This window comes from Camellia sinensis, chromosome 1 (genome assembly GCF_055761805.1).
Source record: "Camellia sinensis isolate YWXY chromosome 1, ASM5576180v1, whole genome shotgun sequence".
NCBI lineage: Eukaryota > Viridiplantae > Streptophyta > Magnoliopsida > Ericales > Theaceae > Camellia > Camellia sinensis.
The window spans coordinates 27,493,561-27,565,649 of record NC_138961.1 but is presented as its reverse complement, the minus strand read 5'-3'; the positions used below and the strand labels follow the sequence as shown (position 1 = coordinate 27,565,649).

The window sequence follows — 72,089 nt, the reverse complement described above, 5'->3', positions numbered from 1 at the left end:
AAGGCAAAAGGCCACGTGGGGATCGAGGCTGCCACAAGTACGGAAATGGAGAATGCTGCGAGCATAGGGATAAAAAGCATTGCAAGTATCGGGACAGTTGTGACAGAACCAGACAGATGCCTATCGGCTGCAGATGGTATGTGGTGGGAAGACGACGATCTATGTCTTGCCCACACAGACGAAGATTGGGAAGATAACCAACCAGATGATACCTGGTATATCGGCGAGGTCGATCACATGACCAGGAGTGGACGGTACTTCAAGCCTCCACACCTAGATCAACCGGAAGCGTCGGGGAAAGATAAGGAAGCAGAGAAGCAAAAGGAGAAGTAACTCGAAGACGAGGCCGTATTGAGACAATTGAAAAAGATACAAGCAGACATCTCCATCTGGGGACTGCTTATGGCTTCTCGAGTACATAGGCAGGCTGTCCTTTCAGCCATGGACAAGGCCAAGCTTTCCATAGATACCACGCCCGAACAGCTGGTGGGCTTAGTCTTTTCGGGAGGAAGTTCCCCAGCATTGAGTTTTTCTGACAAAGAACTGCCACCCGAGGGTGTGAACCATAACAAGCCGCTCTACATCTCCGTGGAATGCAGGGATAAATGGATACCTGTGGTGCTTGTCGACACGGGGTCCGCCATCAACGTCTGCCCGGCAAGGACAGCTTATGCGATTGGTTTGAAAGTCGCGGATTTTGTGCCAACGGCCCAAGTGATTCGGGCGTATGACAACACAAGCCGGGAAGTGATGGGGACAGTTAAGATTCAAACGAAGGTTAGGCCGGGACAGCACGAGATAGATTTCCACGTCTTGGAGGTTCCTGCAACGTTCAACCTGCTTTTGGGGCGGCCGTGGCTGCATCAGGTAAAGGCGGTCTCCTCTACCCTACATCAAGTGGTGAAATACCCCTATGGGAAGGGAGTAGCCATTGTCTTCGGGAATTCATCAATTCATCCGCCACCAGAAGTATCCACGCCTGTCCTAGAAATTGAACACGGTATGGAAGATGTGTTCATATCAGGCTTTACCTTGGCTGAGGCTCGGGTTGTACAGGACATCATGGCAGCTAATGAAGGGGTGTATGTCAGTGCCCAAGCAGTCTATCTCATGAACAAACTCCAGCACATCCCCGGGATGGGATTGGGCAAGAGCGGCAGGAAAGGTGCCGCAGCATCGGCCGAAGTGCCACATAACCCCCATACCTTTGGTTTGGGCTACCTACCCACCAAAGAGGATTGGATAAGGAAAGGAAAGGAAATGGCCGGAAGGGCCAGGGCGAAACAGATGGGGAAGCCCTTTGACTTAATGCACCAGCCCATTCGGGGGACCCTAAACGGACGCTTCGTCCGGGAGGGGGAGGACTTTCCGTTCTGTGGCTTCCCAGAGCCGTGGCTCAACGCGGAGAAGAAGCGCGTGCCGGGATTTGAGATCTTCTTTGATTTACAGTTACCTGAGGATGATATCGCCGAAGGGTAGGCAGATCTATCGGCTGAGGCTGGGCAAAGTAAGGAAGTGCAGTCTGAGGACGATGAAAACGAAATGGGGGCAGCGCTGGCATGTCTGCTTTCAGATCCTCCGATCGAACAGAAGTGCTTAGGGGATAGCTCCTCGGTATGTGTGATCGGGAATGAAGCGGCTGCGGGCCTACCATCAGCTATTTTGGATGCGTCCATCGCACCTTCTCTCATCTGGCAATATGAAGAAGGCTTTTTATCTAGCAGCACCGGGTCAGGTAGTGAGCCGGAATCTAATTCCACTGAATCTTGTGCGTCGGAATCAGGTTCCAGCTCAACTGAGTCTGAGTCCGGTATTCCCGGGGGTGATAACCCGGATGCCACGGTCCTGTCTAGGTCGTCATTTTTATTTTCTTTTGAGTCTGTTGTAACAGAGGAATCCGACAGCTCGGAAGTATTTAATGAGAACGGCGTGGATGTGGTTTCGGAGTATTTTTCTGTGCCCTGGATTTATTGCTTAAATCAGGATTTTCAAAATTTTGATGAAAACGACGAGGAAGAAATTCCTCCAGTTTTGCAACGGTTAATTGATCAAGAGCAGGAAAGATTTGTTAAACCTTTAATGGATGAAATCACTACTGTGAATGTTGGTACTGAGAAGGACCCACGGCTGGTCCAAATCGGGTCCACGTTGTCTTCTGAGGAACGCGAGCGCTTAGTCGCTTTGTTAAAAGATTTCAAAGACGTTTTCGCGTGGTCCTACGAAGACATGCCTGGAATCGATCCTGAGATTGTACAGCACCGGATCCCTCTTGATCCCGAGGCCCGACCTGTCAAACAGAAGCTCAGAAGGATCCGCCCTGATTGGGCCCTTAAGATCAAGGAAGAGGTCACCAAGCAAATTGATGCAGGCTTCCTGCTGGTGTCTGAATACCCGACTTGGTTGGCCAACATTGTTCCGGTGCCGAAGAAGGACGGCAGAATTCGGGTCTGTGTAGACTTCAGAGATTTGAACAGGGCCAGTCCGAAGGACGACTTTCCCATGCCGCACATTGATGAATTGGTAGATTTCACGGCAGGACACGCCTTGCTTTCGTTTATGGATGGCTTCTCAGGCTATAATCAGATAGTAATGGCACCCGAAGACCGAGAGAAGACTGCATTCACTACCCCGTGGGGTACATATTGTTATAGAGTAATGCCATTTGGGCTGAAAAACGCTGGAGCTACCTATCAACGGGCAGCAACTACAATATTACATGATATGATCCATAAAGAGGTCGAGGTGTATGTGGACGACATGATTGTCAAGTCCAAAGAAAGAGAAGGCCACTACACCGCCTTACAAAAATTCTTCCAAAGGATCAGAGAGTTTCGGCTGCGGTTGAATCCCCAGAAGTGTACTTTTGGTGTTACAGCAGGGAAGATGCTAGGGTTTCTGATTACACAAAGGGGCATCGAGGTCGACCCTTCCAAAATCAAGGCCATCTTAGAAATGCCACCGCCAAGGACTGAAAAGGAGGTGCGAGGCTTTCTAGGTAAAGTGCAATTCATAAGACGGTTTATCTCTAAATTAACCTTGACTTGTGAACCACTTTTTGGTCTCCTGAAGAAAGGAAAGAAGTTCCAATGGGACGGCCGATGTCAGGCAGCTTTTGAACAGATCAAAGAGTATCTACAGAACCCGCCCATGTTGTCACTGCCAGAGCCGGGGAGACCGTTGATATTGTATCTTTCGGTAACTGAGACCACCATGGGCTGTATGCTCGCGCAAGAGTCAGGGGACAGAGTGGAAAGGGCTATCTACTATCTGAGCAAGAAGATGCTGGATTACGAGACCCGCTATACACCACTGGAGAAGGCTTGTTTGGCCTTGGTATGGGCTACCAGGAAGCTGCGGCACTACCTGTTAGCTCACTCTGTAATGTTGGTTTCACGTTTGGATCCCATCAAATATCTTTTCGAGAAACCAGCACTTACGGGTAGGCTAGCCCGTTGGCTGCTATTGCTTTCTGAATTCGACTTGAAGTATATAACACGCAAGTCAGTGAAAGGAAGAGAGGTAGCGGAGTTCCTTGCCGACCACCCGGTTGAGGGGGATGAAGCGGTTGAGTACCTATTCCCAGATGAAGCCATTCTGCACATTGAGGATGAAACTTGGACGATGTACTTTGACGGAGCGTCAAACCAGTATGGGTATGGGATAGGGGTGTTGCTGATAGCGCCTGACGATTCCCGTATCCCTTTAGCATTCAAGCTCCAGTTCAAAGTCTCGAACAATGAGGCAGAGTATGAGGCATGTATTGCTGGTCTGGAAGCAACCCTAGAACTAGGGGCAAGACGGTTGGACGTCATTGGGGACTCGAACCTTGTTGTGTCTCAAGCAAAAGGAGACTAGAAAGTCAAAGAGGAAAGGATGATAATTTACCACCAAACCTTGGATTTGTTAATTCCTCGGTTTGAGAAGCTTAATTTCACCCACCTAGTAAGAGAGAACAACAGGTTCGCCGATTCATTAGCAACTCTATCTTCCATGATAGACATCCCGTCCGGAGTCCGGATGCGTCCAGTCATCATTGATCAGAAGTTTGCACCGGCATACGAGTCGATTTCCGCCATAGATGAGGCTCAAGACGACAACCCCTGGTATTACGACATTTGGAACTTCTTAGAAAAGGAGACGTATCCACCAGGGGCAAGCGCCAAGGATAAGAGGGCCATTAGAAGAATGGCTGTTCAGTTCATCATCTGCGGGGGTAAGCTGTACAAAAGGGGTCATCTGGGAATGCATAAGCTCTGTGTAGAAGCTGAAGAGTCGAAGCGCCTAATGGAGGCCATCCATGGAGGGGAGTGTGGTGCGCACATGAATGGAGTAATGCTGGCCATAAAGATCCTCAGACAGGGCTACTACTGGTCAACCATGGAGGAAGATTGTATCGTCTTTGTTCGGCGATGCCACAAATGCCAGATCCATGCAAACCGTATGAACATCCCACCGTCCAAGCTATACAACATGACGTCCCCGTGGCCATTTTCCGTTTGAGGAATTGATGTGATCGGAGCTGTTACCCCAAAGGGGTCGAACGGACATGAGTATATCCTGGTAGCGATAGATTATTTCACAAAGTGGGTCGAGGCCTAATCATACGCGGTGTTGAAGGCGTCGCACGTCGCCAAGTTCATCAGAAACAACATCATTTGTCGCTACGGTGTGCCAAACGAGATCATTTCGGATAACGGATCCCACTTTAAGAAAGAAGTGGTCGACTTGTTGGAAAAGTATAACGTGGCTTTTCATAAGTCATCTGCGTACCGGCCGCAAACCAATGGAGCAGTTGAGGCCGCCAACAAGAACATCAAGCACATACTGCGGAAAATGGTGGAGACCTATCGAGATTGGCCAGATAAGTTGCCGTTTGCTCTGTGGGGCTACAAGACTTCAATTAGAACTTCTACCGGAGCAACTCCGTATTCGTTAGTTTATGGAATGGAGGCTGTTCTACCTATTGAAATTGAAGTTCCGTCTTTACGGGTATTGGCTGAGTGTCAGATAGCTGAGGCAGATTGGCAGCAGAGCAGGTTTGAAGAACTCATGCTCTTTGACGAGAGAAGGCTGAAAGCACTGTACCACGTCCAGAGTTATCAACGCAGAATTGCGCGGGCTTTTAACAAGAAGGTTAAGTCCAGAAATCTAAAGGAAGGGGATTTGGTGCTCAAGGACAACCGAGCTCCCATCCACGACCCGAGGGGCAAGTTCAGACCCAATTGGACTGGTCCCTACATCATCAAAGCTATCTGGTCAGGTGGAGCTGTGGTTCTGATGGACTTAGATGGCTTGGAATTCTCCCAACCGATCAACATGGACAAGTTGAAGAAATACTACCCTTGAGAGGCTCGCTAGGCTGAAAACCCGAAAGGGCGACCTAGGCAAAAGTCAGAGCACAAAAAATTAAAAAATATAAAAACTGAGCTCGCAAGGCTGAAAACCCGCAAAGGGCGGCCTTGGCAAAAGTTAGAGTGCAAAAGGAGAGTGAAAATACTCGAGCGAACCTAAGCCGGAACTACGTAAGGCTTGATTCCCATCCTTGGGATACGTAGGCAGCTTCATCCTGAAGTTCAGCCATAACACTTCCCCGATCAACTTTGTCCATTTGATCATCTCAGTCATCTCTGTCTATCAGCATTCGTTGGAATCCCCAATACAGTGCTACTCAGACTAGGGGCAACTTTCTGTTGCTGTGCAGTGCTGCGACGCTCTTCAGACTAGGGGCAACTTTCCAGTTGCGGGGATCTGGGGTTGTGTGTCTCAATGACAAATCTCAGGCGTGTCCAGTTCTGATCCACATCAAAAATGGTTTTAAGAAGTTTTAATAAAAGCTGACTTTGTTCAAATAATCTTTTTACAACTTCGACCATCTTTGGACCAAACGGAAAATTTTCAGTACCACAACTTTCAATTTCATTGATTTCAAAACAGAGTTCTCCTACTCTTGCATACAATTGAAGTTGCTTTTTTATTACATTCATAAAGAAAACTTGAAAGTACTAATAAAGCAATAAATCTGGGGCATAGTCAAGTCAGGTGTTCCTGCGCCCCCTCCCAGAGTTGGTCGAAGCCTCTGATGCCAAGCTGGGCCCAATCTGTGCTTCTTCGTTAAGCCAATCCACGCACTCGTCAGACAAAGTGCAACTGAAAGTAAGAGCGGGGGCCAGGAGTTCTCTCATCCTCCACGCGGTGGCCTGCCAAGCAAGCTGTGCGCCTCGGGCTGGGAATGCAGCAGGATACTCTATCCCCTCTGGCGGACACGTCTGATCATGGCCAAATTGGCGTCGAATCCGAAATGGGAAATAGAATACACAGTGAGTGAGACCAACCAATTGAATCCCAGTCTGCCGGGGCATGTTGTAACTCATTGCCGGGAGGTTCAGCCAAGGGCACCGCCATGCGATACGGTCTGCGGACAAGTGGCACATCCAAGCGAACCACCATCCCTCATCCAAGGCATTGACTAGACGATGCCGAAAGAAGTAGCCACGAGCTGAATATGCTGGGCAAGAGTCCACAACCTGTAGCTTGTCCATCAACCATACCTGGGTAGGGATTGAAAAATGAGAGAGTAAAGAATAGAGAGATGTACGACGAGAGAAGAGTGAGAATGGGGTTTTTGTGAGAAAAGACCGAGCTTGAGGGCCGAGTGATGTGAGCAATACATGAATGCAAGATTGGGTGGGAAACATTACCTGTAGTAGTAGTGGACTTCCTGCTAATCTGGTCATCTCATGGCGATAAAAGGCGTCTAAGCCCATTAACGTCTCGGCCAGAGCCATGGCAATACAGCTCTTGCCCTCTCTCAAGCCTTGGGCAACCTCAATCAGCCGGACACTAGCCCCTCCAGAGCCTGAGACAAATAGAAAATGGGATAGCATGCACAAACAGAGGGCGTGCCGCCGGAAGCCTTGCCAGTGATGGTTGCTGCGATCACCAGCATCAGAAAATCGATTGGCCAAACTCGGAATGTCCAGCATCCCGTCACAAATCAGGGACCGAGCGTCACGCATGCTGAATCCACACATGCCCCCTAAGGATTGGACATGACCAAAATTAAGTTGGGACAGGAGCTCCTCGTCGCGCTCGGACTCCATTAAGGCTCAGAAGTCTTCAAAGGTAGGACACATCTCTTGCCCGGCGAAGCTAAAGACATGTGTCACCAGATTCCAAAACCTTGCCGCGGCATGAAGAAACGGGATGTGCAAGGGGGTGCGACCCAGAGTGAATAGTGCATTTATGCCAAAACCCCGGAAATTCACTTTTTCCGAGCCATCCAAGCTAGCAATCCAAGCTGTGAGGTTTTGAGCAAGAAACTCTTCCATTGGAGCAAATCAGTGTGAAAATGAGAAAAACTACGAAGTTGGGATCTTTTGTAAGAGATAAGGTTGAGTGGGGGACAGGTGTCAACATTCTGCTGATCCCCTCATTTAGTGCCGGCCGGCCAAACTGTTTGCCGACCGGCTATAATAGTTTGCCGACAAGGAAATTTTATGGCCGGTAGCCATTCTTTGTAGCCGATGGCCTCTCCCCCAAGCCGATGGAACTTCCTTCTGGTTTCCTAAGCTGTTTATACTAGGCATCGGGGAATTTCACCACCTCCAACCCCCCCCGGTGATCGATTCTCGCAGGGGCACGCCTGTCCGATTGTCAACTTGTTGTGCATTTGCTTATCGAGTTGTATTTCACCCTCTTTGAGTTTTTGATTTGTTTATCGAGTTGTACTCACGCTTGTTTGGTTATATTATGTCTTTGTTTTGCTTATCGAGTTGTAAGTCGGTTCACTACCTGATTATTACGATGCAAATTTCCAAAATGAGTTCAATTTCGTTCACATTGTGGTGTGATACCTTGCGATGCGATGCATAAGAAGTTTACAAATGCAATATCTTTTGAACAAACTGAATTGTTTCATTCCCATCACGTGTTTTGCAAAAAGTGTAACTTTGAAAAAGAATAAAACCTGCCCGAAGCAGTGCAATGTGCTTAAATTACTAGTAAAAAGGAAAGTAAAGCATAGAGTGACAAGGAAACAAAGTATCAGAATTGATGCCAGTAAAACTCCCCTTTGCGGTCAACGCACCCTCCGTACCTCTGTTCGGGTCAACGACGCGTTTGCGCACCTTCGTTACTTTAAACCATATGAGGACGTGCACTTTTGAAATGTGAACCTTCGAGTTGACCTCAGGCCACAACTTCTGCGAACAATGCTCGATGCGCGCGAGGAATGTCCCACCCTGTATCCTTTTCATACCTTGTGAATTCCTCAAATTGTTTCAATCATATTGTGTAACAATACATCTCATTACTTGCGTAGACCGCATGCTTTGATTGCGTAGACCGCATCTTAATTCCATCACTTGCGTAGACCGCATGCTTTGATTGCGTAGACCGCATCTTAATTTCATTACTTGCGTAGACCGCATGTTTTTGATTGCGTAGACCGCATCTTAATTTCATTACTTGCGTAGACCGCATGCTTTGATTGCGTAGACCGCATCTTAATTTCATTACTTGCGTAGACCGCATGTTTTTGATTGCGTAGACCGCATCTTAATTTCATTACTTGCGTAGACCGCATGCTTTGATTGCGTAGACCGCATCTTAATTTCATTACTTGCGTAGACCGCATGTTTTTTATTGCGTAGACCGCATCTTAATTTCATTACTCGCGTAGACCGCATGCTTTGATTGCGTAGACCGCATGTTTTTGATTGCGTAGACCGCATCTTAATTTCATTACTTGCGTAGACCGCATGTTTTTGATTGCGTAGACCGCATCTTAATTTCATTACTTGCGTAGACCGCATGCTTTGATTGCGTAGACCGCATCTTAATTTCATTACTTGCGTAGACCGCATGTTTTTGATTGCGTAGACCGCATCTTAATTTCATTATTTGCGTAGACCGCAAGCTTTGATTGCGTAGACCGCATCTTAATTTCATTACTCGCGTAGACCGCATGTTTTTGATTGCGTAGACCGCATCTTAATTTCATTACTCGCGTAGACCGCATGCTTTGATTGCGTAGACCGCATCTTAATTTCATTACTTGCGTAGACCGCATGTTTTTGATTGCGTAGGCCGCATGTTTTTGATTGCGTAGACCGCATCTTAATTTCATTACTTGCGTAGACCGCATGTTTTTGATTGCGTAGACCGCATCTTAATTTCATTACTTGCGTAGACCGCATGCTTTGATTGCGTAGACCGCATCTTAATTTCATTACTTGCGTAGACTGCATGTTTTTTATTGCGTAGACCGCATCTTAATTTCATTACTTGCGTAGACCGCATGTTTTTGATTGCGTAGACCGCATCTTAATTTCATTACTTGCGTAGACCGCATGCTTTGATTGTGTAGACCGCATCTTAATTCCATTACCTGCGTAGACCGCATGCTTTGATTGCGTAGACCGCATCTTAATTTCATTACCTGCGCTGACCGCATGTTTTGATTGTGTAGACCGCATGATTATTTTAGTTTCATCACTTGCGTAGACCGCATGTGTCGACTGCGTAGATCGCATTCTCGTTAATCTCATTACTTGCGTAGACCGCATGCTTATGGTCAATTCGTTGCCTACGTAGACCGCATGCTCCACCTGCATGTTTGTATTTCCACAGCATTGTTATGCTCCCCACTTGCTTTGCGCTGTCACGCATTTCAAGTACGCTATCCATGCATGCTGTTAACAATATTGCACCTGTTAAGTTTGTTTTCTTTGCAGGCACGATATTGTATGTACAGTTCATTTGAGGCTGGTGCAACCAGACGAACCGCACAGGTATTGTATCCTCCGAGCGAGAAGTATTGAGAATTACATAATTCTCTTGCATCCTTTCTGCATTGTAAGTGTAGTTTGGTGTATGCTAGCTTAAAATTGTCGCATGTATGCTTCGTTACAGCTTTCTTTGCATGATCATAAGTTATGTCCGGCTCTTTGCATTGTCTTGTATTTTGCCCCTGCCTTCGGGTGCATATCTTGTTTGTCTTGCATGTTTGTCTAAGTCTTCGGCCTTGTCAAAAATGGGTCGTCTTTGGGCTTTGACATTCACTCCCGTCATTGTTATGACTTTCGAGTTCTGTCAAAGAGGGGCAACTGTAGACACCCCATTTTTTACCGTACTTGAGACTTGGACGTCACCGCTTGAAACACTCGGTGATTATTCATGTATGTGTTCGTTTAGAGTTCCCAGAGGTTTTGGCTCGCGCGCCCTGCCTCAAGATCTCCGAACTTGACCGTTTAGTGTCTGGTTTTACACCGAACACTTGTGTTTTGCCTTGGAAGGACAAGGAATGCCTTGTGAGGCATCCCCACACACCACCGGCAGTGGCTAGAGGCCACCGGCCGGTCTTTTGCTTCCATCGGCACATTTTGTTGCCGGTCGGCACATTTTATTGCCGGTCGGCATAGTTTGTTGCCGGTTGGCACTTTTTTTTGTCGAAACAACTTTTTTGGGCAGCCGACCACTGTTCATCCACTTTATGGAGATATTTTGTACCAGCTGTGATAGCTGGCACCAACTCTGCCTCCCTCCATACACGTGTATAGAGGGATCTCCTTCTAAGCAAGCTTGTTGTATAAGCTTTGCAAGAGGGAGTCTTATAAGAGGAAGGGCCTTCCTCTTTGATCTAGGTTAGAAAGTTGGAACCAAAAACCAGAGCTTAGAGATATAGATACACATTATCTCTATATCTCCCTCTCTCTCCTCCTTTGTGTGTGTTTCTTAGCTCAAAAGTGTGTTTTTACCTTACTTTTGCACCATTACACACACTATTACACCTTGCTCCGAGATTTAGGGACTTGGGGGGTTGTTTCTTGAGTTTTTGGACTGATTTTGATCAAAAGAAGAGGGCTAGACCATTTGTTCTTCAAAGGTTCTTCAAGGGTGAGCATCTTGCTTTATATTCCCCAAACTTGCAATCATTTTTTACCTATTTTTCTTTTTGATTTAGCTTTTGTGTATAACATGAATAAGGCTTATATTTTCATGCTTTAGAACTTTCATTAAGGTGGTTTGGTGTTTTGAGTGCAAACTCACTCTATTAGGCCTTGTTTGGCCACTTTTGTTGCCTCTTTGGTTAAGCTTTGGTCATCTTTGTATCTTGATCTCTTCACCACTGAAAATCAGTGTATTTTTAGTGTTAAAAAAGTAGGTTTGAAGTCTTGCATAGGGGAGGGACACCCCTCTCCCTTTACGGTCTTGTTTCCTTGAGTTGTGGCCCAAAAGGGTGACATGCATGCTTGCTTGGTTTTTGCTTCATTTCAGAACTTTTTGGGTGTTTTTAGGTCATGTGGGATCTCTGTTTTTGGCCGGATTTGTGCCTCTTTGTATGCTTGTAGTACTTGCTTTGTATTGCTCCATTTGGCCTAGAAATGTCCCTTGTGTTTAGACCATGATTGTTGCATGTGTTGGTTTGATTCCATGAAGATGTTAGCACTATTTTTTCATGCTTAAAATCTGTTGGTTATCCATTTGGTCATGTTTGACATGTTTGATATGGTTGCTATGCATTTTGGCTTGTGAGCCCTCAAGTATATGAGTCACTAGCATGCCTTAGTTGATCCACTTTAATGAGTTGAAGTTGTTTGCCATGCTATTTTAGTCCAAGAATCATGTTTGTATGTGTGCATGCTTGACCTCTTTTATGCCTTGAGGGTGTACTCTCTTATGCCTAGGAATGAGTCTTGGTGGTAGCGTTTCATGAGAGGTATTGTAGCTGCCATACTAGGAGGGTTTTGGAGTCCCATTTTGCATGAAAAAACTCTGTTCTTACTTGTCTAAATCATGCCATGATTTCGTCTTGTTCTTGGAAGTGAAGTGGCCCTTTTGGTGCCTTAGCCTTGGGTCTATTGGCTTGCATGTTGACATGAGAGTTTGTTCACCATTTTGAGCACTTTTGGTGTTGTTTTGAGGTGAGTCAAGGCCTGCACCTTTGTCACTTTAAGGCCCTTTTGCATGCTTGTCCCTTGTTTGCTACATAATTGTCTCATAAACGTGTAGTCCCATGCTAACTTCATGGTAAATTGGTCCATGTTTGCATCACACTTGCATCTTGCATGCTAGCATTGCATACTTGTCATATTCGTTGCATAACATTTGGCATGTCTTGCATATTAGCATCATGCTGCATCTTGAGTCTTGTGAGCATAACATGCATTGCATCATTTGGCTTGGGGTGTCAAGCCAAATATGAGGGTCAAGGGACATTCATACTTCGAGTGATGTAATGTACCTTGATTCTCGGTCACCGGGGCCTTTGACTCCAACTTGATAAGGCTTCGGTTCTCATTTTGTTTGTTGCATGCATCTTTATATCAAATGGCAAATTTGATTCTTTGAGCCACCATGCACCATTGATGGTTCGAGGATCGAAGGACATGCCTCCTTGAGTCCAAAACATGATAGGAAGTATGACCATGCTCACATATGCCTGAAAACCCCATGCCATGCACTTTTTGTTCTCTGTTTGCTGTCAAACTGTCTTCTGCAGGAAGTTTCTGCCGACCGGCAGAATTTGGTGCCGACCGGCAAACATTGAAGTGCCGATGAATCCAAGAACAGCCGGTGGAAATTGTAGAGTGCCGGTGGGAATTCTGTCCGGCCGGTGGTGCTCTGCAGAGTGTAAGGAACCTGCTCCTGGACTTGGGCAATTTTCAGAGAGACAAGGCAGTACAAACAAAGGCGGCAGGGCTACGGTATGGGTTTTTCGGGCGAGCCAAGTTCCGAGCATGCATCATCTGCGCACCCCGAGGCAGAGGCTGTGGCCACCCTCCCCTTTTTTTTTTTCGCATCCTTTCTTTTAATTAATTAGAAAATTCTATAATAATTTTATTTGTTTATTATTTGGGACTGTAATATTTATTTGAGCCCTCCGAGTGAGGGCAAATCTGTAATAAATGTGTGTGGGTGGTGTGTATGTCTTCCAACCCCACTTCTTTCTTCCCTTTTATTTACCTGCTTACGACGGTAGATTAGGGCATGTTTAAATTCAGCATACCTTATTCTATGCATGCGTGCATTCATGCATTTGTACTACATATATTGGGCTCGGTACATCACGCTAACTGCATTGGTATTTCAATTTACAAATCGAATATGTGATAATTGATCGCATTACATATGCCATGCTTAGGTTAACCGAGCCTATCTAAATTGCATCTTGTATGTGTTGCATTAGGCAATTTAGCATGAACTAGGACACGCATATTTTGCTAACTAGTTTACTGTTTTGGCACGGAGTACTAGGTAAGCTTTTATGCTTTAGCATATCGCATGCGTGTGAATGTTGCCATGATAGCATGATTACCATGAGGCTAGTTGCTTATGTGATATAACTGCTTGAATGCCTGTGGATGGAGGTTGAATTACCTAAATTGGAATAATGCATTAAAACTGTGAGTTTTAAGCCCACTAGATAGTGGCAAAATCATCCTTTCTAAAAGCCCACTTGAGGGTGGCAAAATCCGCATTTTAGCCTACTTGCGAGTAGCAAACCATTTTTCAAAACAAACATGAAATGTTTTGTTCCAATTTGGGCGATTTGGTCTATACTTGTTTGCTGCACGCACAACAATAGTAATTCTAGGCTAATAACCGGTTTAAGAACACATAAACGTTTTCAAAATTGGATATCACGGTTAGTAGAGGCCGGTCTTCAGATCGGGCGAGAGGGGGTGCTCATAGCTGACCTTCCCCGATCGTACCCAAGTTCCCGAGCCGAGGCAACTTTGGTGATGACGGACACGTGGCCTTCGGCACCGAGTCAGGGTTTCCTAAATTTCCCCATTTTAAATATTTAGGTGGCTACTCTGTATCTGGCAAAGCAATCCATGTTTGGCACTTCTTTTTAAAAAAAATCCGTTTCTCAAAACGATTTGCCAGATTTGGACTCTTTGGTTCAGATTAAGAACCGCGACAACAAAAAAATCGAGTCCGAACTGTAGTAGCGAGGTCCCCCCTTCGCGGGCGCGTCTACAAGTGACTTTTGTACTCTATCTGGGATATGATCAGGTTGAGTTATTGAGCTGGGTTAGGCTTGTAAGCTTTGAATTAGACTGCTCAGCTTAGTATTGTTTGATTTGATTTGTATGTTCAAAATCCGAGAACATATGTTTAGCATGTGTAATGAAATAGACTTGTTTCCAATTTTGATGTTGCTAGTCAAACATGCTAGATATCTTTCAATTTCACTTTTAGTCTGCTGGAATTGAATATTTTTTTTAAAAAGTTTTTCTTTGTTGTTACTTCATGCTACATTATGAAAGCCCTCATTTATGTATTGTGATGTTTTGTTTTGGAAAGATGTTTTGCAATGATGTTATGTTTCGCATTGGTGATGATTTGCCTAAATGTTTTGCCTTAGGAAAGTCAGTACATCAAGATGAACTTTTCATTATAAAAAGCTACTATGTTTTTTTTATAATTGGTATTTTCTTGACTTTATGGCTGGCTAAAAAAAAAAACGGATCGGATTATTCGGATCGGATATCCGTGTAAAACAGATCGGATCGGATCACGTATAATCGGATTTTCAATAATCGGATTCGGATTTTGATTAATGGTTAATCGGATCGGATCGGATTTTGGCAGATCCGACCTGGATCCGACCTGTTGACAGGCCTAACTCCAACCATGGTTTTGAAAAAGCCCCCAAGCCAGAGCCCATAGTAGTCCCTAATTAAGCCACTAATTCCAGCTTTGTCAATTCCACCTTTGACCGCTCCATCCACATTGACTTTTACCCAAGGGAATTGTAGAGAGTACCATTTCCAACTCCCACCTGGTAACCATTCTTTGGCCAAAGAATTCTAGCGAAGTGTGTACTTCCAATACCACTTGAAGAATATCTTCAATCGATTTGCTGAGCCCAGCCAATGACAGATCCTCAAAACAGTTTACTATGCCAAAACCAAATAAACTCAAGCCCATTGTCCAACCCCAACGCTAGACCAAGTCACAACACAAATTTGAGTCAATCCATTCTGGTAATGGCAAATTGAAAAAATCATCTCTCCGATTGACCTTGACTAGATTGTCCCAAATGAACGTTCGTAACGCATGGAGGGTAGATTCATCACAATGCCACTATCAATAATTCTTCTTCTAATCTTCATTCTGTTCAGAAGATAGCTATTATTTCAAGCAAGTCAAAGCCAAAATTCCTATCTAAAAAGGACTAATATTTTGAAACGAAATAAATAATAATTTTTAATTAAAATCAACACCTGTACCCAAAAAAAAACAAAATAAAATATAATACTAATAATAATACTTTACCTTCTTATCCACCTTTACTTTGTTGTATTTCAATTAAACATCAACGTTGATGACCCTTTTAATATTTGCAATGCAAAGTTCAACTTTTAGAAGTTTCATTTTTATTTTTATTTTTATTTTTACAATAAATATATTCTTCTTTTTTAATTTAAAAATTAAGGTATTTATCTATTAATTGTTGCTGTGGGTTTAATTACAGAGTAAATTACATTAGGAGCACTTAAATTGTTTACTTTTTTCAATTAAATCCCTAAACAATATTTTCACTGAAATAAACCCTCTAACTTCTCAAATTAATTCAATTTAGGCCTTCTAATACATTCTTAGAGAGAGTAATGAAATACAAATAGAAAATTCATACAGGATTTTCATAATTAATGATGTGGCTTAATAGTGACCTTTCATTTTAAAATAAAATACCTATAAAAATAATTTATATTTACAACATCAACACTATCACAGCCTTTTGTAGTATTTTTTATGGAGAGGCTTCTTGTTAGTTAAGTATCTCAACTAGAGAGTGTTGTTAACCCTTTGTGGGTCTACCACGAAACTCACATCGATGATCCGAACCGTCCAATATGTAAGGCTTGTCGAGTACTCCATCTCTGTAAAAAAATCATATTGATCAGGTATCGATAGTCATTTGATCAAATCCAATTTGTATAAATAATTTATTTTAAAAATCATACTTATGCTATGATCTGATCAAGTGAATATCGATATTCGATTAACGTGATTTTTTAAAAGGGATGAAATATTTGACGAGCCTTATGCATTAAATAGTTCGGATTATCAATGCGGATTCCTTGGTGAGTTTACAAAAGCTCAACAATACCTTCCAATCTAATTTGGACCAGAGAGAAAGTGTGCACCTATTTTTTATATAAACTTTATATATGAATGAAGTCTACCATATATATATACTAGCGTATGCCCGTGCCTGAAGGCACGATGTAAATAAATAAATCCTAAATAAATGGAACTCACCACAACTTACCAATTACCAATATTGCTTAACTAAACAAATTAAAATCACAAATCTAACAGAGAAGCAGCAATAAATTGTAAATAACATAAAATTAACTTTTATTAATACAATAGTAAAAAATAAACAATTTCTCTAAAATTAATATTACTATATAACATTCTAATAATTTAATATAAAACTTATTCCACACTATATAAACAACGTAAAACAACAAAACATACTCAAAAATCACTTTCCGCAGTTTCATATGCATAAATCTAAAAACAAAAACAACAAAACAGAACAAAATTTGTCCAAAATCGATTACCAAGTGTAAAGTTATGACATGTTAAAGATGTAATCCCACAAATGTTTTTTTTTTAAGTTTCAGGTATCTCTATCTGTCCAAATTGATGTACGCATTTTTCAATTTTGAAAACAAATAAGTTAAAATAATTTAAACATATAAGTAAAAATTTATTAATTAAAATAAGTGGACAGATAGGTTAAAAATATGAGAAGATATGTTAAAATAATTTGGACAAATAGGTTCAAAAAAAATGGAGTTAAACCCATATAAGGATAGAACTAATAAGAGGCTGATTAAAATCATAAAAAAACCCGAATTGAATTAGTCAAGGTCTGAAGATAACATTAACAACATTTTCTACACTCACCTTAACATTGCTATCATGAACTGGGTGTTATCATCAAATAATGCTTGCAAAAATCAAATCAAGATAATAAAAAAAATACTGGATCAATTATGTTCCAAATGCATCATGTGATCTTAAATGGATTAGGCATGTTACCATTTTTGAGAACAACAATTGATGTTCCACACATAATTTTCTGGAAATTTCTTGAATAATAAATACGAATGAATGAGAGAAAAGAAAATAAGAACAAATAGAAACTTTTCCAGAATAAAAAAGCAATCCTACAACACTTTTATTTGAATTTCATAGAGAAGAGTCTGAGAAATATTGCAGAAGCAGATAAGCAATATCACAAATGTGCATACTAAAGTAAGCAGCATTGGCTTGTGCCCAAAAACTAAAACACAAACTTCCAAGGGGTACTGTACATTGCTATCTGGCAAGATGTCATTCATGTTGTAACTCTTATGCATTAGCTTCACATAGTCCATTGTCTTCCTTTCCCTCAAGAGTTTAAGGTTACAACCAAGTCTTATGTGATTCACAAAATCATTTCACAGAGTGCTGCCAGCTTTTTGAATTCATTGTTCCTTTCTAGTAATTAATTGATGCAATAGATCCAATAATTGCAAAGTGCAACCGTAGGGAAAGATTTAATGAAGTAAAAGGTCTGTGCCATTTTGATTGATTTGAATGGTGAATTATTGCTACTATCTGTTAAAACATGTCAAATGTAACAAAGAGGATTGATGATAGTAAAAATGGAGTTAAACCCATATAAGGATAGAACTAATAAGAGGCAAGACCACAGAAATTAGAGAGGCTTTAGTTCAAATAGGAACTAATGCAATAAAAAAGGAAAGAACAAAGAGAACAATGGTAATACTATCTTGATCACTGAAAACAACTTCGTTGGAGGCACAGAACAGAATGAAATGGACAGCTCAAGAAAACCCAACTGTCGATTAGTCAAGGTCAGAAGACTACATTAACAACATTTTCTACACTCACCTTAACATTGCTATCATGAACTGGGTGTTATCATCAAATGATGCCTGCGAAAATCAAGTCAAGATAATAAAAAAAATACTGGATCAATTATGTTCCAAATGCATCATGTGATCTTAAATGGATTAGGCATGTTACCATTTTTTAGAACAACAATTGATGTTCCACACATAATTGTCTAGCAATTTCCTGAATAATAGATAAGAATGAATGAGAGAAAAGAAAATAAGAACAAATAGAAACTTTTCCAGAATAAAAAAGCAATCCTACAATCCTAAAGGCATTGATAATTCTAAAGCTAATAAATTTAAGAATGTTAATCCTATCTAATTCAGCCTGCCTAAACAAAGAATAACTTAGGATTCAACTCTTTCGTCCCCTACAATATATTGAGAAAGGGTAAAATTATTGAATGGACATCCTATAACTTTTAAATGCACAATAAACTTGTAAGAGAACTGTAGTAACCTGTTTGGTTGTATTTTCATTTTCTTTGTTTTCAAAAACAAAAACAATGAAAAGTTCAAAAACATCCATCATTTTCAGATCCTGCAAAAACCAATTCCAAAAATTTGAAAACATTTATGGTTGCCTACCCATCAATATGATAACAAAGTATAGGTTTCATTCTAGCACATATTCTCTAAACCCTAAATTGATAATGAGCACAATCCCCGTATGCACACTAAAAAAAATGGAATGCGGTCCAGCAGGTTAGTGAGAGGAAGAATGGCATCCCTAGTGTTGTCCTGAACTTCCCAATTCCCATTTTGCAGCCTCCACAATCAACCATTTAATGGGAGGATTGGGAAAGGGGGCAGTCCCATTCAAAAATCATGCCTATGCATCATGTTACAACAGCTTTGAGAATTTATTCCTAAGTCTCAAAAATTATTGGCCTATTAAAAGATATAGAAAATTTAAGTCAAGAAAAATAAAAAACCAAAATTAATGTACAATATACAGACAGCGAAAGCGCCGGAGGGGGGGGAGGGGGCGCGGCGGTGTTGGGGGGTGAAGTCCTTTCGGATAAGTAAGTTTACTAACTCTCTGTTTCTGCTTCAGGACATAGCATCCCTCCGTCGATGTCACCATCTTTCTTATCAGAAGCTACCTCAGTCTTCTCCTCTTCCACTATGCTCCTCTACTGCAACTCCTGCTTCAACCTTAAGATCTCATCATCCTTCTCTTCTACACTATCTTGCAAGATAAGCACCTGCAATAGAATAGAACCCATGTTCAAATTGCACATCTCAATCAAGCAATCTCAGCTGCACACAATGTCATCAGTTCTAGTGTATTTGTAAATTAAGCTCGTCTCATTGCGTGTTCAGTGTTAGATAAAAAGACACATAATTTCTTGCCAATTTGGACCATCTAAACCATACCAGAGATTCTTTAACAAAAAGCTGTAACATTTGAAACATTTAAGACTATAGCCATAATTAAATTAAACCATCAATGGCCAATTGAAAGTTGAACATGCAGCTTTTTCATAAAACCCACAGCAGCATAATCAAACAGAACAGAGCAAAAAAAAAAACAAAAACCAGAGCAAAAGCCCCAGCAAAACAGCACACAACATCAGCAAAAATTGAAAACAACTCCATTAAACAACTCCCAAAACAACTCTTATTACATAGACATGTATATATATTGAATTAATGGTAGTTTTTATGAATTTTGATGTTTGGTAACATAAAATTAATCTCAATCGTAAATAAATATATAAAAAAATTGCCATGTCCCCTGCCATGTCCATGTCCCCATTTTTTTAAAATCATCGTGTTCCATGCCAGTGTCTGTATCCGTGTCTGTGCTTAATAGGCTAGGGTCACTTACCTTAATTGAGAGGTCAAGGTCAATTCTTGTAAAAGTAAAGACTGATTATTTCTTTCATATTAGCTTTTTCTTTAGTTGTTATTCTTCCCTTTATGGACTCTTTTCATATATTAAGAGAGGTTAGTGTCAATTTCTAGTCAAAGTAGAGACTAATTATTTATTTCATATTAGGTTTTTCTTTAGATGTTATTTTTTCCCTTTAAACTCTTTCATATATTAATATAGTGGCTGTGATGTTGAGTTTGCGGGTAGGGAGTTGTGGTGCAAATTCTAAAAATGGCATACTGTATTCCCACAACAAACTTAACATAACCACAATTTCATATATTAATATAGTGGCTGTGATGTTGAGTTTGCGGGTAGGGAGTTGTGGTGCATATTCTAAAAATGGCATACTGTATTACCACAACAAACTTAACATAACCACAATATTCCGTAACAAATACCTTAACATGTAACTTTTCTCACCAAAATGATTTGTCACTACAAATGGTTCGTAACATTTTCACCACATCGTTCATAACTAATCAACATAATCACAATGGTTTAGAACTTTCACTTTAGGTGCACACCATAAATTCCCCATTCATAACTTTTACCCAAAAAAATTCATAAATTTCTTATGATAGGAGTGTGCATATTAGCATTTTCGTTGCAGGTATATATAATTGGACTTTTTTACATAATTACTTATTCTATTTAATGTAATTTTCTAATATATTTTGTAAATATTCTCCTCCCAATTGACTAAAATAAAAATTAAAAACTTTAAAAGGAAGCAAGCTAGTAAACATGAGTGATCTCACCTGGATAGTTCTTTTCCCTAGCATAGGAAGGTCTAAGAGTATGAAAAGCTCACAAAGTCTCAAAATTGAAGTCTGAATTCTTCAAATGTATGTATCAACAAATAAATCTTTGCCAAAACCCAGAAATGTCGACCCCCAGAACTCCACAAATCAGCCAAATCACCAGATTGGTTATTGACTTCCTCTGCATTTGCTCACAAAACCCAATAAACCCTCAATTGGGTATTTCAAACAAATCACCAAATTACCATATTTATAGGTGTTGAATCAAGAAAACCTTACCAACATGGAAATAAGGGTTAATGTGTACTATTCTTGCGTAGTACTAATCTGGGTTTGTAGTATAAATCGATTGGAGCATTAATGAAGTTTAAATTTAGCACCTCTGTCTCACATCATTTTTATCGAACAGTTGGTAGGCAAGATTGCTCCTCCTTCAGATTGACTCCACTATTTTATATAATATGATAGAGAAAGAGAGAGAGAAGAGAGGTGTTTTACTTTTAGGTATGGCAAGGGTTTTGGAGAGAGAGAGCTTCTCGTTTGGGATTGGGACCAGACTTTTCTCAGATGGTGTGGCCATCGGATTAGCTTCCGATTCAACTTTCATCGGCCACTTGGGCCTCTGCTGCTGCTGCTGCTCTCTTTTTCGCCTTTCGTTGAGGAGAAAGAGGGTGGGTGAGATCGTTCTGTTAAAGCAGAAGAACAAAGAGTGGGAGAGAGATAGAGAGGGACGGTGGGACAGTCGCGGAGTTGGATCAATGGCGACGATGATGATGAGCAACGGCGGTGGTGGTGAGCGGCGGCAGCGGATCGGTGGTGGTGTTTGGTGAAGGATGAAGAAGGGTAAAGGTAATAACAGGAGATCAGGTTTTTTATTTTATTTTGAAGAGAGAACATGAGAGAGAAACGTATAGAGAGGGAGTTGAAGAGATATGTTTAGGCAAACGTGGGGGAGAGAGAGAAGAGAGCATTTCGGCGGGAATCAAACACATCTCCACCATTGATATTTATTAGAATGGATCTAAACCCATGATTCAAAATGTATCTCTCATACATTTTAACACATTTTCAAAAAACCTCTTGCCTTATTATATAGATACTATTTGAAATAGTTAATAGTAAATAAAATATTCATAAAACATGTACGATCAAAGCAAATGAGATGTGCCATCAAATTTTTTCTTTGTTTTTTTCTTAAATAATTACAGAATTTATACAAAAATTTAAAAAAAAATTAAAATAAACAATCTGAGATGTATTTTGATACTTAAAAATAAATAATAAATAAATACCATTAACAGCCTAAACGATTTGTCGGTGGAAAGAAGTGGCCACTCAGTCCTTTACGGGCTCTGTCTTCCACATATTTCGTTGCATTCCTACTGAAAAAAATAATAATATATCAAAACAATTTGAATATATAGATTTGGCCTTTGTTAGTCTGTTACTCTTTAGTTTGGTACCTCTCCCAAATAACTACACAAAATATATAATCAAAGCCACAAAATATATGATAAAACCAAATCATCAAGCCCAGCTGAGTAATTATCAAAGCCCAAACAAAAATAACACCAAATCCACTTGAGTGATGTTGCAACCTGAGCTGCTGAGCTGCCGAAATGGTTGGAGTGATGTTGCAACAGAGCTGCTGTCGGATTGAATGACAGTCAGAGTGAGCTCTAATGAAAGCAGAGAGAGAAATGGGGATAGAGAGAAATGAGAGGCAAAAGGTGAGAGAGAAATGGGTACAGAGAGGGAGTTTAAAATTTGAAATCAGTTGGGCGGGAACCATCATTTAATCTCAGCAGTTAGATGTTGATTAGGTATCTCAGCCATCTCAAGAAGTCAAAAAATTTGAACAGATAGTCAAAAAAAGTCAATAAAAAAAAGTCGAGTTTTCTCTAAATGGGCATATGCGGTCGGTCAAGGGGGCTATAGACGATGTTTGGATCCATAAAAGCAAACCTAGCGTAGGTCCGTGCCTAAAGACACGGTGTAAATAATTTTAAGATTAAAATGCAGTTATAATTTATACGTATTATGTTGAAATTTATAAAATTTGTGTCATTTTTTTATAAAGATACTGAAAAAATATATTGAAATATTTTTATTCTTAAAGAACTTATAATAATTTTGCTTGTATTACACGCTCTACAAAACTCAAATAAAATAACTCCTCCTAATCTTAATGCAAATTAAAAAACAAACATATAAGATTTAAAGTTATATTGCATATCAAAAATATAAAAGGCAGTAAAAAAAAAATTGTATATCTAAAAGTAAATTGAACAACTTAATTCCCAATGGAAGGCATATCAAAAATTTTAATCCAGATGATAAATTACATTAAACTGGATAAATTACATTTTAAGATCAAGTATTATATATCTATCTATTATTGTAGATTAATCTATTATTGCAAAACATTTACAAATGATAATATTAAATTAAAAAAAAAATCGTAAACTAAAAGCAAATTGAACAATTTAATTCCCAATGGAAGCCAAGCAACATATTAAAGAAGTAGGATACCTTTAATGGTTTAGCCAATTTTCTATGAACAACAGCTGATTAAAAATAAATAAATCAAATAGAGAGAGGAGCACTAAAGATTTAGCCAATTTTCTTATTTGTATAATCAATTTTACTCCCCAATATTACTATATGTGAGAGAGATTTCATATTAAAAAAATTTAAAATAAGACCTACCAAATACCATGAGCTTCTTAAGACTCAACACACAGATTGCAAAGATCTATGTGTAAAATCAAATAGAGAGGAGCACTAAAGATCTTTGCAATTTTCTTATTTGTATAATCAATTTTACTCTCCAAAATTACTATATGTGAGAGAAAGATTTCATATTTGAAAAATATAAAATAAGACCTACCAAGTACCAATGAGCTTCTTCAGAATTAGCACACAGATTGCAAAGATTTATGTGTAAATTGTCACAAATTTTAGTCAACACTATTACAATGAGCACACAACAGGTTCTAATTTCTTATTTGGAGTCTTTTGTTGTTCCAATTCTATGTGCACTAAACATATAAAGCTGATCAAGAAGGCTTATTCTTTCCAATTTTGGCTACTTGTATTTCAAGCATCTCCTTGAATATAGCTAGCTATGAGACCTAGGATGGTTTTGAGTGGATGTTTTTTTTTTCCCTCCATTTTAGCATTGGATACTATCATGAGCTAAATTTATATTAAAGAACTGGTAGTTTTGGGTCCAAAATATAAAAATATCATCTGGAGGTAGAGTGTGATCATAGAAAGGGGAAACATTATGGAGTCATCAGTCAATTGCTTTTGTCTCTTGATTATGACTTAGCTTATGCCTAATGGGACTGGTATTTACTAATGAAATTGATCGGTTAAAGAGTTTCATTCCCTGAAGATATGTCATTTATTAGAATGTTACTTTGAACCACACACACATAATTTGTTTAACATGCATCTATTGATACAAATAGGTATTATTTTGTACATATATTAAGACTTTCATAATATGAAAAAAGGAACTTATAATTTTAATAATTTTGTAGGAAAAATGGAATCATTCACAGTATTAATCTGTCAAAGTCCAACTGCACATTTAATAATGGCGTCAGTTCTATTTTCTACGTGGGGATAACTATCACATGGAATCTCTGGTATATTTGTGGCATTTTTGAAGTGTTCATGCACATGTCCATGTGTGATGGAAATTGATCTATATATCTTGCCAGGTGATGTCTGAAATTCAGAATCCAATCCATGTGGAACTTGGTGGTGTGCTATCTAGAAAGAGAGGCATGATTTGTGAAAGTGTAGTGAATTAAATGTGAAATCGAATGCTTATCCATTGAGATTTCATTACATGACCAACGGGTGAGGCCTCAACCTTGAGGCAGAACCTTAATACAAATCTAGCAAGCTAAAATTATGGAAAAAAAGCCTCCTAACCTAGCAACCCACCACCAAGCTAAGATATGCATATACATATATATGATCAATTACATGCCCAAGATGACTACTAAAATGAAGCATATTCAGTTGACAGAGGACTTGAAAAAGTGAAACAGGAAAAATTCCAAACTATTTTAGTCTAAGTCAGTCTAAACAATTGAAGTTGATAAGACAAAAAAATCCAAGACACTCATTTTATATTATTTTTTTAAGAGCACTGAATTTCATTTTAAATAACAAACATAGAAAAATCAAAATTTTAAATACTGAATTTCTACACAAACAAACAAACAAAAGCTTATTAAGTCTAAAAAGTTGCGAACATTTGTGATAGTGCAAACAAACAAACAAACCAAAATACGAACACATAATAAATTATACGAAAACATAATAAATTATAAACACATAAACACAAAAAAGGGAGTTGTTAACATAATAAATAGGAACATTGGTGATAAAAAATTTCTGATTTAGATGTGAGAGGAAATTTAGATGTTATTAACCTAATAAATAGGAATTTCTATATATTTATATGTGTACACTTAAAAAGCTTACAAATTTATTAGAATCTATTACTTAAGATGTTGGATTTGGAGTTTGAAATTAATTAAAAAAATTTGTCCATATCATCATCTGGACCCCTAAAAAGAATAATCAATTATAGAGGTAAAGAACTATATAATGTTTGTGAGTTTTTGGAGCTAAAATGGAGAAAACAATTTTATTTTTCTTACTATAGCAACTCACTAACAACACTGCATGGACATAGACTTCACACCCACTTAAAAATTATTAACATGACTCTGAAAAAACCAAATTAATGGCTGAATATTGGAAGTAAATAACCATAAGCACAGAGCCAACACACTGAAAATGCAGTTAATATCCGATAGCAGGAACTCAAAAAATCTATAGCATGGGCCCAACACACTGAGAGAAAGGAGGAGAGACAAAAATTGGTAAAAAACATAGCAAAGCAATAACTGATTTTGGTGATAAAAAATAGAGCAGCCGAAGTGACTATATCATGGGGGTTGCTGCCACAAAGAGAAGGCAAAAGAGGGACTATAATTGACCCTGGTAGGCGAAGATGGCAGGTTTCCTCACGCAACATTTGAGATAGTGAGAGATTCATCTAGTTCAGGAGTGGCTAGTGTGATGTTGAGTTTGAGCCAAATAAAGATTATATATTGTTTTGGTGTATGTCAGACACCAAATAAATTATATACCTAGACAAATATCTTGACAGTAAACACATTGAGCAGAATTTTTGTCTCTTATAATATATATATGCATGCTCACATATCATCATCTGGACCAACTATTCAATTAATGATAAAAATTCATGAAATGATAAAAATTGAATGTGAGCATGAAATGATAAAAATTCACTTAATTGAATATTCATCTAATGATAAAAATTGTCTTTCATAACATCTAAATTCATGCTCACATCCATATATATTATTGGAAAAACATATTGCGTAGAATTTTTGGAAAAACATATTGCGTAGAATTTTTGGAAAAACATAAAAATTGTCTCTCATAACAGTAAACACATTGAAAAGAATTTTTGTCTCTCATCACTAATTTAAACAGTTGACAGTAATAAAAAACAAAATTTTTAATTACAGAATAAAAAACATTGTGCAGAATTTTTGAGTAGAATTTTTGGTGATTTTGGTGATAAAAAAATAGAATAAAAAACAGTAATAAAAACATTAAGCAGAATTTTTGGTGATTTTAGTGATAAAAAATTGAGCCAACTGATTTTGGTGATAAAAAATTGAGCCAACCGATTTTGGTGATAAAAAACATAGCCTTTGCAACTACTCTTTAACAAAAGAAAAAAACAGTTTTTTTCTTTTGTTATTTCTTTAACAGAGCAACAAAAGAGATAAAAAAACAAAGCAGTTGGCTCAATATCAATTATTTTTTCTTTAACAAAGCAATTATTTTCTTTAACAAAGCAGCCATGATATAGTCTAAACCATAGCAACCATGGTATAGTCACTTTGTTAACAAAGCAACTATTTTCTTTAACAAAGCAACTGTTTTCTTTAACAAAACAGAGCAGTTGGCTCAATAACAAAAGAACAAAATTCACTCGTATATATCAGTTGGCTCAATATCAAAGCAAAGCAATAACAAAAGAAATAACAAAAGCTGAGAGAGGAAAAAGAGTGATGTCGAGTAGCCAAACGTTACCAAAGCATTGAGCAGCCGAGCAGAAAAAAAAATTAAGCAAAAAAAAAATAAGAACCAAAGTAATAAACTAACCGAGCAGCCGAGCAAGATGTCGAGTAGCTGAAGTGAATAGCCGAGCAGCCGAAGTGATGTCACAGCCGGAGTGAACAACGGTGAAAGTGGTCAGAGTGATCCACAGAAGCTCTGATGAAGGCAAAAGCTAAGAGAGGAAAAAAAAAATTCAAGAAGAAGAACAATTACCCGAATCAATGAGAGAATACTAAAGCCATGTTTTCAATTAAGATAAAAATGAGAGAATACTGAAGTCATGTTTTCAACACTAAATAATAATACTGAATTGGTTAAAGTCATGTTTTCAATAACTCTATTGAACTAAGCAGTTAAAAATACTTTTCCATATATTGGTCTGTGCAAAATTTGTCTGATATAAATACTATAGATTTGTCTGATATAATCCCTATAACTAAATATATATATCATTTGAAGGTCTAAGAATAGTGATGCGCTTAGTCTCGGGAGGTGGGGAAACATGCTGCAAATCATACAGATGCTAAGAGAACAGGGAATTTGGTTCTTGCAGAAACTTAACGAATAAATCTTTGTTAGAACTTAAAACTTCCAACACATCTTGGAATTGTTTGGATTGGCGAAGTTTTTCATCTGTGGCTAGGCGTTTTGCTTCGATGAACTTCTGACGAACTAAAGCCATCTTTTTCTCATTTGTATTCTCATTATACCTTCCTTTCTGTGGTGATTTATCTCTTACATAACTTCCTTTCTGTGATTGCTGTCATATTTCATAAACATCCTTATACTCATTATGCTCTGGACACTGATGGATCTCACATTGCATTTGCATGTCCAATCCATGTTCTTGCTGCCAATAAGCCAAAGGAATACCTGAATGACTTCGTGCATAGTCTCTTTAATGACTTCTTTGCGCAGCAGAATCAGACTGTTGCCATGGAAGGGTATCAAGCCCCATCAACTTGGCGACCACACTGGGAGGATTATGCTTGGACTCAACTTCTTTCGACATTTCATGGTCTATGGGTGTTCCATTTGATCTTCTATTTGAAGCATTTCTCAGCTCAGACACTATCTGCATGCCATCCACAGACATAAAATAGATCAAAGTAATGTAATAATATTGTAGTACAGATCTCAGTACTGAATAGACATCCTGCATAGATTTTAGTCAGCTGTCGACCATCATTACAACGACTTAGTAATAAACTTAATTTATACCACTTTGTCCTCTATTGGATCACCAATAGGACTCGTCCTTGCTGAATCTGATTGGCTCCTTGAGAGTGGCAAACCTGTAAATCAATTACTACCAGGTCAACAAGGGCTATAATGGTTTACAAATGCAGAAGTCCAGCAAAGAGAAGAAGTATCATCAGGTTTAAACAAAGGAAATACATTAAATACAAAAAAGGAATAAGTGTTTTCCCAGAAGGTACTCAACATCAACTTCAATGAATTTAAACTCAAAATGGGCAGAGCAGACAAATCACCAATGCTGACCTGTAGAATTGGTTAAAGTCTGAGCAGAATTTCTTTTCCATATATCTATAACTCACCCGTATATACCAGTTGGCTCAATATCACCCGTATAACTCAAAATCCAAACCCAATACAATAAGATAAACCCAAAAACAGAGCAAGAAAGGGAGATAGAGAGGGAAGGTAGATACTGAGGGGAGAGTCAGTGCAGAGTAGGAATAGGGAGACAGACAGAGAGGGAGACAGAGAGGGAGATAGAGAGGGAAGGTAGAGGGTATGGGAAGACAGATGGTAGACAGAGGGTATGGGGGAGACAGAGGATAGATATAGGCAAATCAAATGAAATGTGTTGGGCGGGAACCACCCATTGATCTAAACATTTTAGACATCTCAGCCGTCCAAATTAAATGTATCTCTCAGACATTTGTATAGATTTTCAAAAACCATCTTCCCTTATTATATAGATGTGCTTATTACATTCAACATGACTTAAGACAAAAAATCAATGGCCAGTCGTCATAAGACTTTACTCAATTAAATTATGGGTTTTCATACGCAACTGTCTCAAACTCTCAAAAGAAAGACAAAATCTCAAACTCATGAAAGTCACAAAAACTTGAGTTTGCAAAAAGACCCACAACAACACCAAATCGTCTCCAAACTCATTTGCTCTATTTCTCGATGCATATACGATCTTTATCTCCGATGGTGAGTCATAAATCGCCAAAATCTGAATTGGGTTTTGCTTATAAATTGTTTTTCTCAAATGGGTCGTTTGATTTTTTCTGAATTTGGGCGTGTAGATGGAAGATGATGAAGAAGAGGACCCATGATCTTCATATATGTGTATATATCTGTATCTATGTGTCTAGATTAGAGCTTTTCAATTAGGATGGTGAAAGAGAATAGAGATATCAGGCCTGTGTTGTTCAAATTTGGTGTGGCTTTGGCTCTCTCTCATCAAGAACTAATAATCCGCCACCGTTGCCATCTTCTTTCAAGCAGTGGGAGAAAACCTTGGGAGTAATCCCTCGGGATGACAACTGTGATATGACAGACAGAACCTGTCGACCAAACCCAAAAATCCCATCAATTGCTTTATCTGGCATAATTAAGTCCCCAGAGTGATTGGTGCTACACCTGTTCACAAATTCCAAAACAGCCAATCAAATGTTCAAAACCCACCCAACAAAACTAAAGATGAACATTGATATGGGGATAAAACAATGACAATAGAAAAAAGAGGACAGAAGTTTTGAAATGTACACTCAACTCCTCAATCCTGATATGTTGCCAAGCCATTGCAGATATAACATATAATATAAGATACATTCTGCTAAGATCATTACTTCTCTAATCCTCCTTCAGTTGACCTTCATTCTTCTTTTTACAGTTACCATTAGAAATTTTGGTCCTCATCCCATTTATAATCCTCTTCCTCTTCCTCTTCCTCTTCTCCATTTACCAATGTAGAATCTACTAAGAGAATGAACACCACTGATTTTTTGTCGTAGAACATAAGGCCACGAAGTTTTAGACAAAAAGCCACTAAAAAAGCCAATTCCCAAATGAACCCTAAGTTAACTGATTTTTTTTCAATTAGAAGATTGGTGAAATCATGTTGAAATAACCAATGTCACATTTGATTATGGTTGTTCTGTAAACTAAAATAATAAAAAAAAAGGCTGCTAATTATGGAAACCACATATTAGACTATCACGAAGGCTTTTTATTTCACTCTTTTGACCATCTACTCTCTCCATCTAATAGTTATTTTATGTCCCACATTGACACAGACAACCTTCAGAAGTCATAACAGCTTACCCGAAAACAATTAGGGCGAAAGAGTTAGTGACCAAAGACGGCCCCATAATTGTGTCAAAATACAGAAAATTAGATACATAAAAACCAGACGTCCCACTTCCATCTGTATACTGAAATGAATAACCGCACTGATTACTCTGAGCAGAGCATTCAGCAGGCAGGATCAAAGAAATTGAGCTTAATCTGCACACACTTGACATTTTATTAAGAGAATTGTCTCAGCCAACCCACCAACAAAACTACTCCTATTAAGTCTTAAAACTCAAAACCCAATAAAAATTATCTTTTTTCTGGCAATAACAAACACAATTGGGTACAAACAAATCAACATAATTTGAAACACATCAACTATACATAAACACAATTACAAACTAATCGAAACCCAAAATGGAATTGAACCCAAAATCGAAATGGTATTTTTCGGAGAATGATTTCTGGTGGCTGAGCGTAAATCTAGGGTTTGAGAGAGAGGGAGAGAGGAGAGGAGCAAACAGAGGAGCGAACTTGGTGAGCCAATCGAAGCACAATCGGATCAAAAACTCAAAAGTGGAAAAAAAAAAAAGGGAAACAAACACATATTACTAAACCAAATCAATCTTACAAACTTGATTTAGAGCAATCCAAATACCTAAAATACCCTAATTAACAAATCAATTTAAGGTTTAGAAAAAACAAAAATCAAAATCAAAATGAGTACTCTGTTATATGATCAAAGCCCCAACTCTTCTGGATATATGATTAAAGCCACAAAACTATACTGAAATTGTTTTGGGTTGTAAGGGAATCTTACCTTGCGATGAAGAGGAGCGTGACGAATGAGGAGGAGGAGGAGGAGCGTCGGTAGCGAAGAGGGTGGGGGTCGATGAAGAGAATTGAAATCAAACGGTTGATGAAGAGGAGTGTGACGAAGGAGGAGCGTCGGTAGCGAAGAGGGTGGGGTTTTTTGCTTCTGTCGAAGAAGAACAGAGAGTGAAAGAGAGAGAGATAGAGAGAGGGAAGGTGGGGAGGATGTGGTCAGACGTGCGTGGGTCAGACGTGCATGCGTGAATGAATCAATCATCATTCATTTGAACCAATCTGAACCATCGATATAAGCTTAAGAATCATCTCAGCCGTTAAATTGAAATTTATCTCCGATACATTTTCACACAAATTCAAAAACTCTTCTCCCTTATTATATAGATATATATATATATATATATATCTATAGGATGAAAGATTTATCTACTGATTGAAACTTGAAAGGTATGGATGACCAAATCATCACACTTAATATAAGGATAAAAGATCTACCTCACTATAAATTTATAATATTTCACATGTGTTTATGCATTTGTATATATATATATACATATATTTGTATTATTGGCTTCTCTACATTTGTGCCTTTCACGTTAACCAGACCCATTTTATCTACAATGGTGTTACGTATATTAATTAGTACATCAATTAATATATCAATATATATTATGATATTATTATTTCAAAATTATGATCATACCCATTATAAATAATATAAATACTTAAAACTTTTAAAATTATGTTAGTATGTCATCTGTTAATTACTGTTAATATACTAATTAATATAGCAGTGATGTTCCATATTACATAGATTTTTGTTAACATGTGGTCATCACCAGTTAATTCCATGGAAAAAGTTTAACTTATCAATTACAATTAATGGTCATTATCAAAAAAAATTCTAATTAATGACGACCGTAGATGCCTGAACCAAAAGCAACTGGCCAGTTAGGGGATGCCCACGACTTTTTGTACAAGATAACACTTGGTCCAAGTGGATGAATTAATTAGTTGTTATTATTATAAGCAACAAGTAAACATTTCCTCCCTTGGTCCAAGTGGATGAATTTTAAATTTATTAATTAAAAAAAAACTAAATTTCAATATGTTATAATTGGTGAATCGTTGATTTTATCTCCTTTTCAGGTTTGAATTTAAGCACTTGCTTGTTCTTTGAATCAAACACTCATAGTTCAAGTTTTCAAGTGTAAGAAAATTGAAAAGAAAGTCTGATCGAGACCTTAAAAAACTTGATCTCCAACAATTTGAAACTTATTTTAAAGGTCATTATAAAGAGTTAAAATAGTTGAAACAAATGCAAAAGAAAAAAAACAAAACAAAACAAAATTTCTTGTAATTTTGAAAAGAAAATAGAGATAAAATAGGAATTTGAAGTATAAGTAACTATTTTTTATAAACAAATTTAAATTTTCTTATATATTTGATAAAATTTTTGGTAAAATTTTTGAGATTTCTAACATTTTTATTTTTTTTTTTATTTCCCTCACTTTCATCCTCGCCAAACTTAATCTAAGAGAAGATTAAACTTGTATTCTCGATAAACAGTTCTTTATAGAAAAAAATGATATAAATGCAATCATAGTTGCGAGAAAATCTCTTCGTCTTCTTTTTAAATTTGCAACATGAACCATAAAATGTCATAACTTTTTTTTTAATACAAAATATAACTTTTTATTCATCATCCCCCAAAAAAAAAAAAAAAAGAGTAACAATAATTATAATATTCATAGCATAATTATAAAACAAATCGTAGTCCTTAAATTTTATCCTAAAAAATCATAATTTTCTTTATGAGAGGGGTGTGCTAGTAAGAGAAATTATTCATTACTCTTAGAGCAATGTTCTATTTCATTAATTAATTGACATATTTCACATCATCTCTAACTGTCCAACAACAATAAGGTGATATATACTATATTAGACCAACCACTTTTAATTTAAAGCACCATCTAAACTTGCCCCAAGAACATAGAATAATTTCTATAATTCCTCTAACAAAAATGAGTTGTTCGGGAATGTACAAAGCAGGCCGGCCCTGAATTCTATAGGGCCGTAGGCGAAGTTTCTAGAGGGGCCATTATACATATTAATCAAACAAAAATTTTGAGTAATATTATAAATACTAAAAATGTATAAGTTATTATTTGTGAGTATCAATACAAAAATTTACTTATATGGATTAAGATATGAAGAAATCATTATAAGAATTTAAAATGGCAAAATCCAATTTACAATAAAGAAAAAAATGCAAAGCTATAATACCAAATAAAAATTGAACCAACTACGATAAAGTATCACTTAAACATTACTCTTCTTACATTTTTAGGTGCAAAATTACTAATTAAGTTTGTATAATCTAATTTATCCACTATATCATTTTCAATAGATAGGAGAGCTAATTCATTCAATCTTTCTTGAGACAAGGGTAGGGTCTTTATTTTTAGTGGGCCTTTTTGTTTTGAAGGTCCTGTAACAATAATTGGGCTTTTTTTAAAACTTAATGGTATAAAGAATGTTTAAAATTTGGAGACTTATTTTGGGCCAAAATTTAGGGACCTTAGGCGCAGGGCTCACTAGCCTTAACCGAGGGCCGGCCTTAGTACAAAAATTTAAACTGAGGCCTCGTTTGGGAACTCTCATTTTTAGTCAAAAAGTCAAAAAGTTACTAAATTAGTCAAAAAACTAACAACCCATACCAAAAAGTCAAAGATTATCTTTTCTCTCTACTTTTTGCATATCTTTTAGTAAAAAGTCAAAAAGTCATCCCAAACATACTAGTTTTTTTTAGTTCATATTTTAACTAAATAGCCAAAAAGTTACTAAATTAACTTGTTCCCAAACGAGGCCTGAATGAGCTTCTTCATAGATCTATTCCTTTTTCTTTTCTTTTTTTGGTTTAAGCTAACCAAAGGACGTTAATTACATTAGTTAAGAGAGTAAGACCTTTAATTTGGGTAAGTTTTAAAATTAAAAAAAAAAATTACGTGACAAGTGTGTTTTTTAAAATAGATGGAAGAAAGCTCTATACAAAACCAACTGTTTTGAGATCTAAGTGCTGGTTTGGTTTTTTCCCTGGAGCTAAAAAATCATAAAATGATTAAAATAAAATAAAAAAAAAGTCAAAAAATCATAAAAGGAAACAAAACACAAAAAGACAAAAAAAAAAAAGAAAATTCATTCCAAAGCCAAAACGTCAAAAAATCCAAACAACAAAACCAAACAACAAAAAAAATCCCAAGCTAAAATAATTTAAAAAATCAAAAAAATCAACTAAAAAATTCATCGTCAAACAACCCTTAAATTTGAAACCAACCTTTTATGGTTAATCTCTTTTTTTAATTAAAATAAAATATAAAAACAAATTTTTCAAGTTTTGATAGGACTGCACGGGGGTAATGAGTGCATATGGGTATGGCCCAGTAACTGCTGAGTCGGATGGGCTGGGCCTGGTCGAGTCCACAAAAGAAAAAGTAATCAAACCAAATGATAAAAGGGGGCATTCCGAGAATTGAACTCGGGACCTCTCGCACCCTAAGCGAGAATCATACCACTAGACCAAATGCCCTTTGACATTTGAACTTTGTTTTATTTAAAAACTTTAATCCTAAAGCTGTATCCGAAATTCATAAGTCATATCTGACAAGTAATCTGCAGTTAAATAATTTTGAAAAATTTTTACAAAGTTTTTTTATATATATAAATTATAGTAAATTCCTTTAAACTATGATATATTTGTATTTTGTCCTCCTAAAATTTTAAAACTCAACAATTAATCCTCTTTGTTAGAAATTTATTAGAGATTTATAAAAAAAATCAAATCATATGTAAAACACATAGCACATTTATTGAATTTTTAGATAATAACACTTTTGTCTAGTGATTTTATTTGCACTTTGCCACTACAATAAGGCGACAAAATGCAAATAAAATCACCAAATAATGGAGTAGTACTATTTTTGTAAAACAATCAATAATTGTATTATTGTTCTAAGAATTCAATAAAAATGTCATGTAATTTACACATGATCTAATTTTGTATAAACTCCTAACAAAATTCTAACAAACTAGTTAACTGTAATAAGATAAAACTTTGAGGGAATAAATTGTTAAATTTTGAAATTTAAAGAGACAAAATGCAAATGAGCCATAATGTAAAGAGATTTACTATATAAAAAAATTTCAAGTAACCAAATTTCACATATTTCCTCCAACAACTAGAGGTGCTCACGAACCGGATTGATCTTCCAAAATTGATTGATCTAACCCAATCCACCTCTTTTAAGCAATTTTGATATTATGGGAGGACAGATATTGATAGAAATTTTTCAAATCTGTCTAAGTTCAGACGGATGGAGAATGATAAGCCACCCAACCCAACCCAATCCAATCCAATCCACCAACCCTCCTTAAGAAAATGATATTATGTTTTTTTATAAGTATGTTAAAAAAAATATTTTAATTAGTAATAATATTAATTATTCATAAAATATGAAAATTTAACTTTTATTTTAATTATAAAGAATGAAGAATAAATAGTTTTATACTCAAATAAGGTCCAAAATAATTATAAAAAAAATATTGGTTCAAAAAAAATACATAAAATAATAAAACTTAAACTATCAAATCAATTTGTATCTACCTACTAACCAACAACAACTAAGAGTATCCCTATCAATTCCCTTATAATAGCTTAAGCGGTTAATTCTTTACAAATTCTTTCTCAATAGATACCTCATACCATTTCTTAAATTTAGGATTATTACAGTAACTCTTTATTTGTAGGAAGTCACTGTAGTTTCCTTATATCTGATAAATTTTTATTTTATTTCGTTTTAAGCATAAAGGAGAAGTCCCCTAGATGTCCCCCGAACGTCCCCTCGGACATCCCTCTGGATGTCCATGAATATCCTGTAACTGAAGAAGAAAAATGCTCAAAAATGACCTAACCAATCGTCCACTCAGACGTTCGGCCCCTGGCTTCTACTTCTATTGCTTTCTTTTGTAATTATCCCTATCAGCTTTGAGCCTCTATTTGCTCCAGCACTGCCTTTGGGACTTGGGACTAGGACCTCTTATTTGCTTAAGCTTTCACATCCCCCTTCTCTCTCTTTCTCTCTCTCTCTCTCATTTGCTCAAGCACTACCTTTGAGCCTCATTTTTTACTTTATTTTATATTGTTTAATTATTTTATTATTAAAAAAATATTCAAATTTAAAAATAATTAAAAAGATTATTTTAATAAATTAGAGAAAGAATAGGAAATTTGTTAGGAAAGATAGATAAAAAAGTAAATCCTAAAATAAAAAATGAATTTTTAATAATATTTTAGGGTAAAATTTAGGCAAGCTAATAGAGATGATCTAACATTGTATTAGTTTATTGAGAAAATCTGCCACGTAAATAACACGTGGCATTTTATTACTTTCTCAAAATCACACTTTCGCAATTATAGAACTTTTGTCCTTGGGTAGGGGGTTAGCATTTTTAGAAGACACTACATATGTTTGGATAATTAAAATTTAAACCTCAAAGTTAACTTTTTTTGGCCAATTAAATTAGCCCAATTAACTTAAATAATTCCAACCCTACATGATGTTTCTTTAAATTTAGGGCAAGTTTTTCTTTAAATTTAGGGCAAGTTTGGAAAGTTATAATAATAGTTAAAAAGTCACTAAAAAAATTAAAAAATTAAAAGAGCTATATAAAAAAGTTAAAAAGATTTTTCTTTCTATTTTTTACACATTTTTTTTTTGTAAAAAGTCAAAAATCATTCAAAACAAACTAATTTTTTTCATCTTATATTTTAGTAAAAAAATTAAAAAAAAAATTACTAAAATAACCTATTTTAGTATAGTCCTATGATCATCTTCATCAAACTAGTTAATTTTGTGTTTAGTTAAAATAGTGAGTAAATCATTAAATGTTAATTCCATCAAACTAGCTACTATTAAGTTAACTATTTTAGTTTTTGTGGGTTTGACTCAACAAATGTAGCTATTAGTTTGAATCAGTCTAAGATTAAAATATGTTACTTTTGATATTTTAGAATTAGTTGCGTAGAGTTTATAAAAAATAATTTTAAATTAAATTAATAAAAATAATGTTAACTAATATGGCAAAAGAATAGATAGTTTGTTAGAAAGTATATTTGAAATGTGTATAGCCAAAATACAAAAGTAAATTTTAAACCAAAATATAATAAAAATATACTAACTAATTTGATTTATATATACTAACTAATTTGATGAGGATGCTCTAAGTATACTAGAAAATAATTACATAAAGTAATTTTTGCTATTAAATAAATTATCAACAATAATAATAAATTTGAGTTAAGAAAAATTTTGGATAATCGATATTTAAATAAACATGTTAAAATAAATGACAACCAAAACAAAAATACATTAAACAAAACTTTTCATAAACGAAAAAATCACACAATTGAGGTTCTAATTTATGAAATTTGCCAGAAAAAAGCTTTACATCGTCACAAAGCTCTGAGTTTTCGATTTTAAACCATTTTCCATCCAAACAAGAATCTTTTAAACATTTTTGTTTTGGAAAGTGAACTTTTTAAACTCATTTTTAACTATATCATCTTCCATATTTTTTATACGTTTTTTCAAAAAAAATTAATAAATTTAAAAATTAATTTTTAATTAGCTTTCCAAAAACAATCCTTTGTTTTGCCATCCTACAATCTAAATGGACCAAATAGGCCAGATCACTTTCTTTGTATAAATTCATTTGAGTGCATTCAAAAAGTTGCCAATCTTTCAACTTTTTAAAATGTCACTTTTGCCAATCTTTCAAGCCACATATATGACCCACGCCACATTTCTGACTATGACGTTAGGAGTGTGAATAGTTCGGATTGAGGCAAAACTAAGATCAATTTATTATTTATAGTTCTTAAAAATTAAAATTAATTTAATCTATTTAAATCGTGAAATTAATTTGAATCAATCTATTTAAATATATATTGGATCGATTTAAGATTACGGATTTATATAATTAAATAAATATATATATATAGATCATTTTAATTTCATAAAAATATAAACATAGCATTATATTAGTTTTAAAATAGTAACATGCTTGTCTATAATAACGACATATTGTTCTAGAATTTAAACAACCGTAAGGAAACTAGTTCCATCTTAAGTATTTAGACCATTACAAATTGAAATTAACAAACAAAAGCAATAAAAGAAGATATTATGCGAGTTTAGGTTTGGGTTTAGGTTTTATATAGAATAAAAAAAGATACTATGCAGGAGGGTGTATAATATAAATATAGGCTATTTATATATGGTCCAGATCGGTTCCAATCAGGAACCGATCTGTGGATTACGGATTTTTAATTTTTCAATCCGAAACTGAACCACGGATTCAAAAAATCAATCCAAACCTATCAGATTGAATTAAACCGGATCGCATTACGAATTTCACGGATTTCTTACTCAGCTTTATATGAGATTCATGAGGCTTAAGAGTGAACTATAAAAATGAGACCCTTTTACATATATTTTTTTTAATAAAAAAATTATGCATATAAACTAAAAAACATTATTTCGTTGCCTTATAGTTTTAACAATATTACAAATTCACCCTTATCAACTTAAAATTTACCTAGAAAAAAAAAATAATGACTCATATTCATTTCATATGTGGACTACGCACTTCATTCAGGGTAATTCGGAATCTATAAGGATGGATTCCTAGCATTTTTCTTATAATTCAGCAATATCTAATTTACAATTGAACCAATTAACACTTAAATACTACTCTTCCGGCATTTTTAGTTGCAAAATCACTAATTAAATTTGTATAATCTAATTTATCTACCAAATCCTTTTTAATAGACAATATAGCTAATCCATTCAATTTTTCTTATGATATTGTTGGCCGAAGGTAGGATTTGATCAATTTCAACTTTGTAAAACTTATTTATCCAAAGGCAACAGAACTTGAATACTCAATAATAATCTATACCAAAATATTTATCATGTGCTCCCGATTAAGATTGAATCAATTGTTTTACTTTCAAATTCTTCTTTCTCTTTTCATTTCCAAAACTATTCTTCTTAGAAAACATGAGTATAATTACAATTCAATCCACAAATCACAATTCATTGACTATTTCATATCTAATAGTAAATAAATTATGGAACACAATGAAACAATATAAAAAATAAGAAAAAATTATTCAATTAAAATCTGATAAAGAGCTAGGTAAAAAAAAAAAAATTTAAAATTATTTATTATATTAAAAAAAATTCTGATAAATTTATTTATTCTTTTAAAATCTGATAGTTTGAGAGAGAGAGAAGATTTACTATGTGAGAAAGTGGGTCCCCAAGTCGCAGTTGATCGTCACCAAATTTTGGGTACCAGCGTTGCTCCTCCTTGGTTCTCTGGTGTGCTTCGTTTGTGTGTGTGAGAGAGAGAGAGAGAGAGATGAGAGCTCACAGAATTTGTGTGGTAGTGGTGTTCTGATTCATGCCCGTTTGTTTTGAGAGATAGAATGGAGGGAATTGATAATAAGAGAATTGTTAGTAAGGAGATTAATAGTGAGGAATTGTTAAATTATTTTTATATAAAATAACAAAAAATATAAAAAAAATAAACATTATATTTAAAAAAAAATTCTCAATATATAAAAAATAAAAAAATTTATAATCCCCTCACTATTTTTCTAATACCATCTCTACCTCTTCCTTACCAATTCCCCTTCTTCCTCCTTACTAATACCAAGGGATTACTAGTCACATCCCTATCTCTCAAAACAAACACCCCATTCTCAATCCCCTCATCACTATCAAACTCAATCCCCTCTCCATAACTCCAAACAAACGGGGCCTCAATAGCCAAATCAACACTTGTTTGTATATGTTTTAATTTTAATTAGGCTAAATCACAATTGCAAATAATTTTTTTTTATATGAACCAACAAAATATTTTGGGCCCCTTTAGACTGGCCTTAAAGTAATAAAAATAACTTGGGTCTATTTGAATTTGTAATATACACACTACTAAATTTGAGACCTTATTTTAGGCCAATTTTTTAAGCCTAAGGCACAAACTTCAATGACCTTAGCCTATAGCCGATTCTCCCACTCTCATGTGAATGGTGGCAAAATTTTGAGTGGAATGTTCAAAATCTCTAATACTTTTGTATATATATTAGGGGTGGACAATCTCGAGTGAAGTTGAGTTTAAGCTATGCTCGTATTATATAATAAGAAGATATGTGTTATTTCAAATCTGACCTAACTCAACATCGAACATAATCTAGCCTTCAGAAGTTCGCCGCTCATTTAACCTAATAGATATAGGCTATTAGTTTTTTTTCTTTTCTTTTTTTTGTCTTGAAGAATATTAAAGAGATGTTTAGATCATTTTAATTATTATTTGAATTTGAAACATTAACAAAATCCAATGATAAAATCAATATGATCTTTTAACATATATTTTCATATAAGCCTTGGAAAGAATTATATATTATCTTTTATAATTTTTTTACTTTATTCTATAATTAAAATAATATAAAATTATAATTAATATTTTATAAATAGACGAACCGGACAAGACTATAACTCTTTATCTCAAATTCAACTCGAATATTAAATAAATACAAAATCTCAACCAAATCCAATTCTATGAACTAAATATTTTTCCAAAATCAAAAAATATCAAGTTGAACTGGGCAGATTGGGTGGGCTATCGATTCATGGCCATTGACCTAATGACCTGCCCAAACATTTTAGGGTTTGGGAAAAATATTTGGCTCATAGCGTCGGATTGGACGAATTTTTTGAATCCATTTAATATTCAAATTGGGTTTGGGATTAAAAGTTTTAATCCATCTCGTCCATTTAGATAATATTAATTTTAATTTTTATATCATGTAGTTACAAAATAATTTAGATAAATAAAGAGAGATAAAGAAAAAAAAAATATATATATATATATATATATATTCATTTCTTTCTATAGCTTAAGTTAAAGCACTCCTTAAAATGTCATATGTATTTTATAATTAAATTTTATTAATATTTTAAATTCAAATAATTATTAAAAAAATTAAAAAATTAATAGTTCCTTAAAAAAAAAAAAAAAAAAACTAATCGTTCATATCTATTGGTTAAATTGACAGACTTAATATTTAGATTTTAAAAAAATTAGCCTTGAAATGATTAAATTAAAATTGATATCAAATCAAAACAGACTTAAAATGGTATACATATCATATATATATATATATATATATTATTAAAAGTAGTATATTTTTTCATATTTAGGTGACCCATTATAAGGATTTATTTTTTTCTAAGAGAGCCACGTCAACATATATTTACATATGGAGTTCTACACAAATCCAAACATAATTTAAATTATATTAACTTTACCTATTTTATATGGACTCACAAATATTTATATATATATATATATATATTTCATGATAAATTGAGACTATCCACAAACATAATACCAATTGTGTGTTTCATATTTTTTTTTTCTTAATTTTTTTCAGCGTGTTAGGATTTTTTTTAATGCTACATTGTCTTCTTTTTTTTCTTATTTTTTCTTACGTTATGCTATATCCAATATCAATTCTATATTATGGATTTGCCGTTAAAATTTTATAATGATTCTATATATGAAATTACACTTTATTCCCTATATTTATTTTGTATAATTGCAACTCACATAAAGAAAAATTTGTACAATAATGATACTCTCGAAAAATCTCTAAGGTTTGAATTTACTGACTGAGTTATTTTTTTAATTGTTGAACAGCAAGTTCTTTTATATTTTGACATCATATTACAGATGATTGATCACTTTACACACTGAGATGTATCTATCGTTTGAATGTGTTCATTATTTTTTCTTTTTGAGTTTAGATGTTCTTATGTGATTCTTCTTGATTAGTCGTTGTTGAATTTCTTTTATATAGTTGATATTTTAATTTAATTAAGAATATTTATTTTTACAATCTTATAATTTAATATATATATATATATATATATCATATAAAGTCATTATATGATAATCTAACTACAACATATTTATATTTAATCCAAGGGTGTTTGGCAACTTGGTAAAGGCTTGGGGGTTAAGATCCCTGGTCTCAAGTTCAAAACTCCTTGGGCCAATCTCTTGGGCATAACGCAGTTGGTTAGGAGGTTAATCTCAAATTGTTACTATCACAACACTTGGTCCGCTGCGCGAGTCTTGACTTAAATAGAGTTTGTCTTAGGAGGGCAAGACAAGCGAGAGAGTGAGAGAATTTTCCTGTAATTAAAAATATATATATATATATATTTGATTTTTTTAATAAATTTTAAACAATTTATTTTTCTACATATTTTTATTTTCCAAATGAATCTAAAATAAAATTAAATAGTTATAATTACTTTTAATTTTATATTATTAATTCTTCATCTAATTTAACTATTATTTTTAATATTAAAATAATTATTTATTTTAATATTTTATAATTTAATATATATCATACAAAATTATTATATGATAATTATATTTTTATAATACGATAGAACTAAAATTATCAAAATACACAAATAATTTAAATAAAATTAATATATACTTCATCCGTGTCAAAATATTAGCTCCTTATTTCATTTTTTATTGTCCCAAAATATTGGTCACTTTTCAAAAATTAAGAATTAAAATAATATAAATTTTTTATTTTTCTCTTTTTTTAAATTTATTAACAACACAAAAAATACAATTATGACAATTTATATTCTCAAAAAAATGTACTATAAAGGGTAATTTTAAAAAATTAATATTTTTAAAGTGCAATAATTATACTATAAAAAAAATTAGATTCCCCCAAAAATACTTTTATTTTAGAACGGGAGAGTATAAGTATTCAAGTAATAATTTTATAGAATAATAGCGTCAATATTATTAAAATAAACAATTAAAATCATATTTTAATTATAATTTTAACTTTAAATTATTCTTTTATAATACATATTTATCCTTAAACATATATATTTTTTTTAAAAAAATAACAACTGTTCATACCATATAATGTGACCAATATTTGTCCACCACCACTATGCACAAAAGAGAATAAACTACTTTATATTTATTTCCTTTTTCTTTCAACCTTTAATAAAGATCCAAACCCACCCTCTTCTTCGAAAGCAATTATTCAACGATTCAGAGCATTACTCTATTTTATTTATAAATTGATAAAAATGTTTTATTTTTTGAAATTATAAGACAAAAATAATAGGTCACACAATTCAAATCAATCACTACTATTGATTTAAAACATCAACTAGATATAATGGATGTTTGAGAAGTTGCTATTTTAATAAATTATTTTAGTTTTTGATTATTTTAAGAAGTTAAAATTTTTATATTTGAAAAGATAATTAAATTTTTTTATAATTAAATGTAATATTTGTGAGAAAAAAAGTAAATAATTATAAATTTGATGTGAGATTTTATTTTATTAATTATTTTAATATTTTTTATTTTTTAATATTATTTTAAAAAAAAATTAAAAAAGGTACTTTCCAAAAACCACCTTACTCAAGGAGGAGCATTGTATAATTTGTCCTTTACAGCTACCCTTCTTCCTCATAACCCTAGACAGAGAGAGACAGAGAGAGACAGTAAGACGCCACACTCTCTCTCTCTCTGTGTATATATAAGAATTGTATGATTATATAAAAGCCTACACACAACAAGCTAATCTTTGATTTTCTTGTTTTTTTCCCTCCCATCCCTTTTGCCACCCAAGAATCTCTCTTTCTTTCTGGAATTTCTCCTTTTTTTTAGTGTTTCCTATGGCTTCTCCATCTCAAGCAATCCTCCTCCTCCAAAAACAGCTCAAAGGTACCAATCAATTTTTCAATTGATTCAATTCTAGGGTTTTTATTTTGGGTTTCAATTATTCAATTCATCGATCGGTTTTTATGTCTGCGCAGATCTCTGTAAAAATCCAGTTGATGGATTCTCGGCCGGTTTGGTTGATGAAAACAATTTATTCGAATGGAGTGTTACCATTATCGGACCTCCGGATACTTTATAGTGAGTGCTCTTTATTGCTCAATTGTTTAAAGATTGGATCTTGCTTTTTGTTTGTTACTTGTGAGTGCAATTGAGAGTCTTGATTGTTTGAATGTGATGTTTGTTCGCTTAGGTTTTGGTAGATTGAATGATTGGGTTGAGGGTTTCTGTTATTTTCTCAGTTTGGGTTTTGGGTTGTTTTTAATTATCAAAATTGGGTTATTTTGATTTTTTTTTCCGACGGTAAATATTGGTGGTTTTGTTTGATTTGGGTGCTTGGTTTGGGGATTTAGGGGTACATTTAATTGCGGAATCCCTCATTATAGGTAAATCACTACGGATTGTCTTTGTTTTTGAACTTCGAATTTAGATTTTTTTTGCCAAGTTGGTTTTTAGGCGTTGGTTCAGGATAATGTATCATTTCCCTTATAAATCATCAACCAAAGCCAAGCACCCAATTGGAACTAGTGGCTCGAGAAGTTATTTGTCAAGTTGTAATTGAGTGGTCCTTGACATTAGTGCACCGGAGAACTGAACCAAACCGACCTTTTTGGGTTGTGTTGGTTTGGTTTTTGAGTGCATTTGTTTTGTTCTGGGTTTTCAAATCATCAACCGAAGCCTAAACCAAACCAATCCGAGAAGTGAGAATATTAATATATTTTAAAATTTTATTTATATTGACAAGTTTTCACGTAATTGCTTTATCACAATAGACTTGATTGCACCTAATAAATCTCACATAAGAATTATTAGGTGAACGAAATAAATACTAGAAGTTTGAATTGGTTTTCATAGTTGATTTAATTTATATTGGTTGTATTACTGGATTTAATTTGTACAGCTTATGTTTAAGCTTGAGTTGAATTTAATTTGTATTGCCTTGTATTAAACAACATTTTGCTTTTTGTTTGTGTTATGTTTGAATTTTAAAGACTTGTTTATTTTAATGATTTATTATTGATTGATTTACTTATTTTTAATATAGTGGAACCATAGTTTCTAACCCGAACCAACCCGAGCTACATTGGGTTGGATGGGGTTGGTTCTAGTGCATGATTGACTTGGTTCTAGATCCAAAAACTTGGAACTAATCATGATTGAGTTGGTTCTAAATTTAGTGTCAAACCGAACCAAACTTACCCATGAACACTCCTGCTGATGTTTTTCCATTCCTTCTATTTTCTTAATCAATTATTACCCTAATTTAGACCAGCAATGATCTCTTTGTTAAAGTAGCCATATTGTTCTGAACAAAGTGTGTTCTCATTTTGTTGTGTTTGCCAAAATCTTGAAGTGAAGGAGGATTCTTTAATGCAATCATGACCTTCCCATTGAATTATCCAAATAGCCCTCCAACAGTGAGGTTTACTTCAGATGTATGGCATCCAAATGGTTAGTGGTTCATTATGTTTTTAGTCTTATGTACTTATTGTGCGCTCTTTATGTTGGTTGATTGCTTCAAGCTTGATGTATGATTACAGTTTATACCGATGGAAAAGTATGCATTTCAATTCTTCATCCACCTGGTGAGGACCCAAATGGCTATGAACTTGCGAGTGAGCGATGGACGCCAGTTCATACGGTATTATGAGAATGAGAACATGTTTCTACGGCATCTTCTGTTTGTGTCATGTTATATATACTGGTTGCACATTATTTTAAAATTCACAGGCATTTGATGTTTTTTCTTTTCTCATTTGTATCAATTTCTGTCTACCTGATTTAGTTGGTTTGTTTGCTAGTCGTTTTTTTTTCTTTCTTTCCCGTTCTTCTTGAACCTTTTAGATCTGCTGAGTTGTTTTGCTTCCTCCAACCAGTAAGTTTAAGTAATTTGTGTAACTTACCAATTCTTTGGCTTCATAATTTACTTCATTTATTTTTTATAGGCACATGTGCGGAAATGTTCATGGTATGTGTACTATAATTTGTATATTGTGGGTGTTTGGGAAGTTGCTATTTTAATAGATTATTTTAGTTTTTGGCTATTTTAATAGGTTAAAATTTTTGTGTTTGGGAAGATGATTGGATTTTTTTGTAGTTGGATGTGATGTTTGTGAGAAAAGAAGTGAAATGATTATTGGTTTGATAGGACATTTTGTCTCATTGGCTATTTTAGCCTATTTTGTCTTTTTGTGAATTTTAGCTTGGACCTCGTTTGGGAGCAGGCTTTTTTATTAACTTTTTGATTTTTTAGCTAAAATGTGAGGTAAAAAAAACTAGTATGTTTGGGATGACTTTTTGACTTTTTACGAAAAGATGTGCAAAAAGTAGAGAGAAAATGGAATCTTTGACTTTTTGATATGAGTTGTTGGCTTTTTGGTTTTTTTAATGACTTTTTGGCTTTTTGGTTAAAACAGCCACTTGCCAAACGAGGCCTAAATTAGGCTAAAATTTCACTTCCCAAACAGCCCATGTTGTATCAGACACGCTAGGAAGCATAGATACGGATACGAGATACGGATATGACACGATACGGATACGGCGATACGACAAAACCTAAAAAATAGGATACGGGTACGGTTAGGATACGTTTGCGAAAAATATATTTTTTTAAATTATTAATAGTGAGTTACACATAAGTTAAAGAATGTTAAGAAATCACAATGTAATTTTATAATGCACAATACTAGCCTTTAAGAATTTTGTATTAATTTAAGCTAGTAGCTTGTTTACTTTTTAAATTTTTACAAATATTTCATTTCAGTATCAAGTTTAATATATTTATATTACAATAATCGAACAATTCACAACTTGTCCCTATGTTTTTTCCTTTGACACTAGTGAAAAATATTATATTCAAGTTTACTTGCTTATTTATTTATTGATATTTAATTTTACCATTGTTATATTCTTTTGTTAATTCTTAGTTTCTATGTAGTTATAGGGGACATGCAAGAAATAATTAGGATACATCAATTTGATAAATTCTATTATTTAACTCACTATGCTCTTCTTATCAAAGAACTTAACAAAGTATTAGAAAAATATTCTTATATTTATACTTGCAATTATATTATATTCTATTACTATGCAATAAATGTTACAATTCTTATTTCATAAAATAAGTAAACATGACTTGGAGTATCCGATACTTCAAAATTAAGTATCCGATACTCCAAAATTAATGAAAAATTAATTAAGAAGTATCCGATACTTTTAATAAATATCCGATACGTATCCGCGAGTATCCAAGAAGTATCGGTATCCGATACGGATACGATACGGATACGTCACCCTATTTGAAGTATCCGTGCTTCATAGCAGACACGTTGTCTTGAGGGCTGCAAGTGATTTCGTATAGTGGCAGTTCCATCCTGAATTATACGTGGTTTGCATAGAAAAATAATAATTATATAAAGGAATATGCATCTGGTGACTTGCATTCACATAATGGCTTTTCCATCCGATGACACTTGGCAGTGCAACTTGGACCAGATAAGTTGGTTTGATGGCCAAGTATAAGGGCAGAATATTGAGAATTGGGCTGGACTAAACCGTGCAATGACTGTGTGGGATTCATTTCAAGCTCATATTGAGGTGCTCGTTTCTAACCCTAGCACAACTTTAGTTTAGAAGTGCCTGCTTGAGTTGAGTTGGGGTTGTAGTTATATTTGTAGTATTATGCCTTGTCCCATGGGTGCACGGAAAACTGGAGCTTTTTTATTTTCAAATTTTTTTAGATGCTAAAACTTAATTTATTACAACCATTAAGTAGTGAATAAACCCTTAATGAAAGTTGAAGTTGTTTCCTGTCTTACTAGAGGAAAGGGAACTAATTTGTCATCTTAATGCTATACTAAAGGAGGTCTCTGGTTGACATTCCTTGCTAATTCCCCCCCACCAACACTGACACCCACATAGAGTTTAATTCGTACTTCAAATGCTTTATTCAAGGTCCTCCTAATTGCTTCAGCAATTTTGTCTGAAATCTGTATGATATTGTATTGTTAGGTGCAGTGTAAATAAAACCTAGTTTCTCCCAATGGCCCCTGGATTTAAAAGGCTGTTGATTATAATTTATAACCTTAAGTTGAGGGTTTATTCATAATTCCTTTGAATTTTTTCCTTGTTTCATGTTCTTATTTCTATTGAAATATTTATTTGAATACATGATGTGGTTAGAAACTTGGTGTGTGCCACTAGATATAAAAATTTAAACTAAATAGGTTGAAAGGGAAAACCATTGATCGATTTATTGGGAGTAGCTGTATATAGTCTGATTGATCAATCTTATTGAGCCTACTCTAATGCTTTCAATGTTCCATGTTATATTGCTATTGGCTCACCATATTTCTATTACAAGTTACAACTATTTAGATTTCAGGTGAAATAGTGCATAGTGTCGATTTTGATTGTCTATCCCTTAAATCTGCTGCTGATTAATAACAGCTAATTGACACTTTAAGTCCTGCTGGAGTCATAAAATTCTAAAGAAGCGTGGGCATGAATTCTGTTGGAATCATTTGCTGTAGATTCTGTTGCTGTCTTGTTTCTCTGGTTCTATTTTGTAGAAGTAACTGCTGAAAATTGGTTAGAAGCTAAATGTTTCCTAACTGGAATTAATATCTCTCCAAATGGTTGTGACTGTTTCATTGTCACAGCAGAAGGTGTTAGGGTTCAGCGAGTAGGGCCCTTGGAGTGTCTCTCCAATGCTTGGATCTAGGGTTTAGTGAGTTTTCTATCGTTTGGGAAAATACATTATTACACTGAAGATGTTGATTTTGTGCACACATTACTCAGACTCCACATAGTTATTTATTTGTTTTATTTTTCTTTGTTTTTGAGGTATCCATCAATATTTTTTGCATCGTACTTTGCTTTGTTGTGACTTATAGCAACCTTATTCCAGTTATTTTCTTGCTTGTTTGATCAGATAATTACATGATTTGCTACCTCTTTTTTCTTTTAGTAAATACATTTACCATTATGTCGTTGATTTTTCTCTATTGTATCCTGCATTATGTAGAATGATTGATGAGAATCTACTTTGCAGGTTGAGAGCATAGTTTTGAGCATCATATCAATGCTTTCAAGTCCTAATGACGAGTCTCCAGCAAACGTGGAAGCTGCAGTGAGTACTCCGAAATATTTTTCATATTTGTACAAGGGCTAGGAAGCATGGACATACCTCCTTACATGCCATGTCCTTGTGTGACACGTGTTGGACATGCCTCTAAATGTACCCTATTACACTTTGGACTTGCATCGTTCATGTGCGATCTGTCCTACTTCTTTAAGATCTGACATCATAGCTTTCTCTGTAAAATGTTCTCTGCTCGTTGATTGGTTTTCTGTGCCGTGACACGTTTTCTCTTTTCTTGTTTCAGTTTGCCTCAATTGGTCTCTCACCCATGTTCCCATGTTTGATTTGTCTAACTGCAGAAAGAATGGAGAGAGAGAAGGGATGATTTTAAGAAGAAAGTCAGTCGCTGCGTGAGAAAGTCACAAGAGATGCTGTAAACTGATACCCTCACACCGCTTTCTCCTACTTGTACGCCAAAGAGATTGGCATCATGTTTCAATCTTGTGCAAGGAACTGGCTATCAATCGGATCATTTATTGCTCCATGTAGAATCCCATAAAATTGTCACTCTCAATCCATTATGTATGCTCTTTTTGGACTTACAAAATTTAAGATATTTATGTGGAAATGCAATTTACTCAAAGACTCTTCTTACTTGCACTATGCTAGTTTGTATGAAACTTTTGTGTACTCCTATCAATCTTTTTCTCACTTCAAACCTAGTACTCGGTGTCAAGCTCTCCTCAAGCACTCCATTTGATTCTACTGCAATTTTTAACCTATTCCTCAGTTTCTTTTTCATTGTTTCATATAGTATGAATGGCCCACCGATACAGCTTTGTATTGTGTTGTTTTGTTCTTTTGATTAGCTTCTTTAGGGAAAGATTAGTTACAGTTTGTGATGATGTTCGAAAATAGTGAGAACGGGGAAACAGGGCGAAAAGGAAGACCAGAGACGATATTATGGAAAATATCAGTATGAGAGCCGTTGTCTAGCCAAGAAATATAATATAGATCTTTTGCAAAGTAAACAGACAATCTTGTATTAAACTTTAAAATGTTTCAAGAAAAATCATTGACATGATGAATAATAAACCTTAAAATGTTCAAAAACAAATCATTGACTTGATGAGGAATGCGTGTTGGGTAACACTATCTAATGGGTTCATATTCCTTTTCAATGGAGACCTCAAGGGGGATTTTAGTACAGCAGCTACTGTTGTGCAGTCAAACCGAACCGTTTGCATTTTAGAGTAGACATCGAGTAGAATATATTTATAAAAAATTAAGTTAAATGGATATCGTTAATCATTTCATCAACTCACATTTTGATATTTTAAATCATAATTGTTATTTACGAATGTAAATGGATGAAAGGGTTAACGATATTTGATTAAATTGATTTTTTATAAATATGTTATATTTTATATATTTTAAAATGTGAACGGTTTAGATAATTAAAGTGAATTCCGAAATGGACCTATTTTGCCGTACAGCAGCCACTCGAGTTTTATGGTTAACACAATTTTGAGTTTGGCATATCTTTTTCGTTTTCTGTTTTTTTGTTTTAAATGAAAAACTTACCTGAAAAAACTAAAATGCATCTAATTTAAAAGCATCTAACAAATAAATTAAATAAATATGGAAAAAAATTAACTAAAGATGAAAGAAAATTCGTCTAAAAATACAGACTTTTTTGTTCAGATTTTCTTATGTTTTTAGCAAATTTTTTCCATAATGTAATCATTTTTTTATTTATGACTTTAAAAACATCTAAACTTCCAATTAAAATAATAAAAAAAAATCCAAACTAATTGCATCTAAAAAGCTTTTTTTTTTAAATAATTAAAAAATAAAAAATTTACTATAAACAATATTTAAAAAATAAAACCAAACATGTGTTTTAAGTGTGAGAGCTGTTGTCTAGTATGATGGAGAAGCCCCACATTGGTTGCGCCTGTTTTTTTGGACCATAAAGCATATTATTGTGATGAAAACACTTATTATTTCTTTCCCTGTTTAGTTTAAGCAAGCGTAGAGAATTTTAGTTGCTTTTAACGTGTTTTAAAGAAAGAACAAGAGGCTTCACATGATACATTGCACTCATATATATATATATATATATATATAAGAGTACCTTTAAAGAAATCATGGTCCCCCTGAAAAAAAAATTAAAAATGTTTACAATGAAAACTTAGGCCTAGTTTGGCATAATATAAAAAAGTCAAAAAGTCACTATTCTATTTAAGTTATATCATTTTATTTAAATCACAACATCTCTCTACCACATCACTTTAAATCTAACTCATATTTCACGTTTTTTCATAAAAAAATCAAACAGTGTACTTATTTAGATCATCCCAATATGTAATGGACAATATGTTTGGCATGTTGGTTTTGGGTTAAAATAGTTTTAAAAAGGTAAAATATGTTAAAAAATTAATAAGATAAAATATCATATCTAAATCATAATTATTTTCTTTTTTCTCTCATAAAATTTAAAAAAATCAAAAAAACTTATCTCAAATGAGATTTTTTAATCACAAGTTAAAATAATCAAAAAGCTAGAATGTAACAATCCAGATTTTTAATTATTCTGTAGAATTTATACTAATATTAGTTAATCTCAATTCGGAAAATATATAATATATTATATATTATTATGTGTAATTTTTGTAAAATGATATAATTATTAAAAGTTTGGGAGTCAAAATATAAATAATAATAATATAGATGATATAAATAATAAAAAGAATAATGGGTGTGGTAGTAAAATAAATAATTAATATCTGTTAGTATACGATAAAATATAATTTAATTAAGAATTAATTTACTTATATAATTATATTAAAATATTAAGTCAAAAGATAATCATCTTAAATATCTATTAAGAATAAGAATGAATCTTTGTAATGATTATTGAAATTTGCCACATATAAACTCTCCCCTATAAAAGGGAGGAGGCGTCCGCTGGAAAGAAGAAAAAAGAAACAAGAAGAAAACCCCTTTTGCCCCTTCTTTTTCCTTTTTTTTTTTTTTCCATCCTTCCCCGGACAACCTGTCCGATTTTTAGCCCATTCAGTCTCCTTCGCCTCATTTTCGACAAATTTCTCTGTTTTAAACCATTTTCAGACTATCCTATTCCATTCAATTTCATTTTTTTTTCCCGTCTACTGCTTAAAACAATAAAGTCGCGGTTAATCTTCGGGTGCGATCATACCAGCACTGATGCACCGGATCCCATCAGAACTCCGCAATTAAGCATGCTTGGGCGAGAGTAGTACTTGGATGGGTGACCCCCTGAACAGTCCTCGTGTTGCACCCCTTTTGCCCCTTTTTTTTTTTTTTTTTTTTTTTCCACCCTTCCCTATAAAAGGGGAATTTGGATCATTGGCCGCCCTACCCGACAGCCCTACCCGGCAGCCCCCAAAACGACGTCGTTTTGGGGTTTTTTTTTTTTCTTTCTTCTTCTTCTTTCTTGTTTTCTCTCTCTCTCTCTTCGATGATCCAAAACCAAAGGGGAGGGGAGGGGAGGGGGAGAAGAGGGAGGGGGAGGTCCGATCGTCGCCGTCGCAGCTCGTCGCCTCGCCGCCGGCCGTCGCAGCATCGCCGCACCGCCGTCTCCTCCGCCTCCGCCTCCTCCTCCTCCTCCTCCTCCCCCACTGGTTATGGCCCCCTCCAGTCCGGCCCACCGGCGGCTCTTCTTCCCCTCCCCTCCCCTCCCCCTCTCTCTCTCCTTCCCCTCCCCTCCCCTCTGGTTCTGTCGAGCTCGACGAGGAAAAAGAAAAGAAAAAAAATCAAAAAACCCCCAAAACGACGTCGTTTTGGGGGGCTGATGGAACGGCTGCCGAAAACGGCGGCCGAGGATCCTTGCTCATAAAAGGGAGGAGGCGTCCGCTGGAAAGAAGAAAAAAGAAACAGGCAGAAAAGAAAGGAAAGAAAAGAAGAAAGAATGAGAGAAGGAAAGGAAAGAAAAGAAAGAGAAGAAAAAGGAAAAAAAAAAGATAAGAAAGTTGAAACAGTTTTTGACAGTGGAAAGAAAGAGTAAGGTATTAAAGTTAAGGTGAGTTATATTATACCTTGAGTCATCAAAATGTATTTTACGTATGTTTTAACTTATCAAAATCTGTTTTATATAAATTATGTTTTTAATAAAAGTTATATTTTATAAAGGTTTCAGTTACGTGGTTTTATTTCTGAACCCTATTTCCTTAAAAAGAAACCATGGATATGTCTATTTATATTTTAAAGAATATTTGACTATAACCTTATAAACAATTATGTTTTGCAAGTATCACCACGGGAGTCCCACACCTTGGGGGACTTAAATAACCATTGGCCTCTGTTTGGTTACTTTGTGGCCCTCTGATCCATTGACCTCTGTTCTGTGCGGACCAAAGTGCTGTGCGGAGCTAAGTGCTACACTATTGTGGGAGCCACCTCTAGAATACATACGAGCCACCTTTTGAATCCGTACCTCTGTTCTATTGGAAATGGTTATAAATTCTACGTAAAACCAGAATTTTATCCTATATTCGGTCTATTTTTTAGGTGGGCCCCGTGTGTCGATTTTCACGGGTCAAAGTTGTAACGCGTTCTATGTCGCGTTGTGATTCACGTGGTATATTTGGTTGCTCAAAACCATTACCGAGTGAATGGGAAATTGAAGCCAAAGTGTGCACCATGGAAATGGAGTTTTGGTGGAAATTCCTTAAAGGTTTGAACAAGGCTTGTCCCACATTGATTTGGTGGGAGGTTTTGAAAGGGTTTATAAGGCATGGGTTTGGTACTTGGGGTGTGCCCCAAGGGATACCCAAGTGTTTTAGAGGAAGAGGTTATTGGCAAAATGGGCTAGACCCATTGGACTCAAAAAACCACCACACGCGCGCGCGCCGCCGTCCGTCCGGGCGAGCTGGGCTGGGCGCGGGTGTGTAATTGGGTTGGGTTGGGCTTGTTTGGCCCAATACTAATCTTTTTGGATCAAAAACATTTGAATTTAATTTTATTTTTGGTAAAATAAAATCCAGAATTCAAATTAAACTGATTTGGTTTTTCTGTACATCCAAACAGAGCCCTTCCCGTATTAAACCGAATTTACTGTACACCCAAACAAGGCCCTTCCCGTTTTTGTTATCTGTTTGAATTGTAACCCAACAGATTCAAATCTGTTTGAATGCAAAACCAACAGGTATCATACCTGTTCAATTCAAAAAAACCTAGAGCCACCATTCCATCTATAAATAGGACAACCCTCATTTGGATTTAAAACTCTAATTTTCGTCCTTCATAATTCTGCAAACATCCTCTTCATTTTGCTGCATTATTTTCTTGTCAGAGAGAGTATAAACACTTTGTGTGTTCGTTAAACAAACAATTTGTAGTGCTGCTATTGTTTGTAGTAGATCATTTTATCCTGTGAGATAGACGTCCACATTCTGAAAGCACCGTGGAGAGGACGAATCTATCTTAAGGACACAATGTCAAACACTAGACTTAATCAGATTATAATTCGAAGAAATTAAATCAAGTAAGTTACTTAATTAATTTTTGTGTTATTGTTATTTATTTAAATCAGATTTTAATTTTATTTTTGTAACAAAATAAAATCTGTTTTTATTTATTTATTTATTATTTCGAGTTTGATTTTTGTAATCAAACAAATTCTCTCCTTTTCTTTATTTCTTTAAATTCTAGTTGTTGTTTTGTACACAATATAATTAAATCTTTTAAATACAGTGAAGATTGTCCAACAATCCTAAGACAGACTCCTTTTTGGTATCTTCATTGTATTTAATTTTCTGTGTTTTCAAACTAATATTCTGGTTGGAAAAATAAATAGTGATTTATGCTATTTGACAGATAGTAGTAATATACTGTCTCTTTTCTTTGACAACTAGTAGTAATATACTGGTGTCATTAACAATTGCAGAATATTATTTGGTGTTACAGAAAATTATTTTGGTATTTTATTTTTCTAGTTTTAGTAACAAAGAAAATAAAATTATATTATTTTCTAGTTTTAGTAACAAAGAAAATAAAATTATTTTGTGTTTTAATTTATTTTCTGATTTTGGTAACTAGAAAATTATTTTGTGTTTGTTCTGATTTTTGTAATCAGATAGTTTTGTGGTATTTTATTTTCTAGTTTCAGTAACAAGAAAAATAAAATTACAGTATTTTCTAGTTTTAGTAACAAGAAAAATAAAATGATTTTGTGTTATAATTTATTTTCTAGTTTAAGTAACTAGAAAATTAATTTTTGGTTTGGTTTTCTGATTTTTGTAATCAGATATTATTTCGGTATTTTATTTTACCAGTTTTAGTAACAAGGAAAATAAAATTATTTTGTATTGTAATTTATTTTCTGGTTTTAGTAACTAGAAAATTAATTTTGTTAATCAATCATGTAACTTTGTGACTCGGTCACAATTTGTTAATTTTGTAAGTAGCTTATGGTTTCGTTTGGTAGACCACTTATTTTTAAACCCTTTGTGAAAATATGTTAATTATTTTGACTTTATCATAGTTCATCGTGAATATACATGGTAGAATTTGTTTCTAGAGTAAAATATTAGTTTTACAAACTAATTTTATTTTTATTATAATGTGGATTCATAGTCTTGAATTGTTTCTGCACTTGAGTCGGAAAATATATATATATATATATATATTCACAAGAACATTTTAATGTATATTTAATTTGTTTATTTATGTACAAATCAAACTTATTAAATGAAGGTATGTTTTGTCATTTTGAAGTTTAAAGTTTAAATGCGTTGGATTTTATTTATGAGTTGAGAATCCTTTTATTTCATGATGCAAGTGATGGGATCGTGCATGATTAATTTATTTTGTTAATTCATTATTTTTAGTTGATGCGTTTGATATGCATGTATGATATCAACTCAAGTTATTTCTTAACAATAATTTCAAGTGATTTGGAATGATAAATTATTATCACGACTTTGGACATAAGCAGGTTAATTTGAATATTTCTAATCAATTTTGAATGGCTGTTTAAACACCAGAGAAATTTAAACATGAAGATGTATGTAATTATATCGGTCCGTTTAATTGGGAAGTAATTTAAGAAATCTTTTATGTTGATTATTGAATTATGTGACATGAGATGTCATTAATAATTATTTTACTTGCGTAGTAGAATTTGTTAAACCATGAACCATTTTATTAATATGGGGGTGTATTTCTTGCATTAGTTGAGATAATTTAATTTTCTTTTGTCACAAATATTTTTATGACAGTGACATTTATTTGTTATTGAGTTGCAAGAATGTATACAATCAAATGGGTTTTTGAATTGTTTGATTCTTAGGCAAAATTTTTTATAAGGATATAATTTTGTCAAAACATTAATTCTGATTTGAGTAGTCATAATTATTTTGGTTTTTTCTTGAATTTGTTTTAAAATTCATTGATTTATATTAGAAGTGATAGGGATGGTGAATATGATGCACCATTAAATATATTTTATGCATAACATGACATTATTCACCAAACTACATCACCCATATTACTAAGTTCAGGCTTACCATAGAACTTGTGGGGGGAAGCAATTTTTGTCTGCTAATTATGTTCTTAATAGAATACCCCACAAGAAAACCAACAGCACTCCTTATGAATTGTGGAAAGGTCGACCCCCTTCCTACAAATACTTAAAAGTGTGGGGGTGTTTGGCAAAAGTTGAAGTTCCTGCTCTTAAAAAGACTAAGATTGAACCAAAAATAGTAGACTGTGTGTTTATTGGTTATGCTCAGAATAGTAGTGCATATCGGTTTCTGACTTATAAATCAGAAATACCTGATATGAATGTGAACACTATTATAGAGTCAAGGAATGCTCTGGTTTTTGAACATGTCTTTCCTTATAAGAAAGGACAGGAATTAAGTTCACGGAAAAGAACTTATGATTATACACAAAGTCAAAACACTAATGACAATCAAATACAAGAGACTAGTAATAGTCTCGACCAACAGGATTTAACTGATGATGAACCAAGACGAAGTAAGAGAGCGAGAACTTCAAAATCCTTTGGTCCAGATTTTCTGACATACCTGTTAGAAAATGAACCTCATAGCTTTAAGGCAGCAATGATAGGTCCTGAAGCACTTTTGTGGAAAAAGACTGTTAATAATGAAATTGAATCCATTATGCAAAATCATACTTGGGAATTGGTGGATCTTCCACCAGGTTCTAAACCTCTTGGATATAAATGGATATTCAAGAGAAAAATGAAAGCAGATGGTTCAATTGACAAGTATAAAGCACGACTTGTAGTTAAAGGTTACAGACAAAAGAAAGGTCTGGACTTTTTTTTTTTTTGACACATATTCCCTTGTGACAAGAATAATACCCATTCACATGCTTATTTCTATAGCAGCGTTGTTTAATTTAAAAATACATCAAATGGATGTTAAGACAGCTTTCTTAAACGGTGATCTAAATGCAGTGATCTATATGGAGCAACCCGAAGGGTTTGTAGTGTCGGGGCAAGAAAAGAAAGTTTGTCGACTTGTAAAATCCCTTTATGGATTAAAACAAACACCTAAGCAATGGCATGAAAAATTTGATCATGAAATGCTTACTAATGGGTTTAAGATAAACGAATATGACAAATGCGTCTATGTTAAAAACACTGACCAAGGATATGTCATAGTTTGTCTTTATGTGGATGACATGCTTATCATTGGAAGCAGTCAAAACATGATCAAATCAACTAAGCAAATGCTTAACAAAAGATTTGATATGAAAGATATGGGGTATAGCGATCCCGGGTTTACCCTTGTTGTACAGTGATCCGGACATGTGTCCGTGGATGTTGGTAGTTGTTTATTATTTTGTTCACATCCTTTTTACTTCATAATTGAGTTATAGGATGTGTTGGGCGGGTTTGTTACAGGTTGGTTGAGTTTAGAAACTAAAACTAGTTGCCCAGATTTTGGCCTGTACGCTCGAGCGGGGGTTTTGGCGCTCGAGCGGAGATTACACCCATTCAGTTTTTTTTCCTGTGCAGCGTTGTACGCTCGAGCGTGGTATTGGCCGCCCGAGCGGGGTTGTCTGAGTGACGCTCGAGCGTAGAGTTGAAAGCTCGAGCGGAGGCCTGGTTCTGTATAAATGCTGGGAGGGTGCATCCGGCGCTCGAGCGGAAGTTTGGACGCTCGAGCGGGAGTCTGTGAGTGACGCTCGAGCGGGGTGTTTTACGCTCGAGCGGGAGACTGGGTTTAAGTCCCGAAATTGTGACTTTTCAAATCACTTTTTACTTTCTCTTCTCTCTCTTACTTTTCCAAAATCACCATTGTTGAGCCTCTCACTCTAGGACTCTACCTTCTCTCTAGGTATTGATCTAGTAGGAGTGATTTGCTCATCTTTGGCCTTTACAAAAAGGTTGTTGATCGTCGAGGGCTACTTTTTAATCTGAAAATCTCAGGTTTTGGAGCACGTTGGGTTTTGTCGTCTTCTCCTTTGGGGCTCCGAATTTGAGGTAGGAATATCCTACTCCTCTCTATGGATTTTGTCTTTAAATTTTGGTATTTTGAGATGTTGGGGTTGGTTTGGTTATTTTGTGAAAGTTTGGGGCTTTTGTGCTATTTTACAAAAGTTGGGGTTTTACTCATAATAAACCTATATGCATGTTTGGCATGAAGAAATGGAATGAATGTTGAATTATTGATGAAAATGGGACCTAAGGGTTGAGATGTTAATTATGGGAATTGACCTAATTACATTGTTTAATTAATTGGGATAATTAATTGTGAGAAGTGAGGAAATGAAATGTTGATTGAATATCCATTGTGCATTTATTTTCTGTTTAGAAATAACTGCTTTAGGCTATCGGTGGAGGATAGTCGTGATTGTTGTAGACAATGCATGATGATTAGGCAAACTGAAACTAATCAGTGAAGTGTGTCATGGAACTTGACGGTTGATAGAATACATTAACTACATGTATTGAGTGATTGTATATAGAACCAATGTGATTGTATACGTTATGTGTAGAGGAGGAGATGGGGGATGTACTCCGCGGTTTAGGGGAAGATAGGGGATGTACCTCTAAACCGGATAGTGTTGGGAGAAAATAGGGGATGAACTCCGTAGATACAGCTCATATGCTTATCTTTGTGAAGTGTGGATATAGCTTATATGCTTATCTGTGGATATTGTGATAATACATATCTGTTGTAGAATGTGGATATAGCTTATTTGCTTATCTGAGAATGTGGATATTGTTGTTATACATATCTGTTGAGAATGTGGGTAGTGCTTATATGCCTATCTGTTGAAAAAGGGAAAATGAAAGGAAACTTGGACTCATAAGTCGTATGACATAAATATGTGATTTATGTGAATGTATCAGTGTTGGCCATCTATCATTTGCTAATATTTTAGTCAATATTCATGGTTGGTTTAGTATATTTCTACTGGGCTGTGGCTCACCCTATATGGGAATATCATTTTCAGGTGCAGGAAGCATGCCACCTCCAAGGACATAGTTTGGGAGGCTTGAGGCGGACATAATGTTGTCGTTTACTTTTGATGTATTACATGTAAAGACAAGCCAAGGGCTTAAAGTGTATGAGTTAGTACTCCTTTTTGTGTAACCAAGTGTTAACTTGGAAAGCTGTAAGCCCGTAGGGCATTTTGCTTTTGTTGTTAACATGTAATACTTATGTAATAAGACTCTGAAGAAATGGAAGAATATGGTTATCTTATATGTTAATGAATCTCTTAATTGATGGGTTTAATGCTTTTTTTTGAGGGCGTTACATGGGGGTCACAGATGTAATATTAGGAATGAAAATTACTAAAACATCTGACGGATATGCATTATCTCAATCTCATTATATTGAGAAAATTCTTGATAAATTTATCAAGGATGATTTGAATTTAGCTAGAACACCTGTAGACATCGGTCTTTATTTATCGAAAAATAAAGGTGATGCAGTGTCTCAGTTAAAATACTCCCAAATCATTGGAAGCCTAATGTACCTAATGAATTGTACTCGTCCTGATATAGCTTATGCTATCAGTAAATTGAGTAGGTACACTAGTAACCCCGGAGAAGACCATTAGAAAGCGATCGTTTGGGTTCTTAGATATCTAAGATTCACCCATGATCATAGTTTGAACTTTACTCGATATCCAGCAGTACTTGAAGGTTATTGTGATGCAAATTGGATATCGGATACTAAAGATTCAAAATCCACAAGTGGATATGTCTTTACTCTAGGAGGCGCTGCTGTTTCTTGAAAATCCACGAAACAAACATGCATCGCACGATCCACAATGGAATCCGAGTTCATTGCTTTGGACAAAGCAGGAGAAGAAGCAAAATGGCTTCGTCACTTCTTAGAAGACATACCAATGTGGCCAAAACCTGTGCCAGCTATTTGCATTCATTGCGATAGTCAATCTGCAATAGGCAGGGCACAGAATCACATGTATAACGGTAAGTCACAACATATTCGTCGTCGACATAATACCGTAAGACAATTGTTGTCAAACGGAATAATCTCAATAGATTATATAAAATCTAAAGAGAATATTGCGGATCCATTAACAAAAGGTTTGACAAAAGAGCTAGTGTATAGTTCATCGAAGGGGATGGGATTAAAGCCTATTACATAAGAGTCGTCATAATGGTAACCCTACTTATATGACTGGAGATCCCAAGAACTAAGTTCAAAGGGACAACTAAGTTATGTATGGCTCGCCAGAAATCACCAAGGGATTAAAATTCCTACCCATTCCTATGGTGAGAGTGATATCTGCAACATATGTTGTCTGCAGGGGTATAAGGATAAGCTTTGCTTTTAATTATTACTTATATCTTGATTAAGGCATAAAATCAAGATGAGTATAAGGAGATACTCACAATAAGAATCACCTATATGAGTGTTGAACTGGGGCCGGTTTTATGAGAATGAAGAGGCTAAATTCTCTAGAAACACTTATGAAAACCAGGCGCATTCAAGGCCAAAATGAAGACAACAGTGAGAACCACGATGTGCTAGAAGATATTTTGTGTGAAATCTATTGTCTTGGCTTACACAAACGGCTGAACAATTCAAGGCATCTCGTCCATTGGTTAGCCAGTAAGTCCGATAGGTTATCACTAGGAAAGGTTCAAGGCCGAAAACTACCTATCCTGATGCAAGATATTTTGGACTTATACTCTTTCGATAAATCTGCATATTGTCGCATTTCCGTTGTCATCAAATTCCATTCATGTGGGGGATTGTTGGAAATGGTTATAAATTCTGGGTAAAACCAGAATTTTATCCAATGTTCAGTCTATTTTTTAGGTGGGCCCCGTGTGTCTATTTTCACGGGTCAAAGTTGTAATGCGTTCTATGCCGCGTTGTGATTCACGTGGTATATTTGGTTGCTCAAAACCATTACCGAGTGAATGGGAAATTGAAGCCAAAGTGTGCACCATTTTAGTGGAAATTCCTTAAAGGTTTGAATAAAGCTTGTCCCATATTGATTTGGTGGGAGGTTTTGAAAGGGTTTATAAGGCATGGGTTTGATACTTGGGGTGTGCCCCAAGGGGTACCCAAGTGTTTTAGAGGGAGAGGTTATAGGCAAAATGGGCTAGACCAATTGGACTCAAAAAACCACCACACACGCGCACGCGCACCGCCGTCCGTCCGGTCGGTCGGGCGGGCTGGGCTGGGCTGGGCTGGGCCTGGGCTTCGGCGCGGGTGCGTGGTGTGTGGTTGGGTTGGGCTTGTTCGGCCCAATACTAATCTTTTTGGGTAAAAAACATTTGAATTTTATTTTATTTTTGGTAAAATAAAATCCAGAATTCAAATTAAACTGGTTTGGTTTTTCTGTACATCCAAACAGGGCCCTTCCCGTATTAAACCGGAAGTAATTTGATCCGGATTTACTGTACACCCAAACAAGGCCCTTCCCGTTTTTGTTATCTGTTTGAATTGTAACCCAACAGATTCAAATCTGTTTGAATTCAAAACCAATAGGTATCATACCTGTTCAATTCAAAAAAACCTAGAGCCACCATTCCATCTATAAATAGGACAGCCCTCATTTGGATTTAGAACTCTAATTTTCGTCCTTCATAATTCTGCAAACATCCTCTTCATTTTGCTGCATTATTTTCTTGTCAGAGAGAGTATAAACACTTTGTGTGTTCGTTAGACAAACAATTTGTAGTTCTGCTATTGTTTGTAGTAGATCATTTTATCCTAGGAGATAGACGTCCACATTCTGAAAGCACCGTGGAGAGGACGAATCTGTCTTAAGGATACAGTGTCAAACACTGGACTTGATCAGATTATAATTCAAAGAAATTAAATCAAGTAAGTTACTTAATTAATTTTTGTATTATTGTTATTTATTTAAATCAGATTTTAATTTTGTTTTTGTAACAAAATAAAATCTATTTTTATTTATTTATTTATTATTTTGAGTTTGATTTTTGTAATCAAACAAATTCTCTCATTTTCTTTATTTCTTTAAATTCTAGTTGTTGTTTTGTACACAATATAATTAAATCTTTTAAATACAGTGAAGATTGTCCAACATGTTCTGTGTGGACCAAAGTGCTGTGTGGAGCTAAGTGCTACGCTATTGTGGGAGCCACCTCTAGAATCCGTACGAGCCACCTCTTGAATTCGTACCTCTGTTCTGACTGTCACTTCTATGACCTCTGTTCTGTTCTGTTCTATACCGTGTTTATGATGATATATTTAGATAATATCTGTATTTCAGTTTCTGCTATTTAAATGATTTCTGCTACTCAAATGATTTGTTTATATAAATGTTTTGGTTACATAACTATCTATAGTTATTTCGTGTCCCTTATACTCTTGGTATAATATTTCTCACTCTGCCATGTACTTATAGTTTTTTACCAATTTTCAGGAAACATGTAATTCAGAAATAGCTTCTGGAAAGTCTTAGACGCGAGGCTGCGGAATTGACACACACAACATTTTTATAATATTTTTATATGTAAATATCGGCATTTTTGGTCAATATATTTGGTAATAAAAATAGAAGCTCCAATGGTTATTTTGGTATCCTTAAATATTACTTCCGCTCGCGTTATTTGATTTGTTTATGAATTGGTCGTAGGTAACCTCAGTTACTGACCATCATGATACTTAACCCTTGAATACGGAGAGCGGGTCGTGACATAGAAAATCAACCCACATCTTAAACGAAGGCATAATAGGATTTGCAGGATTTGCAAATGATTGGTGGAAAAGCTACCAAGGTTGAGTTTGTTTTGTCAAAAAATATTTTTTAAGATACCAACTAATGTTTAGTTTGTTTTGATAAAAAAATATTTTTTAAACAAAAAATACTTTTTATGAAACTCTTTTTAATATGCATTTATGCTTGGTTGAGCCTTTAATATTGTTGTACTAATAATTATAATAATAATGGTGAGGTGGTGGTGACAGTGATGAACAGATAAATATATAAAGGATTGGATGTAAAGGGGTGGCAGCGACAGTAAAGGCAGTAGCAATGGCGATGGTGGTGTGGTGGTAGAGGCGATGGTAGTAGCGATAGTGTTAATGTGGTGGTAGTATTAGTAAGATTTTAGTTTAGAAAATCATTTTTTATCTTTTAAAAATCAAAAATATTTTCTTCCAAATAAACTTTGTTTGTTTCTGTTGTGCTAAATGTCCAAAAATACAAAAAATACAACCAAAAAAAAAAAAAATTTATTCCCTGTCAAATGGAGTTTGAAGAAGATTCTAAAAAAAAAAAAATCAAAAAATAAAGTGTTTGGTGAAAGTTCAAGAATTTATCCGACACATTTTATTAATCAAATGCTTTTCAACATATATATAACTGGTGTGGATTAATACTTAGATTTTTTTTATAAAAAAAAAAAAATTGGCTTTATTAATTCAACTTGAAAAGCACACTTACTTGTTTAGTTTTATTTTGAGAATTTATTTATTGAATAATAATAATAATAATAATAAAGATTTAAAACCGCTCATATTTTTACATATTGTTTGTACAAAATTGTTTCAAAATTTTGTAACATATTTTTCTTGTATTTATTTTTATCAAATTATTATTAAGTATCTTATAAAAAAATATTCTCAAAAATGAAACCATGACCCTCAAATGATTGGTGCCACTCATTATGTACTTTTTCTTTTTAATAATGGTTGAGACTCTCAAATTTAAAGACCCTTATGACCCTCAAAATCATCTGGAGAAAAAAAAAATAAACAAACACATGAATGACCAAATCCATTTTAAAAGTTATGGAGATTCCAAAATTGAAAATCTCACTCATTTTCTTCTTTTTTTTTTCATCTCTCTCACCAGTACATCCGGATCGTAGGCTCTGTAGTACTTCTGAAAACCATATCATCCAGTCAAAGTCAAAGTCACCTTGAATGAGGCCACAAGCGTTACCGTTCCAACACGCAAACCATTGACCAATATGGTCAATTCAATTGAAAGAAAATAAATAAAAATATTGAAAATAATGTTATATAGATAAGGAAAATGTCTCATAACTTAAATTTTATGGCTCAAAAGTGGCTTAAATGGCCAAAACGATGTCGTTTTGGCCATTTTTATGTTGCTCTGTACTCAAAACAACGTCGTTTTGGCCATTTGAACCATTTTTGAGCCACAAAATTTGAGTTACGTAGTATTGTCATATAGATAAATTATAAATTACTTTCACCAATTTATGTGACATCTATAACATTTTGTAAGGTGCTCCGTTTTAAATTTTAAATTTTAATTATTATATATCACCTACATCACGGAGTAAATTTTTTTATGAACTTATCAGTAACATTTATAAAATTTATTAGCTCATTTAACATTTTTAAATTATAAAAAGAACCCCACTAGCTAACTTGAAATTCATAAAACTCGAATGACCCGAGATGGCTTTCGTCCAGTCTAAGATCGGATTGGATTGTATTGTTGGGTTCGTGGGGGTCCATTACGAGTCTCGTTTTGATAATCTGAACCGTTCAATGTGTAGAACTCGTCGAGTATTATATGCTTGTAAAAAATCACGTTGATCGGATATCGATAGCTATGTGAACAAAACAGTTTTTTATCAACCGTTAATTGCTTCACCGTCTATTTTTTTATACAAAACTGATTTGATCACATAGCTATTGATATCTGATCAACGTGATTTTTTACAGGCATGTAGTACTCGACGAGTTCTACACATTGAACGGTTCGGATTATCAAAACGGGTCCAAAAAATGGGCCCCATAGGTCGAACTGGACGGGTCCAGTCTTGATCTCAACTTGAGACAAGCTGGACCCTTAAATATATATTGTATATGTTCATATCCATGACAGCTAGTTTCCTTATACAAAAATGTTTAAGAGCACCAAAAGTAGGCAGAGCTCTAATGAGAGCTCTACTTATATGGCAGTAGACTCCTTTCATGGATGTTTTGATAGTATTTATTTATTCAACAATGATTCATCCCACTAAAAACATCACCACTAATAGCACTAATGCATTAAAAAAGTAAAAAAAAATACAACTTCAAGACCAAAACATCACATCATTAATGGCGGGACCCACTGCCACCTAATTAGTGGGAGCACTAATTAGTGCTCCCAAGCATTTTTCTTATTTATTTTTGTTCCATGCCACATTATTAGTGCCATTATTAGAGTTCCATATTTAGAACTATGAATCATTACTCTTTCTTATATTTCAAAGAAAAATGGTTGAAAGCACTAAAAGTGGTGTTCTAATAGCACCACTAATGATGTGGCAGTGTAGGCGCCCACTGCCTATGCCTTGTTTTTTTTGTATTTTTGTTTTTTGGCATTCTCAATACATTAATGCTATTAGTGGTCTTTTTTTTAGTGGTATGAATCATTGTTGTATTTTAAACCCTCTTCTCTCTCTCTCTCTCCCTTCTAGAATATAGTAAAAGACTTCATTGTTTCTCTGACACACTCAATTCAATTCCTTCCATGGCTATTAAGATTAAAAAACAGAGTAGTTGATTGTTCCATAGGTGGAAGGAGAGACGATTCTATTTTCCACCCACTACCCAATTCACCTCCCCAAAAACCCCCCATTTTGGGTCGTTGTTTTTCTTTGTAATTTCAATTTCCCAATGTAGTCTTTTTTTATATTTTCGTGTTTCCTCTGTTTTAGGGCAGAGCTTTTTCTGCTATAATTTGTGTTTTAAATGAAATTTTGAGCTGAAAATTTGAGTTTATGTGCTTGTTGTTGGTGGGTTTGTTTTTCTTTGCCTCGCAATTGATTGAGGGCATAAGTTGAGATTTCTTGATCTCTGGTTGTGTTTTAGGGGATGGGTCTCTGCTATGGAAGCAAAACAAAGCTTGTGCTCTTTTTTTTTTTTTTTTTGTAGTATTTCGTCGTCCATCGTTTGTGGTCGTTTGTCGCCGTTCGTCAAACAGCGATCAGAGGGAGGTTTAACAGAGATGAGGGGGATGAGAGAGATCTGGGATGAGAATGATCTGAGAGATGAGAATGATGAGCGAGAACAGAGGTGAGAGTAATGAGAGCATTTGCTGAGAGGGATGAGATTTTTTTATTTTTGTGACGCCCCAAAAATTTTTTTTTTTTGAACATCATAAGATTTAAATAACAATAACTTGCTAGATAAAATTTTAACTACTAATTAGGAAATTTTAAATTCTTACATAGTCAAAGTCCAACAACAAAATAAAACTACAAGTTCACACACAACGTCACAATATTGTTAAATACTAATACAAGAGATAACAGAATTTTATTTTGATAAAATCTTGACTCTAAGTTAGCCAAGGTTCAATATTAGCAGCAGCTCCAAATTCAGCCCCAGTTCCTTTTTCGACATAATCTAGCATGAAACGCCAGGGCAACAAAATATATGTCATGAGTTTTGCAACACAGTAAGAAAACATAACCAACCTACCATTCTTTTTGAGAGAAAATAATGAGATTATAAACACGAGATAATAATATAATTGTAAATATAAATTACAACCATTAAAATAATTCAAATAATTTTAATAAATTAGGTGACCTTTGAAATCTCACCAAAGAGGTTTAACTTACCAACCACTAAGTCATGGCCACGGTTAATTTGGAAACCCCTCCTTGGTCAAATATTCAAGAACTACCAAAGATTCCCACGCCCGGAGTTATATACCTAAGCCATGACATCCGTGGTCTGCCCCAAGGGAACGGTCTGCCAGGGATACGTAACTTCCCTGCGTTCCATTCGCACATCCACCCTTATTCCAAATTCAAATACCGATAAGGGTTCAACTAAACCCCGTGCCATCTTAGGGCTTCGCGACACAATTTACTTAAAAATTATTAAAAATCAGGGCTCACCCTGAATACCCGGTATTAACCCTCTATTAGTAACTTTATATACCATTAATCATTTCGGTTAACACAAATTATTCAAATCTCAATCACCAATAATGTTATACTAACTCAAAAAAAACTCCAAACATAAAACATTATACATGTCACGCAATAATAATTCAATATACAAAATTTAATAGACAATTAATTTAAATCTTGGTATGAACATAATAACTTAGATACCAGAAATAAACCATAATCAGGCACATGCACAAATTTTTTATTTACAAAATTAGACTAGCACAATATTAAATAAATCGCAACACACCCATACATGGATTATTAATTTATAATAGTTGATGACCAACACAATATTGAAGTGATGATTTTATCCTGTCCAGAAAATTCCAGATTGTAACTTAGGTATTAAAAAGTATAAATAAATTATTTACACAATCCTAAAATTCATGCAATTGAGCAGAATACTCAATAGGAATGTTTAGGTCATTTTTCAAAAAGAATTTCAAAAAAAAGAAGATGTAAATAATCCTGTAAAATTTCCAGCAATTTTTATGACGCAGATTTGTCACATTTCCTTACATTAATTCTATGCTTAAATTTATAGATAAAATCTATAATCTAAAAATTTATTATGAAACTAGACTTCTCAAATTTCATCTTTTAGTTAGAAATTACCAGATTTGGCTTAGTATAGAATTTTTAATTAATTTTCAAATACATAGTAAAATCTGTCTCACAGTTTCAGATTTAGTTAAAAATTTTTATAAATTCGTAGAAAGCTCAAAAATTGTTGCCAAAATTCCTGGATGAACTAGACATCATTCTCAACAAATTTGTAGAAGAAATCATCTCGAAATTTTGAGTATAAAATTGTCTAAAAATTCGTGCAAACATTCTGGCAGATTCAAGGACAAACAGATTATTTTCAATCTTCTCTTTAAAGGTATAAACTACACATGGAAGCTTATTTTTTACAATAATACCATGATTTTAAGACTATTAATATCTTCAAACATTTGATATACACATCACAAAATTCCTACACCTATATATAAAATTTCTATCTATAAGTTAGTCATTTTTATCACATGAACATAATCTGAAAACTTCATTAATAAAAAGAAATGAGAGGGTTGAGAGGGTTTTCTTACTTAATAGTAGGAGTGAAATGAGTGATGAAATGATAGAAAAATTTTGCTTCCTAAACCTTCCTCTCTTCTTCTCCTTCTGCTGAATTCTTCCTTCTTATTTTCTCCTCACCCGTCCAAAGGAGCAGACATGCATGTGTATACTAAGCTAAGCCTTCTTTTTTGTATATCTATCAGATTATGCTCAACCTTCCCTGAATATATATAAAATCATGCTGAGCCTCCCCCTCCCACTCACTCTCTCTCTTTTTCTTTCTCATCATACTCCGCCGCTTCGAATCTCCTCAACCCAAGAACTATGATAAGGTGAAGGTTTCTATGGTTACATGCAAGCAAGCAGGTGGCATCACTCTGCCATCGAGAATCTGATTCAAAGATTTTTTTTTTTTTTACTAAGGTATTTAATAAGAATAATTGCGATGTTAAATCCCAATTAAAATAATTTATAAATAACAAATATTAAACATCCACAAAATTATTTTTAATAATGTCTTTGTTAGTGGTTTAATTAGATTAATTTTAAAACTAACTTATATACTAACATATTTCAGACAAATACCAGATAATGTTAATTAATTAATTAATTTATTTATTATTTTATTTATTTTATTATATATATATTCATTTATTTTTTTTTATAATTAAATGCAGGTTTTCATAATTTTTCACTTTGAATGCTTTTTTGTTTCAAGAATAGAGTTAGAGACGAGAGGAGAGAAAATTTGTACTTTTCAGGCCATTTGAGCCTAAAGTATTTCGACCTATGAAGCATTTTGCTTATAAAAATTTGGGAACTTCCAAAACAATAATGATTGAGACCCCTTTTTTTGGAAACTCCTACAATCCCCTTTGAATCTCAACCATTGATAATGTAGGCCCTATACATATATGAGTAGGTCCCACACATGCATCAATGGTGGAGATCCAAAGATAGTTGTGGAGGTCTCCAAAAAAAAAGGGGTCCCAAGCATTTTTCCTTCCAAAAGGAACGACCCTGTGGAAAACGAAGAGAGACTTTAAAATCAAAGATGATTCAAATAAATTATTAGTGGGTGGAAAGAAAAATAAACCAATTCCGAAAATAAAATAGATTAAGTTTCTCTCATTTTTATATTTTAATATGAGAGAATTTAAGAGGTTTATAAAGTCTATTACATATTCATTTTGATAATTTAAATTATTTATAGTTTAAAATTTATTGAGTGAAATATTCATATAAAAAATTTAAATGATCAGAAATCGTTAGTTATATGTTTGAATCAAATTTATATTATAAAAAATGAATTGTTATTCTTAAAATTATATTTGTCGTCCATTTTTTTTAAAGCAAATATAATTCAAATATATAACTACTAATGTCCAATCATCTTGGTTTTATATACGAATATTCTACTCAACAAATCCAAAAAAGTGAACAGTTTGGATCACTAGAATTAGTTCCAAAATGATCCTACCAAGTCCAAACGCTCTCTTAAGTTGATATGACAACTTAAAATAAGGAAAAATTAGTCTAAGACCCCTCTATCATTTTTAGTAATGTAAGAGATCCACAATATTATTTTATGATGTCTAAGGTTCCTCAACCCCATACTCATATATCACAGAAAAATTTGACTTTCTTAACCATGGCACTCAATCTTCGACAAAGACAGGCCGGTATTTCTCTCTCGCTCTCTAGATATATCGATTTAATTTTGTTGATATTCATTCATTCATGCATGACTTTGATTTGCAGAATGCATAACTCGAATGTTGAATCTGAACCAACCGGTGAATTCAAGTCCTTTCTCTTCTTCTTCTCCATCTCTACGATGGTGAAGAGTTCAAGCAACGGTAAACATTCAGTGATGGTGCTAGGCAACAAAGAAGAAGTAGCAAAAGTGTTCAAAAAGTTCGACGCCAATGACGACGGAAAGATCTCTACCTTCAAGCGGTGCTTAATGCACTTGGCTCTGATATTTCTCCTGAGAAAGTCCAGCGAGTAATGTCGGAGATCGACAACAACAACGATAGATTCAGTGATCTCCACGAGTTCGCCATTTTTCAAATAAGAGGATCGAACGACGTGATGAGAGCAGTAGCAAAGAGCTTCGCGATGCGTCCAATTTGTACGATCAAGATGAGAATGAATTGATATCGGTGAAGGAATTGCACGCTATGTTGAAGAGCTTGGGAGAGAATTGCTCGTGGAGATATTGTTTGAAGATGATTAAGTATGTTGATGTTGATGGCGATGGATGTGTTAATTTTGAATGTATATATATTAGTGTCTTCCTTATCAAATTACCTCTCCGAGCTTGTTGTAGTGCTTTTTGTTTTTGAAACCCCTATATATTGTTTCTCTCCAAACACAGAAGAAAATGAAGAAGCAATAATGGTGGCTGATTTTTTGTTCACACAAGAAGAGATGGCCATTGACAAAAGGTCATAGGTAACCAAAAGCCTATGCAAAGCTATGTAAAGATTGCAGTGTTTATCCATACATCCGTGGCCTACCTTTCACTTTTACTCCATATGCTCTGCAACATCATGCTCAAGTAAGAACAAAATAAATGCCATAGCCCACCTTTCACTTTCACCTCTGCAACATCATAAGATAATAACAAAATAAATGGGGAATTTCTCTGGATTCCCAGAATTTCTCTAGAGAAAGAAGATGATGACGGCTTGAGTTAGGAATTTCTCTAGGAAGTCCAGAATTTCTCTAGAAAGAAATTTCTCTAGACTTTCTAGAATTTCTCTGGAGAAAGAAGATGATAAAAGCTTGAGTTAGAAATTTCTCTGGGAAGTCTAAAATTTCTCTAGAGAGAATTTCTTTGAAGAGTAGGAAGTCCAGAGAAATTCTCTAGATTGAATTTTTAATAGATCGATGTTGAGGGACCTTAGACATTATGAAAATATTAGATATCCTTTATGCTATAAAATCTTAATACCATGGGCCTTAAAAAAAAATCCCCTTAAAAGAAACCAAACCCTTTAAAAGAAAAAATATTAAAAGTAAATTGTATGCAACAAATTTATTGTAAATGTAGTTTATACTATAATAAATTTAAGGATTTTGAGTGGCTGTTGTGGTAGGGCACATCAACCACTGTTGTGCAGCCCAATGGGCTCACTTTGGGACTTGTTTTGATAATTCGAACTGTTTAGATTTTAAATTATATTGAGTAGAACATTATTGCAAAAAATCAAATTAATTAAATATTGTTAACCCTTTCATCCACTCATAATTGTCATTTATTTATTCATTTCAATACTTATTTTTGTAAATACAAATGTGAGTGTGGTGAAAGAGTTAACAATATCCAATTAACTTGATTTTTTATAGATATGTTTTACTCAATGTACTCTAAAATGTTAACGGTTTGAATTTTCAAAATGAGCCTCAAAATAAGCCTGTTCGGCTGCACAACAGTGGTTATTGTGCCCCCAACAAAGTAACCACCTAAAATCCTAAATTTAAAAGAAATGCCTCACCACCTATTTCATCACCCCCAATTGCATCTCTAACGAGGTGACAAATAATATCAACTAATAACTCTCCTCAAACTAAGGGTGATCGCGGGTCGGGTTGGTTTGGGTGGCATTTCATCCACCATCTGTCAAAAATTACGCAGATT

General features: G+C 34.6%; 1 protein-coding gene, 1 long non-coding RNA gene and 2 other non-coding genes across 10 annotated transcripts; 2 read left to right on the top strand and 2 right to left on the bottom strand.

Moving 5' to 3' along the window:
* Positions 1 to 17,185: 17,185 nt before the first annotated feature.
* LOC145792952 (uncharacterized) lies at positions 17,186 to 39,387 on the bottom strand. 7 transcript variants are annotated; one of them, XR_014333282.1, is made up of 6 exons: positions 39,230 to 39,387; positions 29,165 to 29,384; positions 27,984 to 28,057; positions 27,325 to 27,837; positions 26,808 to 26,934; positions 17,186 to 19,141 (listed from the first exon to the last, which is right to left on the bottom strand). It is a non-coding gene; the product is annotated as an uncharacterized LOC145792952 (long non-coding RNA). The 7 variants fall into 7 exon arrangements; XR_014333294.1 differs by having other exon boundaries at positions 27,636 to 27,837; XR_014333278.1 differs by lacking the exon at positions 29,165 to 29,384 and having other exon boundaries at positions 39,230 to 39,386.
* TRNAP-AGG (transfer RNA proline (anticodon AGG)) lies at positions 34,384 to 34,455 on the bottom strand. The gene has a single exon. It is a non-coding gene; the product is annotated as a tRNA-Pro (tRNA).
* A 4,076-nt stretch (positions 39,388 to 43,463) lies between the features above and the next one.
* LOC114262197 (ubiquitin-conjugating enzyme E2 7) lies at positions 43,464 to 49,691 on the top strand. The gene is made up of 6 exons (XM_028202553.2): positions 43,464 to 43,772; positions 43,865 to 43,967; positions 45,241 to 45,338; positions 45,428 to 45,528; positions 48,940 to 49,017; positions 49,329 to 49,691. The coding sequence occupies exons 1-6, from the start codon at positions 43,724 to 43,726 to the stop codon at positions 49,404 to 49,406; spliced, it is 507 nt and encodes a 168-aa protein (XP_028058354.1). The 5' UTR covers positions 43,464 to 43,723; the 3' UTR covers positions 49,407 to 49,691.
* A 2,484-nt stretch (positions 49,692 to 52,175) lies between these two features.
* On the top strand, positions 52,176 to 52,294 carry LOC145806387 (5S ribosomal RNA). Its single transcript, XR_014349418.1, has one exon. It is a non-coding gene; the product is annotated as a 5S ribosomal RNA (ribosomal RNA).
* Positions 52,295 to 72,089: the final 19,795 nt, after the last annotated feature.

What these genes read in the sequence shown, in the direction of transcription:
- LOC114262197 (XM_028202553.2), top strand. Translation starts at nt 43,724, where the DNA reads ATGGCTTCTCCATCTCAAGCAATCCTCCTCCTCCAAAAACAGCTCAAA. An exon ending in CCTCCAAAAACAGCTCAAAG is followed by an intron (nt 43,773 to 43,864) that starts GTACCAATCAAT and finishes ATGTCTGCGCAG; the next exon opens with ATCTCTGTAAAAATCCAGTT. An exon ending in GGACCTCCGGATACTTTATA is followed by an intron (nt 43,968 to 45,240) that starts GTGAGTGCTCTT and finishes AAAATCTTGAAG; the next exon opens with TGAAGGAGGATTCTTTAATG.